Source organism: Xenopus tropicalis, chromosome 8, assembly GCF_000004195.4.
Source record: "Xenopus tropicalis strain Nigerian chromosome 8, UCB_Xtro_10.0, whole genome shotgun sequence".
Lineage (NCBI taxonomy): Eukaryota > Metazoa > Chordata > Amphibia > Anura > Pipidae > Xenopus > Xenopus tropicalis.
Genome location: NC_030684.2, coordinates 68880867 through 68947533, shown reverse-complemented (window position 1 = coordinate 68947533; position 66667 = coordinate 68880867). Strand labels below are relative to the sequence as shown.

Here is a 66667-nt window from a genome sequence, read left to right as displayed (position 1 = left end):
GAATGTGATTTTAGTTTCAGTATATCATTAAAACTCAAAGGAGATGGAACAGTAGGTGACCTAGGCACCGGTGGGATGGCACCACAATTTGCCGAAGTCGCCCGAAGTTTCCTCTCAAGGATGCCAGAGTTCCTAAACTTTGCACAGTCAGTGACTGGGTGACTACGCATTCAAGTTTTTAAAAAAAAACGCAAAGTGGGGGGGGCCAACAACAACCAATCAGATTTCACCTATTGATTTTTATTCGTTTGTTGCCAGGGTTCCCAAACTTTGCATAGTCAGTCACTGAGTGACTACGCATTTAAGGTTTTTTGTATTTTTTTAAGTGGGTGGGGCCACCAACAGCCAATCAGATTTTACCTATTGACTTTTAATGGGGAAATTCAGCCTGCTGCCATTCTCACAGTATTAACACCAGGGCCCCCAAACTTTTCACAGTTGGTCACTAGGGGACTGCAGTTTTAGTTTTGAAAAAGTGGGTGGAGCCACCAACAGCCAATCAGATTTCCCCTATTGAATTTTATTGGTTAGGTGTCAGGGTTCCCAAACTTTGCACAGCCGCCAAAAGCCAATCACATTTCTTTCATTGTTTTCAGTGGGGAAATTTTAACTGTTGCCATTCTCACATGTTTAATGTCAGGGTCCCCAAACTTTGCACAGTTTGTTATGGGGTGACTATGTTCCAAGTTTAGAAAAGTGAGTGGGGCCAACAACAGCCAATCAGATCTCACCTATAGATTTCATATGTTTAAATTTAAACTGCTGCCATCCTTTAAATATTAATACTAAGGTCCCCAAACTTTGCAGAGCTAGTCACCAGGTAACTGCGTTTCAGAGTTGGGAAAAGTGGGTGGAGCCACCAGCAGCCAATCAGATTTTAACTATTGGTTTTCAATGGGGAAATTTAACCTGCTGCCATTCTCACAGTATTAACACCAGAGCCACTAGGGGACTGCATTTTTAGGTTTTAAAAAGTGGGTGGAGGCACCAACAGCCAATCAGACTTTACCTATTGAATTTTTTTGGTTTAAATTTAAAATGCTGCCTTTCTCACACTTTTTATGTCAGGGTTCCCAAACTTTGCACAGTCAGTCACTGGCTGACTACATATTCAGGGTTAGAACAGGTGGGAGGAGCCACCAACAGCCAACCCATTTCCACCCATTAAATTTCATTGGTTTATATTTAACTGATGCCATTATTTAAGTATTAATTCCAGATACTTAAACTTTCCAGAGTTGTTAAACTTTCCAGAGTTACTCACTGGGTATTTGCCGTTCAAAGTTAGAAAAAAAGTGGGCGGAGACACCAATAGCCAATCACATTTCACCTATTGGGCCCGATTCACTAAAGTGCGATTTAACGTGCGCTATTTTTAGCGTGCGTTAAAATTTTTATCGCGTCTTAATTTTTGGCACGATTCACTATAAGCATACTCGCACTATTTTACGTGCGGTATTTCATGCGATAATTTTGTTGAGATAAATAGCATGCGCGGTATTTTCGCATGCACGCTATTTATTGCAAGCGGTAATTGTCGCGACATTACGCACGCGACAATCGGCAGCATAAAACTGGCGACATTTTGCCCTGGGAGAGCACAGAGTGCTAGAGAGGTGCTGTATAAATGTTTATTTGCCCAAAAAAACAATAAAAATCTAAGTAAGAAAAAAAAAGAAGTGCTAGAGATAATAAAATAGGGGGGGGGCATTTAAGAATATTTAGCCAAATACTTAGGGGTCTGTTTGCTAAAGTGGCTTAAATTAAGTGGGAGATTTTAGACACAGAATAAATGGCAAATATGTTATGGGCACTTTATTAAACGGGGACAAATATAATATTGCAATTATTCTGGCAACAAAACATTTGATTGGCAGTTATCACACTCGCCAGAAAATACACTACGTACTAATTAACGCAAGATGGGCTAAAGACAAAATTGTTGGCAGAATATTTGCAAAAATTTAACCCATATAGCATATTGATGCTGTTACTGATAAATGTAAGAGTGTAGGAGAAACTACATGAAAGTATAGAATACCATATCAAGGAAGGAAAAATAATTAGACATTACTCAGTTCAAAAGTAGAAAAGTATAAAATTTTACTATAAGAATTTTTTTAAAAATAGAATATAAAAAAAGGGGGAAAAAACTTAGGGCTTGCTGCCCTTGAGTTCTCGCATGTGCCTCTTTAGTTTGTCCAGCTCGGCCTTGATGTTGGCCAGGTCCTCCTGCACTGATGGTCCCTCGTGCGCAGGAGAACCTGGCGCCCAGCGCTTGGCCTGGGGGGAGTCCGGGGCCTTGGGGGAGAACTCAAGAACCTGGGGGGAAACTGGGGGAGGAATCAAGGGGGGGTGTCTGGGGCCTCGAGGGCATATTCAGCCTCGGGGGCCTCTCCAGCCTCTTGGACCGATGGTCCTGGGGCCGGTGGTCGGGCCTCGGGGGCCGCAGGTTGGGCCTCTGGGGCCGGTGGTCGGGCCTCGGGGGCCGCAGGTCGGGCCTCGGGGGCCGGTGGTCGGGCCTCGGGGGCCGCAGGTTGGGCCTCTGGGGCCGGTGGTCGGGCCTCGGGGGCCGCAGGTCGGGCCTCGGGGGCCAGTGGTCGGGCCTCGGGGGCCGCAGGTTGGGCCTCGGGGGCCGGTGGTCGGGCCTCGGGGGCTGCAGGTCGGACCTCGGGGGCCGGTGAGCCACAGGAGCCTGGAGGGCCTGGGGTTGGGCCTGGGGAGGAGGCGCCAGCTGAAGTTCTGTGAGATAGTATTGCAAGATGTTATTTTGTGTAATATATTATACATATATATATATACATTCATACACCATAATAAATAACGGGGCCCCTCACAACAACATTTTTTGGGCCCCCCTCCTCCCACGCCCCCAATGGCCCCTCCCCCTGTGAACCTCACATCAATACAAAGGACACACAGACATTGTTAGCCAGGGCCCCCTAAAACATTCGTGGCCCTTCCCCAAATGACTCACACTATGGGCCGCTCCCTGCTGCTTCCCCCCTGCTTTAAAATTATTTATGCATATGTATTTGAAAATAGATGTGTATATATACATATATATACAATACGAAGTGCTGGGAAGCTGCACACCATAAGGAATAATAACACCTGGGTGCCTGTGGCAAAACAAAATCTAGACAGGCATGGGGTGACGGCACACACAGGATTTTCACAAGGAGTCACAAAGATGGGAAATAATATTCAGAGGTTTATTGTGACCAACGTTTCAGTTCCTCACTGGCATTATGGTTGAGCGTGATGGACGTATGTCTTTTTTCAACCCAACTTACTATGTTACTATGTTACTTTCATCATCCCTGACATTTCTTACATTTGTACCTTTAGTTCAAATTACTTTCTAAATCTTTTACTGAACATATACTGTAAAAGCATAATAAAGTACAATAATTACCTTCCGCAATTTCAGCAACCAGATCTGAACTCCTACGCTTCAGGTCAGACCACAGACGCAGAGGTCCACATCAAGGGCAAACCCGGCGAACAAACCTTCTCTTAGCTCGACCAGGATTGCCCTCTTCCTCTCATGGACCCCTAAATCCCCCAGCGGCGGGTCGTCATATCCTGAGCGCAGGAGCATGCTGATAATATAGCGCCTCTCCCCTGGTAGCAGATAAGAAACCCCAGGCATGATCCTCTCTGTAGTGTGGCTGCAGACTCAATGACACAAAATGGCCCCAAGTCGCACATGTCACGAGATTACAAAATCACCACAAAATGTCCGCAAGTCCCGAGATTACAAAGTCGCGACAAAAAAAAATCGCCAAAATATACATAGTAGTGTATTTTGCGCGACAAAATATTCTCCACTACAGTACTGTATATTATCGCAACAGCATATTCACCGCTATAGTACTGTATATTATCGCGACAACATATTCACCGCTATAGTACTGTATAATATCGCGACTAAATATTTACCACTATTGTACTGTATATTTTGGCGACTAAATTTTTACCGCTATAGTACTGTATATTAGTAGCGGAATTCCATACATGCCAAGACTTTAGTGAAATTGAGTAAAAAGACACATACTTGAATAAATAACACTGTAAGTCCATATTTTATTGCCAAAAACTCATTTACTGTACTTTTCTATAATTTTTCGCCTGCCTGTAGTAGGTGTTAATTTTCGCATAGCTGAATGCGATATTTAGCGCGCCTAAGTGTTTGTGAATCATGTGATCGTATTCTTTTCAGCGCGGAAATTAACGCATGCGTTAAAACTAGCGCATGCGGTCTCGCAAAAAATAATGCATGCGATATGGCGACTTAACGCATGCGATATGGCGACTTAACGCATGCGATATGGCGACTTAACGCACGCGATAATACTATGGTGAATCGCGCGCTAATTATCGCGACTAATTTAACGCAAAAAAGCATGCAATAATTTTTATCGCACTTTAGTGAATCGGGCCCATTTACGCTCAATGGTCAAGTGTTAAATGCTGTCAGTCTCACAATTTTTATGCCTAAATTCCCAAACTTTGCACAGTTGGTCACTGGGGGACTGCAGTTTAAAAATAGGAAAAGTGGGTTGGGTCACTAACAGCCAATCAGATTCCATCCATTGAATTTTATTGGTTTAAATTTAGAATGCTGTCATTCTCACACTATTTATGCCAGGGTGCCCACTTTTTGTCACTGGGTGACTTTAACTCAAGGTTAGAAAAAGCGGGCACACCCACCAACCACCAATCACAATTTACCTATTGACTTTTATTGGTTTAAATTTAAACTGTTGCCGTTCTGCAACTATTAATCCTAGAGTCCCTTAACTTTGTAGAGTTAGTCACTGGGTAACTGCAGTTCCAGATTAGAAAAAGTTGGCAGAGCCACCAACAGCCAATCAGATGTATCTCGACCTTCAGTGGGGAAATTGAAATTGCTGCCATTCAGACACTATTAAAACCAGGGTCCCCAAACTTTGCACAGTGGTTGTTACTATATAACAGTGGTCCAAGATTAGAAACAGATCAGATTTCATTCAGTGACTTCATGTTTTTCAACCCAACATGAAGTTTGTTCTCAAACTTCCCTTTCTAGTTTCAATCTGTATCTCCTTTATTGTACAACTTGGATACTGCTCAATGCTACATACTATGGACAGAGAGCGCATGTCTTTCCTTTGTTCCAATCGATCTTCATTCCCCAGTGCCCCATATGGCTGATATGGTACATTGCAGATTAAATTTTCAATTCTGTCCCGAACCAACCAATATCAAATATCAGTGGGCCACCATACACATAGCAATTATCGTACAAAATTTAGTTTCATGCAATATTATTGATAGCTTTATGGACAACTTAATTGATCAGCTAAATCTTTATCCTGGGGACTTTTCTTAAGGCCACAGTATTGACAACATATATACTCCTGCATATAGCATATGTTATGACCTGTTCCTAATAAGGGAAACTTACAATCCAAAAGACTTTATTAAAGGACATGCAAAGCCTGCATTTGCCTACAATGTATATCAGTTGGGCATGTCTCCCCCACCCAAATGGCATCATTTGTACTGTATATATCCTGCACCATGCCAGCACCATCACATTTTCCTAATGCAAATAGCAGCTTTCACCCTGGGGCCATTTTTCCTTATTCAGCATACATTTCATCAAGAATACAGGCTCACACAGGCAGAACTGTCTGATAAAAGTTCTGCTTTGTTTGAGCTGAGCTCAGGAGAGGAGGTTAGGAGAAAAAAATGGAAGCAGACAGCTAGAGCTGAGTTTCTATGGGAACCAGCAATGCCATCTCTTTACTGGATGCTAGACTGGGGGGTGTGTTTGGTAATCTAATCTTAGAACAACTGAGCATGTCAGGCAAGCCAGAAGTCAAAGCAAATTCCTGAGGGGGGGCGAGTGGGTTACAGGAGGAGAAGGAAATCTAAGTGATTAAGGGGATGCTGCAGCCTTGCTATTAACCTCTGGACAACCAGTGTGGCAGGTATTGAAAGATTTCAAAGAGACTGTTCACTGATTAAATTTTTGTGTGTGGGTTTCACATGTTCTTTAATTTGAATTAATTATCTTAACATGGACTTATAAGAGAATATTAAACTGTTTACCTGGTCACCTGGGCAAGTTCCTACATTAGTGTAGGGAGTGCTTCTCCTTGGTATAAAGTTATTCCAACTGTTATTCCAATGGTATTTGTTATTCCAATGTTTCGGTCTTCCTTGAGACCTTTCTCAAGGTAACAACAGAGTGAAAACCTCCAAACCTTATACCCCTCCCCCAGAAAATGGTGCCAAAAAGTGTGTAATTAGTTGCTAAAAAACCATATGTAAGCAAGCAGTTTGCACATATATATATATATATACACACACACGCAGGGCCGGATTTCTAAACCGGCCGCCCCTAGGCCGCCCCTAGTCGCACGCCCCCCTCCCCCCGAGTGCGCATGCGCAACAGGAGGGTTCCGTGCGCATGCGCAATGTGCGAAGAGCGCGCGGGGTAGGGTTGCGCGCACGCATGCGCGGTCGGCCATAGTTGCATACTGAGCAGTGGGGAGAAGTCCCCATTGCTCCGTATGTGAACAAAAATTTTAAAAGATTTTAGTGCGGCAGGGCGGCATGCCGCCCCCAGGTTTCTGCCGCCCTAGGCCTGGGCCTTTGTGGCCTCTCCACAAATCCGGGCCTGCACACACGCACAGGTGCAGAGAGGAGCACAATCCTAAAAATGTAGTTAACTTGGTGCTGAGTACCACACTCGCTGGGACTTAATATACAGAAAAAAGTTTTATTAAATAAAATCCAATCGATATATTGCTGGCTAGAAGTTTATGTAAATGAAGAACAGAGTGCCGCACACACAGGGACTTTAAAAAAGAACAAAAAATCTTTATTAATCCAACGTTTCGAACAGTAAATATGTTCTTTAGGGACAAACCAGTCAACAAAAAGTCACGCAAGCGTACTTTTTAAGCTTCTTTTTAAAACTAAAGTTAAAGACTACCTTTTGGAGCACTCGCCCAGCACCTGATCTGGTAACTAGCACTTATATTGTAGTGTCACCCACTGTGACCTACAGCCCTTATATTTGCCTACTTGTGTCTGTAAGTTACCCTCCCATATAGATTGTAAGCTCTACGGGGCAGGGACCTCCATCCTCTTGTGTCTCTGACTCTTAACTTATTGTAACTGTATCTTGTATTTATTTGTGCTTATTGTAATACTTTGTATTTATCTATTTTAATACCCCTGTTTATATTAATGTATTCTCCTGTACAGCGCTGCATACATAAGTAGCGCTTTATAAATAAAGTTATACATACATACATATATATAAGCAGAAGAATAGGCACAGCACTCACAGTCCTGTGAGTGCTGAATATATATATTTATATATTTTATTTTTTTTGTGTGTGTTTGTTTTTTTAACAGTTATATGACGAAATATTAATATATGCTTCTATGATATAATCTACACAAAACATACAATAGATAACATAAAGAATACAAAGAATAGTTTTAATTGAAAGTGATTTTATTTGATAGCGTTTGCTCTTGTAAAAATGTATTTTTATAACACGCAGTTAAAATGTGTTAATGAAGCATATGCTGCACCATGTAGAGGAGCAAACCATATGCTGGGAGAAGTAGTGAGGCAACATCATGAGAGCCACAAAATGCAGACCTCTTTTAATCCACAGCATCTCAGATTCATTTTGTCTTCCGAACAGTCTATGAATCTAGCATTAAAATGACACCCACACTTCAGGCTTACGCCACTAGTGTCATTTTTCCACCCACACATGCTCAACTGGTTAATTTATGAGTAATACATATATGATACGCATTTATTACGTAGTGTACTTTGTTGTTTTAGCTGAGATGTCAGAACCCCAACTTTTGACTATGCCCCGGATTTCAGCATCACATGGATCGCTGATCCCTTAGCTGTGTGTGAGAACAAAGGAATGAAACCCCCAAAGCACAGCACAAATGAACTAAACAGTAAAATACACATGAAACGGAGTGCAGGCCCAGACTGGCAATCTATGGATTCTGGCAAATGCCAGAGGGGCTGCAGTAAGATGCCATAGACAGTCACTATTTAGTGAACTGGTTTGGGGGCTGTGTACTTGAAATGCCAGGACCTGTTTTAAGAATCCCAGTCCAGGCCTGATAGAGTGTTTCTTAAAATCATTATTACCTAAAAAAAAACCATGGGACAGGGTAATGTATAGAATAGTGGGGCAAAAATGAGCTGTTTATAAACCACTGTTGATAAAGCAATAGTTACCATATTAAAAACTAATTAGCCTACTCAGGATTCTTGCTTGACTTTGGTTAGCAGCACATCCTTATGTCACCCCTGACCTGGGATTCTCTGCCAAAAATACTAATAGGTACACTCATTTTCATAAGCTTTACATTTGCTTACAAAAAGACTTTGATGGGAGGGACAAAGCAATGGCAGATTTCAGGAGGAAAAAAAAGGACAATTTCTTGGTCATCAATTGACCAAGTAATTTATTTATTAAGTAACTTGGGCATTCTAGTTGCTCTAGTGGGGTCTGTAGATGGGTCAGCCTTGTCTTGCCCATTTCCCTGTCACAAGCCTTGCAGAGCAGCAAAAATTGTGTTTTGGGAATTAAGTTACTGGCTCAGAGGGGAAGGAGATTAACAGGGACTGGGCCAATGAGGAATGGGGGGGGGGCAGGGAGTCATAGTAACAAACAAGCTAATTTTAGAAAGGAAATAAAGGAATAACTTTAGACAAATTAGCAAAGGAAAAAAGATCAAGGACTAATAGTAGATTACAGAGTTAGCTACAGTATATAGTGCTAGCACCTAAAGTGCTTTTAGAATATTTGCATGCATGCAGGAGCATTTGATTTAGGGCATTTTTGTGGATCAAGTACAAGGTACAGTTTTATTTTACAGAGAAAAAGGAAATCATTTTTAAAAATTTGAATTATTTAATTAAAACAGACTCTATGGGAAATGACCTTCCTGTAATTTGGAGCTTTCTGGTTAATGGATCCCACAGCTCTATATACATTTGTTTAGTCCACATTACTTTCAGTAGTTGTTACTGGTGTTAAGAGGGTATGCACTAAGAATGGAAATTTCACCATCAGCATAAGAAGGATTTGTTTACTGTAGAAAAAGTCAGGCTAATTGAATTCTCTACCAGGATGGGTGTGATCAATTGGTGGAGCAATAAGACTACCATTTTGATTAAAAAAAAGAATTATTACCCCCTCTGGTACTGACCTCTGGTGTGGTATCTTTTGATCAGTTACCCAGATCCATTACCTGGCAGATGAGTATATGTGTATTGTTTCTGCAACATTTCAGGATATATCTTATTCAGCCTCAAAAGTTATACTATGTATGCCACTAGACATTGCATGGAGGGATGTAATGCCAAATAAATGAATAAATGAAATTGGTATGTATTTATAACTTTGTTTATAAAGTGCTACAAGGAGCAGCAGCACTGTACAATTGTGGAATGTACAAAAGTACACCCAGAAATTACAAATATTAAAATACATAAAATAAACAAATATACATACACAGAGATTAAGTGCCATGAGACACAGTAGGAAGGAGGTCCCTGCCCTGTAGAGCTTCCAATCTAAGTAGGCGGATAACATACAGGCACAAACTGGAGGGCAAGAGTGCACAAGGTTTTAGTGATGCAAAAGGTAGAAGCTGAGTCTTGAGAAAATTGAGAGAGTGTTCCTTACAGAGGAATTTAGGAATGGAATACCAGAGGTAAGAGCAGTGAAAGGTTAAAGACCAGAGATCGCAGTTGGTGTGGATGGTGTTAAAAGATGGTGGCTCTGAGAGGAGCAGAGAGAACAGCCAGAGGTAGGAGTAATCGGAGATTGCAGTAGTCTAAATGGGATAGGATATGGGGATGTAGTGTCTAGCTGTTGCTTGGGAAAGTAGGGGCGTATCTTGGCAATACTGCAGAAGAAAAAAAGCAGCAGGTTTTGGCAGTGGCATTTAAATGGTTAGAAAGTAGATTCTCAGTTAGCACAAAACTCTTTCTCAACGTAGAGGTGCACGCTCCGTAGTGGTCACAATCCACCCAACAAATTCAATTTAGTAATGGGCAGCATCTCATGTACAATTGAAAAGCCTTTATTAGTCTGTGGCTAAAATCAGACACAACAACATTTAAAGCCAATTCCTGGCTCTTTTTCAAGCTACCCCCAAGGCAGTGTGCTGAATGAACAAGGCAAATGGTCATTTCATCAGTAGTAATGGTTGGAGATCTGTTTTAGCTAGGTTAATTTAAGAAAATTTGTGATGAGTGAATCTGTCCCGTTCAAAAGATTCACGAAACGGCGAAAATTTTGCGTGAAAAAAAAATTGCCACTATTTTTTTGAGTAGCGATTATTCTTTTGATGCCTGCGACTATTCTTGTGACAATTTTGGACATGTGACTATTCTTTTGATGCCTGCAACTATTCTTGTGACTATTCTTGTGACAATTTTTGCCGCGCGACTATTCTTGCGTGAATTTTTGGACTCGTGACTATCCTTGCAACAATGTTGGACGTACGACTATTCTTTTGACGCCCGCGACTATTCTTGCAACAATTTTTGGACGCGCAGCAAATTTTTCCGCAGCAAATTTTTTCATCCATTCCGCAAAACAATCCGCCAATGACAAAACGCAGAAATTCGCTGCGAATCCATGCCTAGCAAAACATTTCGCCCATCACTAAAGATAACCCCTTTAAAACCAGATATAAAATATATAAAACTCATATGTTCCATAGCTCAGTAGCAATTCAGCACTGAAAGGTTCACAATATTCTCTCCCATATGCAATTATTGCCCAAGTGATATAATCAATAGCAAAGAATAAAGTTGTAGCTTTTCGACAGGTGACCAGTAATGCCAGTTAATGGCTGCCTTTTGCCTATGAGCTTATGCATTATCCTGTTTAGGTTTAAAATATGAAGTTAATATAGGGGAGATAACATAATATAATTTAATAATAAACCAAGATGGAGTTTTCCTCTTTAAACCATTACCATTTTTACAAATGGCACAATAGATTCCACCAGTCACTTATAATAATGCGCATAGAAATCAGCAATGCAAAGCATGTTCTGTTGGGCTTGCTTCTGTTCTTTGAATAAACCTGCGCACAATAACTTGACAGAATGTCAGGATAAATGCAGTGTAATAAGAGAGTGCATATGAACATTTTCCAGCAGTGCTCAAAAAGCAAAGAAACTAAGAAAATTACACATCTTCATTCCAAATGACAAGCTAAACAATGCTGCATTTGGAACCTGTGCATAATATTAGGCCTCATAATAAAAAAGGAAGCCATACAAAAAAACAAATGTCAGTTTGCACCCTTTAAAGTGCTTCTAAATGTATTTATATGATTTTGAAAATCTATAGCTATGTGCAGGCAAATATACAACCTGTTTGGTCAGCTTAGGTGTCATAATGGCAAGATGCCATAGCCAAACTAAACATGATTTGCTAATGAGTCTCTCTCACTCTCTAGTGAGGCAACCTGCTTTGCATGACCTGGCTTCATATCCCACATGGATTTAGGTTTAGCTGGATGCAGCCATGAACATTGCAGTATGATGGGAAAGATTGGCTTTTGACACTCTATCACCAATTAATATTAATATTGATAGGTGCTGTGACATGCTGTCTGCCTGTACATGTAATGTTTGGGGGAAATTAGCTATGATAGGCAGGTAAGCAGAGGATCAGGAGCATAGAGACAGGGACTCCACTTTTTCAGGCAAAACACCAGTTTATTTGGGGCAAACTCTTCCCAAGATAAACATCACAGAAAACAGTTCATCAAACTTATTCAAAAGTTGTTCTCTCTCTGGGACTCTCACCATCCACAGTAACCTTCACACTCTGGAACCTTTTCAAGGTTTCTCACCATCCCCAGTTTCACACCTCCACAGTGACTCTCACACTCAGCCCTGTTGACTCTCCCCTCCAGATATACCAGCTCACCAGCCTCTGGAACATTCTGGATTCTCCCTAAATCCTGATGCTCTGGCTCTCATACACTTGGTTATGGCTCACTCTGCTCCTTGCGGTGGCAGGCAGCACCCCAGCCCCTCTGGGAGTTCCTCACACAGGCAGGAAGCCCTCCTGCCCTGTTTCCTGCTCTAAGAGTGAACCCCACTTTATGAGTCAACCCTTCTCCGTGAGTCCCCCTTGCTATGTAATCCCACACCTCCTACCTGTTGCTTACCTGCAGTTTAATCAGGCAGCTACCTCCAGCTGGCCAACTGAAAATATTAAATGGAGTATGGAATGGAGCGCCTATCCTACTCACCCTCTATTTATTCCTTTAATATTTCTGACTTTTCCTAAGCCGCTAACAAGAAAACAGCACTACTTGCTGCAAAACTAGGCATTTTCCTTTGCATTAATTGTACACCAGCTTTTAACACTGGTGAACAATACACCAAACAGTAATCTTATTCATTGCATCTCTCACGATGCCAGACAATTTTTATAGTGGTATAAAGGAGAAGGAAAGCTAAATTCACTGGGGTTATGCCAAATTGTTAGGCACACCACAGTGATTCTAGTCACTTACCTCCTAGTCTCTTTTTCAGGCCTGGACTGGGATTCAAAATTTTAAGGACACAGAGGCCCAAACAGTCCCACCCCATCTGTGGCATCTTACAGCAGCCCCTCTAGCATTTGCCTCTAGCATTTGCCAGAATTCAAATATTGTCTGAGCTTGCTCTATTAAAAAAGCGCAGGCCAAGAATCTGCTGATCCACTATTCTCTGCTCCCTCCTGTGTCTGCACCAAGAGGCACTGCTTCATCTGGGTACAGGCAAACAAAGCAGATTGAGCAAGTGAAAATGCATGCTCATGAATTTCCACCAAAACCCACTCTTAGTCCCTCTGGCAGTAGCCAAACAGTCCTCTGGCCTGGTGCTTGCTTTGGGGAAGTAGAGAACTAGAATTACTGACTAGAACTTGTAAGAGGTTAAAATAACATAGAAGCAAAACAAATTCCTTCTCGTCTGAGCACCATCAATATAGGTATGATGTCTTGCTAAGCTGTCAGCAACAAAAAATGTAAAACATGTAAAACAAAAAACTGTAAAATTATGTAAAACTTCTTCTAGACTGCTATGTAGAGCTGAACACATTCTGTTCAATAGGGTGTTCATCAGCATTAGCCTATATAAAAGCATACACTGCAGAATCCAAATAGACTTTTTAATCAATTGCGACTTTATTTGCAGAAGAATACAGCTGTTATCCAAGAATACAAGTACCATATTACAGTAGGCCATTTTGTAAGAATATGTTCTCTTTCCATAAGGGAATTTGAGTTTATACAGTACACAACTTTAAAGATAGCAACAAATACAATCTTCTGTGAAAGTGGAGAATGTTCTATAGCCCTAATGTTTTTCTAATTAAAACAACAAAACAAAACAATGCAAAAAACATCACAATGTTTTTATATTGGTGCATTAATAATATCCACTGGATACCTTCCCTTTACTTCTATTCAAAATATTCTGTAAATATTGGTATATAGCTACAGATCCTGTCACAACCTATTCTTCATTCTAAAAAATTCACAACTTTTATATGAATTCTAGAACCTTCTGGGTTATGCCATTTTTATGTACCACTACTATATGTATGTATTTGCCTGGCTTCAAGTAAGCATGCTTTCACTCTGCTACATTCCATCCATGTGTTGGCTCACACAGTGTCTATGCAGTGATGATGACAGTTGGTATATGTCAATGTTTTTCTGATACTTAGTTATCTACTCTTGAACAGATGTCCTTGGGAGGATTTGGCAGAGAGACAATTTCTGCTGTGCAAAAACAAGCAAGCTCTGCTAAGGCAAGATGGGGAATCAAACATGTTTCCATAGCAGCAGGAATTGTAAATGTTCACTGCTTTAAAAATATTTTAAAAGTATGGAACACTGGCTATTGAAAATAATGGTCTGAATTCAGGAATTCCTTTTAGGTTTTTTATTTGAACCAACAAATGTATTTTTTTTAGTTGTAATATTGGTGTGTAGGCAGCCATGTCAGTGCATTGTGCCTGAGCCTGAACTTTCAAAAGGAGCCAGCGCTACACATTAGAACAGCTTTCAGATAGCCTATTGTTTCTCCTACTCCCATGTAACTGGAAGAGTCCCAAGCCAGACTTGGGATTTTTTACCGTTGAGTGCTATTTTGATATCTACCACATCTCAAGGAGCTGCTATCCTGCTACATTCCCATTGTTCTTTTGATCGGCTGCTGGGGGGAAAGGGAGGGGAAAGCACAGCAATAAAGTGTGACTGAAGTTTATCAGAGCACAGGTCACATGGCTGTGTTGCCCTGGGAAATAAGGAATATGGCTAGCCCCGTGTGAAATTTCAACATTAAATCTGCTTGCGCTTTTGAAAAACTGATTGTAGGATTCTGGTGGAGAAGCTCTATTAAATGAAGCACTTTTGAAAAAGCATATTTCAATGCAGGATTCTGCTGGAAAAGCTCTAAAAATGATGCATGTTTTCCCATGACAGTATTCCAATAGTCTCCAAAGTGCTGTGGATTTGCTTATGCTAAATATAAAGAGTAATAATTTAATAAGGCAATAGGCAATGGCAAGAATCTAACTTTAGATAGGATTTTATGGTTAGACAAGACCTAGTGCAGATGATTGAATTTACAGTTATATATTTTCTCTGACTTCACAGGGGGAGGGGAAACTTAGCCCCCTTACACTACACTAATAGTGACATAAAGGTCTTTTATGTCTTAGTAACATTTTGAAGTATTTCTATACTGTAAGTTTAATATGACCTTATGGGGAAAATTGGTTCTTTCCTTCTAGAGAGCTCTGTGAATATTCACAACCTTATCTCTGCTGATGTTTCCACTGTTAATTATTGTGGTGACTGCAGAAAAATTAAATGATATTCCATTTAGATCGTGGGTGTTATTAGAGTACACCCAGGGTCGGACTGGGCCGCCGGGAAAAATCCCGGTGGGCCCTGGCTCTAGTGGACCCCACTGGCCCAGACCCGACCCTTGCAGCGCTCCCCCTGCCCGACCACTCCTGCCCCGACGCGTTAAAGTTATGCGCTCGGGGAAGGACGTCGGGTGGGGGGCCCTGTGAGGGGGGTTAGGGGGGGCCCTCCGGGAGGGGGGGGAAGGCTATGGGCGCAGGCCTCGGTGGGCCCTCCACACCCCAGTCCGACCCTGAGTACACCTCAGGGGTCTTAGTATACACAGGCAGGAATAAAAAGAAGGCCTGAAAGCTTATTATTCATAATGAAAGAAATAACAAAAAAAAATCAACATTTTCATTGTGTGTTTAAATCCAAAAATGACAGAATTCTTCTTGCATCATACGTTATAGTTGCTTGATTTCGAGAGTCCAAATTAGGATCGTTTATGAATATTCCACCTACATAAAACAAACATCAGTTGTAATTACTGGGTATGTTTATTCTTTTTAAGGCTTATTAGATCTTATTAGATTTGCAAATTTGAATTTTAGCCATATTCTTTAATCAAACAGGTTGCAAATACTCAACAATGCCCAGCCTCCAAAGGGTATATAAAGCATATATCCCCTATTCACGGTTAAAATATCATTATTTTCCAAGTTCTGCATTAAGGCTTGTGCAGTAGCTTATATAATTCTTTTATTAAAGGACAAGGGAACTCAAAATGACTGAGAGGGCAATTTGTACCCTTTAGTGACTAAAATCTTTTGCTTTCTCCTACAGGACAGTTCTTCTTTAAAAAAAACACAGCCACAGTGTGAATATTTAACCCATGCCAACCCAACTTGAGACCAGCTCTCTGATCACATTTACCAAAACCATCCTACCCACCTCTGATGTCACCGGGAGTTGTTATACTGAGCACCTGGTGGCGCAGCACTTTTCTGCCATTACCCCAGGCCAGTGTGTTTTTTTGAATAACCAAACCAGGGTAAAAAGTAATTGCCTAAAAAATTGGCTCCCTCCAGTGTTTATGGGTTACCTTATCCTTTAATATAAGAGCTCCTTAAGGCCCAGTCACATGGTGGTTGCAATAGGAGCTTACTCTTGGTATTCAACCACTGAATCATTATCATATTTTTTAGGTAGTCATGCTATTTACAACTACTAATAATAGCAATCGGTTAAAAATGGCTGGCCTTAAAACCCTGTTGGATGAAACAGATAAAATCATATAATAAAATAAGCAGACCTATTTAACTACAGGTACTTCTGAAAGATATGTCTTTTAGAAATATAGTCAATTAAGTTGTTTAAGTGTTTCTAATGAAAAGGGTTGATCTGGTCAGGTTATATTAAATATGCCCAGCTTGTGCCCTGCAGCTCAACTATTTGTTTATCAGACATATATGTATATTTTATAGAAACCAAATTTAAAGTATGCCCATCCATTTACAACTTAACACATACAGTACAACAATGACATTCAGTAAGGATAATTAGAAATATATAGATGATATTTTGCACTGTGCTTAAATGCATTCTGCAAATGCCAAAGTATAAAATGTATATAACACAGTAGTAAGTACTTTACAGATTTGGGTGACAAATTAACTTAATTGCAACCTCATTTCCTAAGCTTAGACTAAACTCTTCCTGCTAGGTTACTTGGACAGCTCTGTATTCTGTTATAATGTCATTATTTTACAAGCAGAACTGCTTATTGAAGTAAAGTATCAACTGTAAGTATAATAAATGTATAGTGGAGGGGTGGTTCACCTTTACATTAACTTTTAGTGTGCTATAGAATGTCCTATTCCTAGCAACTTTCAATTGGTCTTCATTATTTATTGCTTATAGTTTTTAGATTATTTGCCTTCTACTTCTACATCTTTCCAGCTTTGTAATGGAGGTCACTGACCTGACCCCAACAGCCAAAACCTATTGCTTTTTGTGCTTACAATTTTATTATTATTGTTACTTTTTATTACTTATCTTTCTATTTAGTGTCTCTCCTATTCATATTCCAGTCTCTCATTAAAACCACTGTCTGGTTGCTAAGGGAAGTTATACCCTAGCAACCAGATAGCTTCTGAAATTCCAAACCAGAGTGCTGCTGACTGAAAACCTAAATAACAAAAAAAATGAAGACCAATTGCAAATTGTCTTAGAATATCACTGCCTGCATCTTACTACAAATTACTAAAGGATACTATTTTACTTTGCTTTTAGATCTGTGAAACAATTTTAATTTTATAACTGTATTGGGTAAACAAATGAAGGCTCATTTTGGTTTGGTTTTTACTTGTTATAAACCAACTAATAAATACATAACATTACTTGCCAAGGAAATAAACACTGGAGTTTGTGGCATAGCATGCAGTACAAACAGTCATTTGATCATTATTGTCTTGCAGTCCATTCTTGTTTTAATTTACGGATGCCCAGTTGTGGCTAACTGTTACTCCCTAAGCTTCCTGAAGCTGACAGTGTTCCATATCTCACACCAACTGAATCCAGCTGGGTGAAGTTCAGCTTACCATTTCGAAAACTGTTTCCATCTTTGAACCCTGAGAGGCTGGATGCATTAGATGTGGATGCAGTGGCAGTTGACAAGGTTGACTGGGATGAATCTGATTGTAACTTGCTTATTCGGCTATTTCTCTTTAACTCACCATTACTCAGCCTGCTCCAATCTAAATATTAATAAAAAATGTATTAAAGTGATGCTGAAATGAAAAAAACTACTTTTTAAAATATGAATCTACATAAAAAGTTCCCTATAGGTCATGTTGATCATTTTTCGCTGATAGGGCTGCTTTTGTAAGTTATTGTTACGTGAAGTTCCTAAACCTGACTGTTTTGCCAACCTGACTGTGCCTTCTCAGCCTGTCAGTTATAGCTTCTAATGCTAAATATGGCAGCCCCCTCATAGAGGAACATGGGGATCAGATAAGTAATGTAAACGCATTGGGGAAATACTTTTATGGCAAAACTATAAATAGCATGCAAAGACAATGTTATGAAAGATGTAAAAAAAGGTTTCATTTCTAGTGTCAGGATCTCTTTAAAGTGAAAAAAACAATTTTCCAAAATATGAATGTACATAAAGTTACTTATAGGTCATACTGATTGTTTTTCCTCATAGGGCTGCTTTTGTAATTAATTGTTACTTGAATTTCTTAAACCTGGTTTTGCCAACCTGACTGCCCCTTCTCAACCTGTCAGTTATAGCTTCTTATGCTAACGGTCTCCTCTTGCTGTGGTCGTCCCCACATACAGTAGAGGAACAATGGGGGGATTTGATAGATAGAATCAGGAAATTCTTTTATGGCAAAATTATAAAGTTTATGGGAATCCTTTTGGATTAAAAAATTGGATACTTTGGCACCAAGAGGTCTAAATGAATATTGTTCCTTCAATTGTTTCTTACCAACGAGGTAAAATGATATTATATGTCAGTAATGGTGTTTATTATGTGCATTGATAGTTTTCCCTTTAACCCTGAATCTCTGTATGGATCATGCAGGGTAGGGGTTAATGAGTAGGGTTGTGGCTATGCTGTGGGGGGAGGGGTTACTTTGGTATTGTATAAAGCTTCATTATGTGTTTGTTTTTTCATGGTTTAACATCCTAACGTCCTAGACCTGGACCGAAACGTTGATGTTTTTAATGCAACAATAAATGAATTATAAAGGATGAGGAGTGCGCATTGTCAATTGGAATGTATATATATATATATATATATATATATATATACAGCAACGAAGAGATCCGCACTCACAGGACTTATAGAATTAATATGGTGTTTATTGAGAAGACTAACGTTTCGGCTGTATCACAAGCCTTTTTCAAAGTGACTCACACAGCTAAACCAGTGTCTAATAAACATTCATATATATATATATATATATATATATATATAATATTAATTTCAAGTCTCAGTATCTCTCTAAACTAAGGATCAATACAAAAAAATCAGACTGGTAAGAAAGTATAAAATAGAAAATGGTTAAGTATAAAAAATGGGAAAGTATAAAATTGAAAATGGTTGTCATATAGAATGAACCGCAGAAGGCCTTTAAAAACTCAGTTTTACTGTCACTATGTAAACCAGATACAAATATGGTAGCCACCATAATGTGGTATAGAGGTATAAAGGCTAGCAGTGTCCAGATTGGCAAGGATGACATTCTCATTGGGCAACTCTGTTTTCCAAATTTTATTTTAAAAATCACCTGTGTTTTATGTACGACTTGGTGACACAAATGGATTAAGAACCCTGCCCATCAATGTTGCCATTAGGCAGAATATTGAATTGATTCCAGCTACTGGTGGATGGACAGACTCCTCATGGATCTTTGGTATTTGTGGAAAAGAGATTTGCAGATACTTGGCCATGTTCTGATCCATAGTGATATCAGTATATTCTCAATCAACAAACCAAGCTATTTTATGCTACATATCAACTATGAGATTTCTATCTAACCTACTGCATACTGAACAATTCTTCAGTAGTGACCTTACCTCCGCAAGGTTAAAGGTGGTGTACATAATTACTATGGATTCACCTTTTGTCTTCAGGCTTAATTGTAATTTACTTAATACTAATTAGCTTATGCAAAGCTTTCTTTTTGTTCCCTGGTGAGGTTGAAATCCCTTGGAAACAAAACTTCATACCGAAGAATAGATACATAGATGATAGAATAATTTAAGATTATTGAAAATAAAATCTTACCAGAAGTGTTGAGTCTCAACTTCCCACAGCATAAATGTGCTTGCCATTGTCTCCTTACATTTTCTTTCATTAGACAATGGAATAGAAAGATAAAAAAACCTAAAGGCATGAATGAAAAGAAACCGCTTGTTAATAAGCCTACATACTGAGTTATATAATTGTCATTTGCATACAGTCACCAATTACACCACATATACTGACAGAGAAGTGTTAGTTTTCCTAGAAGCCATTTTAAGCCTTAATGCTCTGTGCACTGAAGATCAAGCCATTAGTGTGTTATAAAGAATTAAAATACTGTCCTCTTGTAAAAAAAATGTGTTTTACTAAATGATAATATCTTAGCTGCCAGAGGCTGATTTTCCTTGTTAGTTATCTACAATTAAACCTAGGTTTTCTAAATAGCAGAGATTGACTTTTGACCAGCTCATTGCTCTTAGGGAGAGTTGCAAAACTGTATTCCTTGCTCTGTAGCAGCTGAGATATTATCACCATTATTCCCAGTCCATACTTGATCATCTGGACTGATCAGCACCTCACTAATTTGCTACTTTTCTAACTGCCCTTAGTTGAAGATTTTGCTAAGTTGCATGCAAATGACCCAGTCCCTAAATCTATATATGTTACATTGCACATGTCTACCTTATGGGGCTGATTTACTAAGACACGAATTCGAATCCGAATTGGAAAAATTCCGATTGGAAAACGAACATTTTGCGACTTTTTCGTATTTTTTGTGATTTTTTCGGCGTCTTTACGATTTGCGCGAAAAAACGCGAGTTTTTCGTAGCCATTACGACTTGCGCGAAAAAACGCGAGTTTTTCGTAGCCATTCAGAAAGTTGCGCAAAGTCGCAATTTTTTCGTAGCGTTAAAACTTGCGCAAAAAGTCGCGCCTTTTTTGTAGCGTTAAAACTTAAAAGGCGCGACGTTTCGCGCAAGTTTTAACTCTACGAAAAAATTGCGACTTTGCACAACTTTCGGAATGGCTACGAGAAACTCGCGTTTTTTCGCAAAAATCGTAGTGGTAACGAAAAAGTCGCGATAATTTCCGAAAAAATCGCAAAATACCGATCATTACGAAAAAACCGCAATCGGACGCATTCGGGCCGTTCGTGGGTTAGTAAATGTGCCCCTATGTGTCCATAAGCATTTTCCAAGTCAATGTTCCATTAAGTTAGTTAAGGTAAGACTGCAATAATGCTGATTGATTGCTTTGGGTTACTAGGCTTGTAATAGGCCAGTTTAAATTGCATATAACTATGGAGAACAACATGCAGGAAAATTTTGTCAAAGGTAATATCTAACCACTACAAATATTACATTTGAAATTGTACAAAGTTAGCTAGATGCCAATCAAACCTTGGCCAGAAGAATATTTGGCTAGTCTGCAACAGTTAAACATATAAAAAAATATATTTTACATGAATCCAGAGCTCAGTTCGTTCCTACATATTACCCTAAGAAAGACCCTAACTTACCTTGTAATGTGTTGAAAATTGAAAACAGGTACAAAAAGGCAATTCTTACAGGGCCCCAGGCAAAAAAAGCAAATCCCCAAGTCAAGCCGAGTAAAAAAGCAAGGCTTATTGTGCTTTTTAAGTCATGAACAAAAGCAGCCTTCCAGTCCTTCATCTTCTTTGATTTTAATGAGTTAATCTGAACAAGCACCACAATGAACATGGCTATATTGATTAGGAATATGAAGCAGAAGTAGGCAACAACAGTCACATAAAACACCACATCGTCCTGAATCCAGCAGCTAGAAAGACATAACATATTAGGTTAGCAAGGCTAGCAAGCCCCTATCTGATTTGTAATAGATTCAAATAAAGACATACTTATGGTTAGATACGTAGATAGAGAATGGCCACACAACCAACAATGGCATTGGATTTAGGCTTGAGGCTTCATATACAATGTGAAAAGCTGGGTGCAATGTGCAAAAAATGGGCACAATCCGCCATTTTTTGCACTTTACACCCTGCCTTCCATACTCGATAAATTGCTGCAGGTACCTGTGTTGCATTGTGAGAGCAGAGACAAGCTTGTTTTTTTTATAAAAAGCTTGCCAAGTAATAGATGGGATAAACCCAATGTGGGGGACTGGTAAAACCCAATTAACTTAAAGGTGTAAGTGCCAATTTTAGGCCTGATATTGGTCGGGGAGGCTCGCCGTTGGTGCCCATAAATGGGCAGATAAGCTCCGGAATTGGTCTAAAGGACCTAATTTTTTTGTAAAAAAAATGGCAAACTGAGCACTGGCAATCTGGCGACTTCTTTCTGTGTTCCATGCTAGAAACTAATGTTAATGTTGCATGTACTGATGTCATTCATTAAAGGTATTTGGGTCTTAACACACTCCTTGCACTTCCGTATAGTTAAGCTGGCCATACACGCACTGATAATATCGTACGAAACCTTGTTTCGTACGATATCCGGTGCGTGTATGGCAAGTCGGTGAGTCGACCAATATCGCAGGAAGCTGCTGATATCGGTCGACTCGCCGATCGGGCCAGTTAAAAGATTTTGATCGGGCGCCATAGAAGGCGCCTGACAAAAATCTGCCTTCAGCGCTGAATCGGCAGAAGGAGGTAGAAATCCTATTGTTTCTACCTCCATATCTGCCGTTTCAGCCCTGAACGGTTTGTGGCTGATTGTACGATCTTTCGTGCGAGCAATGGTCGCACAAAAGATCGCAAATCGCCTTGTGTGTGGCCACCTTTACACTAAGCACTATTGCGCTTGACCAGTTTTGGCAAATTGTGCGTAAATGTGTCTAATTAGTGATTAGTGTCAGGGTGCAGGGAGCGATGGCCAGTGACTGCAGTCTATTAGGGGCGAGAGAACACTTACAAAAGGGAAAAGTGACAACAACTACACTGTCTATGCAAAAGAATCAATTGTACCACTAACATTACATTTTCATCAACAAACCATATACTGTATAACTTTGCAAGAAACCTGTTAGAATCTCTTAAAGTACCTATAGCTGAAGCACATGCTGCTTATTACCACCTAGACTACTTGCATAAAGAAAATTTAAAGGGATAATATTTATATACTCTGTTCATGAAACAATATTTTTTGCCTAAAACCATTTGTACGTGATAATAGAAACTTCACAAATGTGAATATCTTACAATAAATCCTCATCGTGTTTCATGACAGCATACTGTTTATGTTTAGTTCCATTTCCATAGAAATCTCGCTTTATACTCAGTACAATGGCAACAACAATGGCAGGTACTCCTGGGAAAAATGAAAACATTTATATGTCACATGTATCTTACTGTATTGACATTACTTATGTACTAAAATAAACACTATACTTGACTCCAGCCTCAACATACTACAAGGATCAGAACCAAAACTGTAACCTCTGCTATTGTATTACTTTGTCCAACACTACCCTTGAATGTATATATTGCACCATAGGGCCCCAGTGCTTTTAGTGGTGCAAACAGGAGTTACTGTGCCAAGACTCAGCCTTGTGGGGGGCCTCTGCTTATGTGGCACAGAAAAATGAATGTCAAAAGTGCCCAAAAAAACTTTACTTTACTTTACTCATATAGAACTGCAACTATGAGATACAGTGTGTAGCAATGTAGGATGGTAGCAAAGGAAGGGTCTACAACTGTGAATTAGTATGTATAGTAAGGCAAGATGGACTCCATAACACTTTATAGCAGGGCTGTCTACACTGAATCCTTTACTGTATCCACCCTGCATCCTTTCCTCCATCTGTTGCTGAACAATAATTCCCAGCATCTAACATCTGAAGACTGTATGAGGATGCTGGTGCAGCTTTAGTTATAAATAATAAGGGCCTACATAAAATAGTTTGTCCTGAGCCCCTAGACCGCTAAGCACTATATCAGCACATGAAGGGGCCAAAATACCTACCCCATCCAACAAGGCAGAATTTTAGTATGTAGTTCCTAATATATAAATTAAACACTTTGACAAATGCAAAGTACATGTGGACAGCTTCTAGTCCCATCCATGTAAAAGATGCCAGCAAAAAGTAATGGAGCAAGGCAGCACAAGTGATGCACAGGCCATGATTCCGAAATGATGATAACCAGTTGTTGATCAGAAAGATCAGGTTCAGCATAAGAAGTGAAGCTGATAGATTCATTAAAATCTTTGATGGGTAATCTTTCCTAAGTGACCTGCAAATTAAGAATACATTGCATGAACACATGTAAAAAATGCAGTGAAGACTGTAACTGTTTTCCCTACATTTAAATACCATATTATTATGGGTCATTCACACAAGCCCTAAATGCAAGTGCTAGAGGGCTAACTCCTTTGTGTCTGGGGCATTGCAGTGCCCTGCACTTTCCACTGGATTAATAAGTGCAGTGCCGGAGAGCACCCCTTAGAAAAAGAGTGAACCCAGCTTATGTACAAGGCACATTTTCACTGATTAGTTCTGATGCATTGGGCTGCTTTACCAATACCAAAAAACAGCAGCCCTAAGTGCATGAATTCAAACACCAAGGTTGTGTTCTAGGGGCTACTTGGTTGGCTTCCAGACAGGCTGTGTAGTGCCTGTGAGGCAAAACTAAATACAGGCACAATATGTCCATGGACTAAGGAACCAGGCAAGTCATTTTCCAAAGCGAGAGTCAGAGAATTATAATGGGCCCATGGAAATGCTGTTTGTATGAATTGGTACAGTAGCCTTCTGCATTAAAACTTGCAAGTTACGGTAATAATCAGTGCTGCTTCTTGGCTAGAAGCCCTATGCCATCTTACTGCCCACATTCCTCTAGCACAGTCCTCCCTCTCCAAGGCATGCACACTGTATAGCCCCAGATTGGGAAGTCTACCTGTACATGTGCATCAATGCTTTGTGCTTTACTGAGGGTACACAGGGTTGATAGCTATAATAAGTGGAACAGCAGGAAAATGCCCTATATTTAGAAAAATAAACAGGCAGAAAATTTCCTCAAAATGTGTTTTTGGTTTGAAAATCTGTTTCCTGGCTTCCGGTAAATTGGCACATTACATACAAAATTCTTAGTCTTTCAGAGTTCTTCATTGTTCTGCTTCCCTCTATATGTCAGCTCTAATCACCCCATACACTCCCTCCCAGGTGATCAGTTCAGGACCATCTACTGACCATACAGTTCACCAAGACAGCTGACAGCGTGCATAAAACCTTTTTCATTGATTGCGCCATACCTTTTGGAACCCTCTACCATCTTGCATTAGGAAAGCTCCCATACTAGCACTTTTCTCTATGCATCTTAAAATCCACCTTCTAGATTCTAGATGAAGTACTTCACTAGCCTTCCTCTGCAGCAGCACAGCCTTATCCTATGCACTTATTCCCCACCCCCCTTTTTGTTTCTGTTTGTTTTTTGGATGTTTCCTTTTCCTAAGAGATTGTAAGCTCCTTGGGGCAGGGACCTCATCCAATCTCTTAGCTCTTAAGCATTAATTTATCTATTGTTACTATATAACTTAATATAACTATACCCCTGTTTGTGTTTACACCTTGTAAAGCATTGCATACAATGGTGGTACAATATAATTACATACATATATATATATACACACACACATTTACCACGTATTCAAATGTCTTACTTAAATGCCAAATATGTCACTAGCGATATGCCTAAGAAAAGCGAAGCAATTCCACATCCCACGTATGTCAACAGGCTCATTATGCGTTCATCCCAAGGGTTAATATCTTTTCTGGCAAGATCCTGGCAAATAAAAGTACATATTTTTCAGTCTATGTGCTGGAATCACTCTGTCTGCATTCTTCTTCTTTACCTTTCACATGCCTTCAAGGTATTGCTAAAAGAGGGTTTTAACGCTAATGGCACAGGAGGCATATTTTCTGCTACCCTAAACACTTTTTATGAACCATTTTTTGAGAAGAGAAGACTTTAAATAATCAGTTAATTTACTAGGCAAAAGCCAGGAGCTTTTAGCTCTGTTCCCGGAAAACCCTATCAAAAAGTGCATGGCATGCTTGTGTAATGTGTAATAAACCCAACACTTGAATAATTTGGCTTAATGTAAATTATTTTGTTTAGGTGAGTGGTGCACTCGCCCATTATCAATATATATAGGACATTAAGACATTCTGTGCATTAAGCTACCCGGAAATACCCTCCTTTTTAAACAAAACAGGAATTGTTTGTCCATATATTGCAATATATTCAAGCTGGCCAACTATGTCATCCCCAGTCTGGCCAGTCCTACACTCACTTTCATCTGATTCATTAAGAATTCTACAGCTTCATTATACATTTTACACAGGGACTGAGTTTTACCTGCAACTTACTTGCTTTCAAGGTTAAAACCCCCAAATAGTTGCCCTTTATTGGCCACCACTGGCAACAGTTAACTGTAGCTGGGAATGATGGGAGCTACAACATGGAGCTGGCCATTGCTCCTGTATAAACTATAGCAGAAAAGGGAACCAGGACCATGGAGAGTGGGCAGTATATACTCATTTTGTTCAGGGCTGAGGAAAGAAGATAGGATAGATTTTCTTTCAGCACCATGGACAGTGAAGACAGCAAAGAGGGCACTAATCTGTTCAAACCCACTTTAAACCTATGAATCAGGGGGTATCATGCATGCTGTGCACCCTTATTAACCACTTGGGGTGCCATTTACAGCTGCAGCTAATAGGTATTATATGCAGAATAAGCAGAAAATATAACATTAACAAAGAATGTGCATAATTAAAAATTATACTGTATTTCAGGATACAAATATACAATCATACATAGGGAATAATTTGGCTATTACTGGCAAAGATACATGGATGGCTCAGTGTTTAGCACTGCTGATTCGCAGTATAATAATGATCAACCAGTGATTGATGATCAATTTCTGAAAAGCATTTCAAAATATGCTTACAATTATTAGGATAATAACATAAGATAAATGGGCTATTTTACATTTATAATATATTTAGATGTTTTTAAAAATGTATATCCATTGTGATAATTTTAATCAGTTTTCAATGGGCAGAACTCATTGCATTGCATGCAAGCTCATATTTTAGCTGTTTGCCCCATAGCCAGATCAAACCATTTAACGTTTGCTTATCTCAGCAGTGACACAGTGGAAATGATACTTACCAGAAGAATTCCAAAGTGGGTAAGGTGTGTACAATAACAGGTTGTGTAGTTGATATTGGTGTATTTTGCTATACATCCTGATGAGTTCCATCCACCCATCCTGTCTGAAAAAGTAATTTCATACAATGTGCAGTAATATTCAAAAGGGATGTCCACCCAAATATTTTTTTGTTGCATAATGAATGAAAATGTAATTTCATTAATTTAATTTAATGTTCATTCATTCAGTTCAATACATGGCAGAATTTTTGCACAGGTGCAGTTACCCATGCCAACCAGTGAGATGTTTGCTTTTAAACAGGTGACCAGTAAATGCTACCTCCTGATTGGTTCCTATAGGTGACAAGAACTATGACATACTTTGCACCTTACATTACATAACCCCCATCATGTCTTGCACATTCTGATGAAGAAGCCAGAGAAAGAGAATAACAAAAAGCATGCAAGGCATTGATGGAATTGCAGTCTTGGCTGGGGTGTAATTACATTTACAAATATCTTAAAATACATTAAAAAAAAAAAGGCAAGTGGGTGCAAATCAGTGAGTAAATGTGATTATATTGGTTAATCTTATTATACATCCAAAAGGAACATTTTCCCTCAGTTCTACACTATACGAGGCAGGTCTGATAAGGATGGCCAAATGTACAGAACAATCAAAAACTGTGCTTACCATTTGCATTAAAGTCCCAAAATACACAATGCACCGAACTCAAACTCATGTCCTAAAAATATAAGAAACGTATATAGTGTATTACACACCTAAAATTGACATATTAATACTCTGCACTTGGTGCCCTGTTAAACACATTTATACCCTGTAACTGATGGCAAAAGTGTGGGCATTCTGTATCATATCCTTTCCACAGCCTGATTTCACTGTTCTGAAATCTGGAGAGATTCTAGAATTCTATTGGGATTCAGATCATTTGAAATATCAGGTACAAGCTGCTGTGATTGTATTTGATTTACTGTACATACAATCACTTTGCTATCAATGCAGCAAAGCAATTTGCATTTAATAGAATTGTGTCCAACCCTGCTGAGTTAGAGCTTCAAGGTACACACAGGTGGACCTTTATGACCATCTATGTTTGATGTGCATATTGACTCCATAATGAAGCACACCTCTATGGTGGAAAATGGACATGTGGAAGTTCAGTTACCATGGAAGATGTATGCACTGTGTTTTAAAGCTTAAAGAAACCAATTTCCTTTCCTAATCTCTAGCAACTGTAGCACAATGATAAAAACCAAATGATGTTCTTTAAATGATGTTATGCCACTGGGAGCAACATCCAAGGTATTGGTGAGCAACATGTTGCTCCCGAGCCACTGGTTGGGGACTACTGCTCTAGATATACTTTAAGCTCTTTTTCAATGAAGTTCCAGTCATTTCATGAATTCTCAGCACTAAGTAACAGTGCCAAATTGTATGTTATAAGCCCTTGTGTATAATTTTTAGTGTTCCTTGTTTCATGAAGTTGACATTAAACATTAGATTTACTTTATATATCATTTGGAGCCTAAAAAGTATAAATGAAAAATAAATAAATATATACTGAGTATTCCCAAATTCTCTGCTGATGCCTAGGCTTGCTAGATTATCATTTTCTTAGGATACTGATGCAAAGAGGAAATGAGAAAAGCTCACCTTATTTTCCTTAATATGCTTCAGAGTAAAAAGCACTGGCTCATTCAGTCCCTGGATCTTGGTGTTTTTAATACTGGCACTTACAACATAAGTGTTTAATACAGGACTGCTGACACTGCTGAAACTGTCGTCCTGCATACAAACAATAAGATCAACAATACTGTCCTTCCTTATCATAGACATTCCTTTTCTAAAGATCTGCATTTTTTTTGTCTGAAACCAGCTGTATAAGGGCTCTGGCACACGGGGAGACTAGTTGGCCACGGCAAATCTCCCTTGTCGCGGGCGACTAATCTCCCCGAAATGCCATCCAACCGACAAGAATGTAAATCTCCGGTAGGATGGCATACGCGGCACAGCAATTTCCCCGAAATCGCAGAAGTTTCCTCTCAAGGCAACTCATCCTGATTTACATTCTCGCCGGTGGGATGGCATTTTGGGAAGATTTGTCGCCCGTGACAAGGGAGATTTGTCACAGGCTGCTAGTCTCCCCGTGTGCCAGAGCCCTAATACAGCTGGGTCACCGCAAGAGCCCATGCCCCAGGTCTTCATGAAACTATAGTTAGTGGTGCCTGGTCAGAAAACAAACTATTCTGTGATGGGGTTTTGGTTGCGTAATAGAATTTTTTTGAAAGGATATAAAAACCTTAAAAATATAAGGAAAATTGCAGCGGGTTCTTTTCTAAGAATTTTTCAAATTTTCAGTTTGCATTAATTAATTTTCCTTTTCAAAACCATTATGCTGTTTCTAAACTGATTATTTAATGAATTATCTAAGCTTTTACTATTTAATGAATTTTGCAGCAACATAGCTGGTCAGTTTTTCTTTCTGCACGTTCAGAAAGAGATACATTCAGAAAGTAAACTGATAGCTGTTTTGTTGTTGCTTTGTTTAGGAAAGAGGCAGGTGGTGCTGTTGATACAAAATTAATTTAATTAGCAGTTAATAAACAGCTTAATAGCTTTGAAACAGAAAAACTATATATATATATGTACACACACATTTTGTTTTGTTATTTCAAATAATGTTCCTATGCTGGTTATTATCCGCTTGTAATTGGCTATATCCCTGTTACTATATTTCTTTTGCCCTGAATGGGTTGAACACTGTAGGGGTCATTTACATACAAGAACGCAGATTGCAAAGTGCAAAAAAAAGGCTGCAATCTTTTTTTAGACTTGAAATGCATACTGCATTCTATTCTTCAGGAATTACTGTGGGTCTCTGTACTCCTCCACTGCTGGGTATAGAGATCTGCTGCTTCTCCCACGAATACATGGCTCTCCTGCATGGCCTAATGCTGCTCTCTGCACTGAACGTCTGAGTTTTAATTCAGTTAGTGGTGCAGCAAGGGTTGGCACCTTTGGCAGGTTTAAACCAGACAAAGGGGGGTGCGTGATGTGCCATGCGTTGCTGACATCATCATGCAAACTGCCAATGTCATCATGCAACATCATCATGTGATGATGTTTCTTACTGCGTGGTGACGCTAGGGGCAGTGTTATTGCTTTTGTCGGATGCAGTTCGGAGGGTTTCGGCTGGTTTTTAGAATGCTAAAAACCAAACAGCAGGTTTTGAACCTAACAGCCCCGGGGATCAGTAAATGACACCATTTGCTTTATCTACAAGGCAGACAGATCCTTTTCGAAACATTAACCTCTTTCTTCATGGTGTTTCACCCTTTTGATAAATATGCCCCATGAAAAGAAATACTGATTTTGATGAGGTTGATATTAGGTTGTTGGTAGATCATAAAATGTTTGTTTTTCTGCTCTGCTGCTTAATAACGTCTCTTATATTAACTGCTAATCAGACCCAGGCACAGCTAGGAAGGAAACACTGAACCAGATAAGTAGTGGAAGTGTCTAAAATAAGCAGGTTATAAGCAGGGAGAACAGAAATAGCCAAAAGCAAATATGTACATTAAATAATTTTATAAAAAGTCATAATTGATGTTGTTTTTATCACTAGAGTTGTGACGCGACGTAAATGTTAAAACAAGTGCATACCTTAAAAAGTGATGTTTTACCAAAGAAGTTAAACTGTACTTTAGATGTTGCAACATTAACATGGTTTTTTATTTCCTGAGGCAAATATATGTAAGCCACAGCCTTGTCTGCTGGTACTTTCTGTAGGGTTATCTGCATGGAAAGTATCATACAGCATTACTATAACATTCACAGTAAGAGATTATTAACACATATCTAAACAAGCCCTCATGTCTATTGCTGGCTGCTTTTCTTGCTTGCATTTTGCCACAAGATTTGCTTTACTTTGCTATGCTCGAGTATGCTTCTGCTGATCCCTACCCTGACTTTAGTCTCTGTTTAGTCTCAGTTGACCTCTGAAAGCCCAGACCATACTATGTCTGAACACATACAGTATCTGGTTCCAAACCTTTCCGGTCCCTTACTGCATTGGGCAGTAGCAGTATGACTGACCACAGCAAAAAAGATGCCGCTTTAGGTGAAAGAACAGACAAAGACAAGCTGATTCCACAGGGATTTTGCAAGGCACCTTCATGAAACTGATCTCTGGCAAATTGGTCTAATAGAATGCTGTAATGAAATGGTGCATATCTTCTAAATATTCACAACTGGGGTGGCCACCCAGGTATGACTGGGTGTAACAGATTCTAAGCATGATTTTATATAGGGTGCTATATTTGTTAGCCAGTCTAAGGCAGAATATTATTGCTTGCCAATATGGCAGAAGTAAGTTCTCCTCCTGTTTTTTAATCAGCTGGCTTCTACTCCATTGCTTTATGAGTCAGAACTAGGGATGTAGCGAACCTCAAAAAAAAAGTTCGCGAACCTGTTTGCGAACTTCCGCCGAAAATTGCGAATATTCGCGAACTTTGCGAACCCCATAGACTTCAATGGGAAGGCGAACTTTAAAACCTAGAAAACCCATTTCTGCCCAGAAAAGTGATTTTAAAGTTGTTTAAAGGGTGCCACGACCTGGACAGTGGCATGCAGGAGGGGGATCAAGGGCAAAAACCTCTGAAAAATTGACACACGCCGTTTTTCGAAATGATCGGTAATTTTGCGACTTTTTCGTATTTTCCGGCGCTTTCGTAAAGTTATCGTAAGTTTTGCGACTTTTTCGGAGCTTTCGTACCGTTATCGTAAGTTTTGCGACTTTTTCGGATCTTTCGTAACGTTATCGTAAGTTTTGCGACTTTTTCGGAGCATTCGTACCGTTATCGTAAGTTTCGCGACTTTTTCGGAGCATTCGTACCGTTATCGTAAGTTTTGCGACTTTTTCGGAGCTTTCGTAACGTTATCGTAAGTTTTGCGACTTTTTCGGAGCATTCGTACCGTTATCGTAAGTTTTGCGACTTTTTCGGAGCTTTCGTAACGTTATTGTAAGTTTTGCGACTTTTTCGGAGCTTTCGTAACGTTATCGTAAGTTTTGCGACTTTTTCGGAGCATTCGTACCATTATCGTAAGTTTTGCGACTTTTTCGGAGCATTCGTACCGTTATCGTAAGTTTTGCGATTTTTTCGGTGCCGGCGAACCCAAATTGCGAACATCACGAAAAGTTCGCGAATTTGCGGACTTGCGAACACCCGACGTTCGCGCGAATTAGTTCGCCGGCGAACAGTTCGCTACATCTCTAGTCAGAACTAGAAGGGCAGATAATATAAACAGCCAGACAGATACTACTTTCAATAGCAGTTACATTTATGCATTACTTTAAAAACATGGCATTTTAAATTAATGTTCACTGGAAAGTTGCATAGAATAACATTTGCTTTCATTAAAGGGGAACAATCAGTTATCTAAATCTATATTAAGTTTATCTCCTGGAAACTTTCTAAACATAATCAATTACAAATTAGGAGCTATTCAGTAATAATTATTACCCTACATTAATTATATGTATTCCCTTCTCAGCAATCTGTCTCTCTACATGCAGGCGATGGAGTCAGAGACTGATTGATAGCTCTAATACATTATTGGCCTGTGCTCCATTTGCCTGGACAATGTATTAGAGATAACTGTAAAAATAAATGACTCCCACAGAAAGCTGCATGTAGAGAGACAGATGGCTGAGAGGGGGATACTAATGAGTTAGTTGATTATTTCACAAACAATAAAGCATTTTTAGTTGATTATGTTTAGAAAATGTCTTAATGGATTTTTGTTGGATATCCCCTTTAAGGCTAGTATGAGTCTTGTAATATAAGAGTATTGTAATTTTGATGTTTTGCCATTGAAATAACAAACCCTCAAAGCATTTTTAAATAGGCCAATGGTAACCAGCCTGGTTTACAACTGTAAGCCATGCAAACATTTCAGACATTTCTACATTATCCAATTCACTATATTAATACAGGTAAGGGATCCATTATCCAGAAACCTGATATCCAGAATGCTCCGAATTACAGAAAGCCTGTCTCCCATAGACTCCATTTTAATCAAATAATTCAGGTTTTTAAATTTGATTTCTTTTTTCTCTGTAATAATAAAACAGTACCTTGTATTTCATCCCAGCTAAGATATAATTAATCCTTATTGGAGGCAAAACAATTGGGTTTAATTAATGTGTTATTGATTTTTTTGTAGAGTTAAGGTATGAAGATCCAAATTACAGAAAGACCCCTTATCTGGAATACCCTTGGTCCCGAGCATTCTGGATAACGGGTCCTATACCTGTATAAGCATAATATTCACAAGGCATAAAGCAAAATCACTGCAGAGTCCTAGCCTATGACAATGTAAAGCACATGGTTGCACAATGGGAATATATATAAAAGAAAGCATCCATACCTCAGGATATTTTCCTTCCTCATATGTTTTAACTGTAAAATAGATTTCTTCAAAAGTGTGGAATTCAACATTTGACACAGAAAGAGCCATATTTTCTTCACTGACATTTGCAGCCATGCCAGAATAATCCATTTTGTATCCAATTTCCTCTGTGAGGTTTAAAATCCTTTTAGCGAGAGGGGAAAAAATATATAAATAGGGGAAACAGTAGCTTGGCCAAGCAAGTCCCGACTTACTTCTGGTTGGTAGAAAAACCCTTCTGAAGTGTTTGCCTCAGAGGTGGGGAAAATTGATTCTGACCAAAAGTACATTGGAACCAGTTAAAACCATCTTCAGTACCAGCAGTGGTACAATCATCCATTTCCCTTTCTAAAGTATATTCATTTAATACATTTCTAATTTATACACTTTTTATTATTCTTATTTTTATTACAACACTACAACATTAATGGTAATTACTGTTAATACACATTTGAGATTATGTGGTGCATCAGACATTAAATATATATACAGTATATATATATATATATATATATATATATATACACATATATACACATATATACATATATATGGCACATGTTTATTAAACTTACCTGTTGGTAAAAGGCCACAGTTCCTCTCCCTTTATTATGATGTTGTTAAGAATGCCTAAAATTGTCTGTGCCCTAGGCAGATCGACACCTCCCACGCCAACAATTTCAGTTATTTTGGTGAGAATGATTTCTGTCTCATCTTTTGTTAAAATGTCAAAGTCCTTGATTAGATTTAAAACGTGCTTGGCCAAAATGGGGGCATTTTCTAAAAGAAAAAGAAAAACGAATTTACCTGAAATAATTTCTCTTTAATTCTAATGATTTGTTAGGGTTTAGGGTTTTCTGCCTTTTTATTCATATCCACACAATATCTGCTTAGTTGTAATTGTCTGCCTTGCTCTATTCTTTGTAGAAAACAGGATGCCTATGGTGCATTTTTAATATAAGTTAATGGTTTTGTGCTAGGCTGTAGTAATTTTGGAGGTGTGTAGGGATTATTAAGACTGATATCCCATGGGGAGATTTAGTCGCCCCCAAATGGATCTCTGCTACAACAATATGAATCGGTGGTGGAAAGGCCTATGCATCACGAATTTGCGCGGTTTCCTCCTGCAGGTAACTTTGTGTGAATTCAGAAAACCAAATCGATGCGTAGGTCTTTCCACCACCGATTCGTATTGTTTCCAGTGGAAAGGCATTTCCGGAGAGATTGGTTGCCAGAGGTAGCAGAGATCTAGCACAGGCAACTAGATCTCTCTATGGGACTTCAGCCTAATACAGCCAGCAGACCCAGCGGTTGCTGTTAGGGTAATTATTGGGAGTCCTGACTGATAAATAGCTTTAATGTATGTGTAAAAAAGAGGTAATTTACCCAATAGTTAGGAAATAGATGGGTGTCTAAAACAACAGCTTTGGGGCTTATAAATGCAAATTACTCCACATATTACAAATATTTGCATGATGTAATATGTAATAAAAGTGCCGCAATTGTCATGTGGTACTGACAATATATAGACAAACATTCCCTGTTTTGTTTAAAGGGGAGGGCATTTCTTAGTCTTAATGCACAAAATGTCTTAATGTCCTATATATATTGATTATGGGCGAGTGCGAAGGCCCTCTTTTGTCTGTAAAAAAATGTTGTGGTCACAGCCTCATTCCACCTAATGATTTAAAATTTAATGGTGTGCTCAGCGTCCCCTTTTTTGATATAGTTTATACAGGAGCAGTGGTCAGTTCCATGTTGTAGCTCCCATCATTCCCAGCTACAGTCAGGTGTTCCCAGTGGAGCCAATAAAAAGGATTTTAAACTTGAGAGCCAGCAAATGGCAGGTAAAACTCAGTCCCTGTGTAAAATGTATAATGAAGCCAAATCATTCTTAATGAATCAGATGAAAGTGAGTGTCGGACATGCCAGACTGGGAATACATTTGTCATTGTTGGCAAGCTTAAAGGAGAAAGAAAGGTAAAAACTAAGTAAGCTTTATCAGAAAGGTCTATGTAAATACAGCCATAAGCACTCACAGAAACGCTGCACTGACTTCTCTGTCAAAAGAAACAGGATTTGTTGTCTCTTTGTTTTCCTGTGCCAGAGACACTCAGCTCTCTCCCCTCTCCTCCCTCAAGAATGCTGAGAACTCCCCCCCCCCATAGGAATGTGGATCTGAGCCAATCAGCAGGAAGCTTCCTCATACAGTCTTACAAACTGAGCATGTACACCGGTCTTGGTCTTGGAGCGAGGCATTATAGGAACTTTCTTTACAGAGCTCAGCATGTTTTTTTCCTATGAGGCTTCTGATCATCTGAACAGGAGAAATTGGGGGAGACTTAAGGGCACTATTAAGGGAACTGAAGGTATGCCTGCAGCTTGAGATTAACTCTTTATTAGCCTTTCCTTCTCCTTTAAATATAGGGACCAAAAATCCTTGTTTTGTTTAAAGGAGGGGACATTTTTAGTAGCTTAATGAACAGAAAGTCTTAATATATATTGATTATGGGTTAGTGCAGAGGATTTTGTGGTCACAGCCTCATTGCACCCCTGCGTAATGGTTTAAAGTGGTCAGCACAACTTTCCCCTTTGTTTCCATTGTCATGTGAAACTGTAAATGTAAAAGGAAGTCACTCACTCTTAATGTAGCCATGTAATCCAAAGGTGCTGCAGTGAGCAGAGTTCTGCCGTCAGATTGCAAATAAGGAATTCCATAGCTACAGCATTAAATATTGGTCACTGAGAAACTACAATGCAATGTAAGCTCCAGGAGTCCTAGTTAATCTTTTTATAAAAACCCACTTACTCTCAGATAGGAGGGGAGAGGGGGGGTTTCGCTAAGGTTATAGAGAAAGCAGTTCTGTATAGTTGCATCACTGCATATACCTTTGTTACACCATGGCCCAAATGGTTTACCTGAATCGTTCCCATAGGGCCAAATCAGTTTCTGACACCAGAAACACTAGCTCTACTTTAGAGTAATATATGATAGGGTTATGCTGCTGTGCCTATTAGCATTTGTGGCCTTAGTGTAGGAACTATATCTTTATATTAAAAACAAAAAATAGATGTACCCGCAATTTATCTATGCTAAATAATAACCAATATATTTAGCATATTAGTATATTTAGAAGTTTAATAAATGTTACCTAAGGTTACAACAACATTTTGAAGCTCTTTTATAGTGTCTGGAAAAGTCTGGACAGGCAAGCATCTTTCCAGATATGGACTTTCCCACTTGGGGCGTTCAGTAGTGATGTCAATATTGCTATAAAGATAAAGAAAAATTCATACTTGTTTTAGAACTTAAGCAAGTATTAAACACTTCATCTATATTGACTGTCAATAGGAAAAAGAGAAAAATTTTAAAAAATTAAACATCGGCTAGATTGGACAGATGTCTAACATAATGGCCAGAACTCTACTTCCTGCTTTCAGCTCTCTAACCTGCTAGTTAGTCAGTGACTTTAGGGGGGGCCACATGGGACACAGGTCAGATTCAAATGCAAACTAACTGAACAGTTATGTCCCTTTTGCCCCCCCACCTCAAGTCACTGATTGGTTACTGACTGCTAACAGCTTAGAGAGCTGTAAAGGAGGGAGTAGAGTTCTGGCCATTATGTTAGACATCTGCCCACTCCAGCCCTTATAGATTACATTTTTACCTAACTATCTTGAAAACATTTTTTATTTTGTGCACTCTGTATATATTTTACCCAGTTCCATTTTTACACTGAACTGTTCCTTTTAAGGGCAACAATGAGACCTCACTTGAGTTTGTGGTATTGTAAGCCTGAAACATAAACTCCGCTGGAGCAGAGATTACTGTATAATCTTCATAAAGCACTGAGGAATATATATATATATATATAATATATATTACATAGTAGTAATAAATGCAAATATGCATCAAGGGAATGTTATTTTATTAAGCTACACACTCTTTCTTTCCTAACTATTTAAGAGAAATAAATTAGCTAAAATCTAGTAATAAATAAGATATTTCCCATTTAAGTAAAGGCAAATAAGAATGACATTGTTACTTTTTCTAATATCATTCTTACATTTTACTTTTACATGTCTTTTGACCTATAATCTCTATGTATATATATTGGGTTAGCTTTGTAAGTTTTTGTCTTACCAATATCTGGTAGCAACTTCCTCAGGGTTTTTTTGGCATTGAACTGTTGCTGTTTCTGTTGGATCTTTTTCCATCCATGTATATGTTCCTTTCTCACTGGAATTAGTAATCTCTTGAGGACATTGTCCTAGAACTACAAAAGGTAGATCTGTAGTTCGTGCCATGATAGTCCCGCTTGATCAATGCAGGTACTCAAATAAAGTGCCATTTAAATCATATATCTGTCATATTTACATTCTATCATGTCTATCAAAGGAGCATGGTGTATAATACTGGGATTATAGAAGAAAACGATATGCCATTAACACTTTCTGTTAGGAAATAATTGGAAAATAAATAAGAATGTCCTGTATTTATAGGGCAAAGAGAAAAGCAAGAAAATAATTACCTAAATGTTGCACTCTCACAGATATTACAGAGAGATTCTTTTGCAACTGTGTATCGGTGTAATGAAAATTCTCAAAGAGATTTGTCAAGTTCTTGGTCAGAGTATCAGGGGTGTCAGATGAAGTTGCTTGTATGGCCAGTTTTGACTCAAATCTGCAACACAAGCATATTCTTATTACCAGGGTACAGGACATTCTCGTATCTTAAATAAACCATAATCAAATGGTCCAGTATTGCATCCATTCTAGTACTCACATGAAATCTGTGGTGTCTCTTATTACACTCCTCTGTCAAAATAAGCAATAAACAACAGTGTTAAAAATACTGTTTCATATGATAAATAATTTTCAGACATATTTATGGAAAAGTTAAACTGTATCACCCTTCAAGACTGAAGTTTTAGCCCTTTAAAAAAAGTAGTTGCCTTTCTTAAGAATTTGCAAAATGGAAATGTTTATTAGTAAATCAATAAAACATGGCAACTACCCAGTAACATTGCCTGCAACATCCTTAAAATGCCTCTTTACATATGTCTGCATCACATTCTAATAGCATGACAATGATGTGTGTATGGCAGCCTGACTGTGTACAATATATTTCAAGGGCCCCAAGTTCTTGCAGAGCAAGTTACAAAGTATAGACAGATTCCACCATGTTTTTCACACTAAGCACCCTACCCCCACAATGAAGCACAAACACCTTCAGTTCTCTCATTAACACTGCCTACATTCAGTAGTGTGGTACTCAGGAGGGGCAGACTGTGTGTAAGTGATTAGTATGAAATCTTAGGGGTCATTTACATTGCCCAATGCAGTGCACTGAACCTAACTTGCATGTCATTTGCACGCTGTCATCTGTGAATAGATTTAGCTGCCTAAAGACCCTGTACTAAAAGAAATAGGGAAACAATATAACACATATTTATCAGGAATGTTGAGAAATTTGAAGGAACTACATTAGTTACCTATTTGTTTTTTGCTTGTTTGTCTCTTTTCAAAGGACCTTTCCATGGTAATATACACAACAGGGTACTTACCGGTATTTCCCCTTTGTGAAGTTCACATTGCAGTGACTGATAGTTACCTTTCTTTTGGCACGTTGTTCTTTCTGAGGTTCATTACTGCAGCAAACTCTGTGGCAGAAGAAAGATTTGAGCCTGTCTTAAAAATGCCTTAAAACATGTTGCTTTATTAAAAAAAATAAATCTTAATTAAGTAGCACAGTGGTGCAATGGTTAGCTCTACTGCCTTGCAGTGCTGGGATCCCAGGTGTAGTTCCAGCTAGGGCACTATCTGCAAGCAGTTTTGATTTTCTCCTTGTGTCTGCGTGGGTTTCCTCCACATATTCCAGTTTCCTCCCATACTCCCAAAACATACTGGTAGGCAGTGGCAGGCCAAACCCTAAGCAACCCGGCTGGCCACCTCGCCCCTGTGTCCTCCACCCCCCACATGTGCATGAACGCAAGCAAAGAAGCGCGCGCATGCACAGTGACTACGTGTGTGGGGGTTGTCACTATGCATGCACACAAAGGACGGGGGGCGGTAAGGAGTGCTGACCAGGGGTTGGCACCCCCCCCAGCCTTGCACCCTAGGCAGGTGCCTCTTCTGCCTACCCCTAGTTCCAGCCCTGCTAGCAGGTTAATTACCTCCTAATACAATTGACTCTACTGTGTGTGAATGTGAATAAGGACCCTAGATTGTAAGCTGCACTGGGGAAAGAATGATGTTTAATCTCTGTAAAGCAGTGGAATATGTCAGAGCTATATATAGAATAATATATAGAATAATAATCTAAATCAGTGCAGTACAATACATTCCCTCTCTATTAAGAGAATGGGAATACTTTACCAACATAGATACTATTACCCAGAGAGCCCAGTTAACAATTAGAGTTAAGGTGGCCACACACGTGGCGATTTGGGATCTTTCGTGTGACCATCGGTCGCACTAAAGATCATTCAATCAGCCACTAAACGTTCAGGGCTGAAACGGCAGATAAGGAGGTAGAAACAATAGGATTTCTACCTCCTGCCGATTCAGCCCTGACAGCAGATTTTGCTCAAAATCTTTAAACCTGGCCGATCGGCTGGTCGACCGATATCAGCAGCCTATGTTTCGTACGATATTATCGGTGCGTGTATGGCCAGCTTAAGAAAAGCACACATGTGACTGGTTACTATAGGCAAATTTCCTAGTTAAACTTTCCTAGTATAGCAGCCCCAGTATATCTTTCAGTACAGTGGTTTGCAGTACACATTATTACACATTGCTGTGGCCTGTAGAAATGTACTTACTGTTCATTCACCATAATCTGAACTATTGCAAAGTCAGATCTCGCCAAAATATGATAAATCTGGGAGAAAATAGGAAAATGAATACTTTTTATTGATTAGTTATTAGTACAGGTATGTCCTCTCTCATGACTTCATTATAAGCAAATAATTCAAATTTTTAAAAATGATTTATTTTTTCTCTGTAATAATAAAACAAAATCTTTATCCCAAATAAGATATACTTAATCCTTATTGGTGGCAAAACAATCCTATTGGGTTTATTTTATGTTTAAATTATTTTTTAGTAGACTTAAGGTAAGATGATCCAAATTATGGAAATATCCCTTATCTGGAAAACTGCATGTCCCAAACATTCTGGATAATTGATCCCATAACTGTAACTTGTTATTATTTAGTAAGTCTTTAGTTGGAAAATGACCGCTTACCTAGAATATTTGGTATAAAAAATAACTCAATATTTCACCAGGTAAAGGTGTAATTATGTGAACTGCACAATGTGCAAACCCATATACGTTATTTACAACTGGGAAAGCAGTGTTCAAAGTGCAACTAACTTGGCACAATGCATAATTTTTTTGTCATTTTGTACCCTGCCTTCTTGCCTAAATAAGAGAGGCAGCAGGTCTCTGCCCCCATGAATACAATGCTGCCTCTGTGCCACAAGTTAAGAGATTCTGTCATGATTCTTATAGTGTACTTTTTATTACTAAATTACACCGGGTACATTGCAAATAATTCACTCTACCATTTAAAAGTTTATTTTTTGTTTGTTGTAATATTGTTGTGTAGCTAGCAATCTGAGGTCATGTGCCTAATCCTGAGCTTTCATAAAGGGTAAGCACTGCACAATGTAACTGCTTTCAGATAAACTATTGTTTCTCCTACTTACTGTAACTGGAGGATTCATGACTTTTGTAAACCGGACTTGGATTTTTACTATTTTACTATTGCTGTTATCATATCTACCACTAGGTGGGGCATAGGAGCATTTTAAGCAATGCAGGTGTCAGGGAGCTGCCACCGTGCACAATTCCATTAAGAAGCAGCAGTGGACACAGGAACAGGGCCCTGTATTTACCAACTTCCAAAGGAAAGGAGATAATAACAGCACTAGCCTGCAGTGGCTGATGCTGTGCTCTGCACCTGTACTGTGCCACTGTAGGAATGTGTGGGCAATTAGAAAGTATGTGTAGTTATATGTGTTGGTTCTGACAAATTTTTAAATTCTAAACTCTTACCAGGTTTTTTGTGAGTTCAAGTGCCAAGTCTTCATTTATACTGCCATCTGACACTGAGATATTCATTAGGACCAGATAGAAAGTGACTAGAAAACATTAGAAATAGACAAAATTGAAACAGTCTTTAAAGGTATTAAAGGAGACATATCATATAAAAAGTAAGAATGTACCAGTGAATTATACTCCTCTAAACATAGAAGGATTGTGCTTAAAAAAGTTGTGCTTCGGACTGATTTATTGAGAAATTCCACCAAAACCCACTAGTCCCGCCCATCTGTTCCACTTTCTGTTGGCTGAATTCTCCGGATGTGCAGGGGAGCCAGGGGCTCTCAGCACACCGCACTATAGGATAGGAACCAATCAGCAGCTAGGCTGACTTGATAGGGAACTGAAGCCTGTCTTTGCTTGTGTGCGTGCAAGGCTGTGATTGGCTCTCCCATTCCTACTGTGCTTCTGGCAGGGGCTGTTAGGACACGCCCACCCTTCATTTGAAACACTGACAGATACCTGAGAGGATCTATAGGGAGCTCATTTTTATAGACTGTATTCAATCTTAGCCCAAAGTGAAACCAGCACCATATATTATTCATAATTGCCTACAAAGTTAGGGGTTTTCTATTTATTTAATATGTCATCTTTAAAGAGCAGTAAGTGAAAATGTTCTCTACACATTCTTTTAATGAAAAATGTACAGTTACTATGAATTCACATGGTGCATAAGTTTTAATTACACCTACAGTACCATTACAGGAAGGGAGGGAGGTTATTTAGTAACACAATTCTTCCTTCTTCCCATCTGTTTAATGGAATTCTTACTTAATAGGCTTGAAAACACATAAACTACAGAGTTAGGGAAACAACATTATTTTACCTCATACTGAGATATAAAGGTGGGAGAATTCATCTCTATACCCACTCACAAGTAGATTCTAGTGCATGCATCTAGTGTAAAAAGATGTGGTGGTAAAATACAAATATAACAAAAAGTACCTTTTGGCAAATATTCCCCAGTAAGTGCCATAAATGTAAGGAATTGTCCCTTGTTTTGTCCTTTGTTTGATACCGTCACCTGGTATACTTTAGAGCAGGGGTGCCCAAAAGGTAGATTGCGGTCTGCCACTTTAAAGTTTCTGGTACACCTCGAGGTGGAATGCAGTGGGATGACATCCTGACACCTCTTTTTTCCACCCAGCATACTGGAGCTTTCGAGTGTGGCTGCTCAAGCCATCCATCTTTGTAGATTCATGCCAGTATAGAAGATTGTCCCTACCAGGCTGCTGTATATATTTATTCCCCCTTTATATGTTTCTGTGTGCAGACTACAAAGAGGACCATAAGGGAAGTAAAAACTACTACAATCCTTTCACATTAAACTTGAAGTTGGCACTTGAATAATGTTTTGTGGGCATTAAGTTGACAATGCATCTATATATTGCTGTGTATATTTGTTAAATATCGATTGATACGTTTTCTTGCTGATTGCCCAAATGATAGATGTTGCACTATTTTAACTGTGGTAGATCTCATGACGGAGGCCAGGTGGCAAGAGTAGATCACAGGGTGACAAAGTCTGGGCACCCCTGCTTTAGAGATATTGGCTTTCCCTGTATTAAAGCCTACCTATTCCAGTCTGTTTCACAATGCCAGTCTTCTTTCCTGCTAGTCACATTGCCTGTGGCAGACACTCCTGATCCTGGTATTGAACCTTAGTTGTCTGACCTGCCTGAACTTTGCCAGCTTTGAAGCTTTGCCTGGACTCTCACCTGATAAACTAGTGTCAGTACCAATTACCGGTGCCTAACTTCTGCCCTGCCTACCTTGTTTTGATCCTGTTATACTTCCACTGAGTGTTCATGTCTTCCAAACATCTGTCATGCCTGTTTCCCAGTTGGTTGCCTTTTTAATTCCTACTTCTAACACTTGACCAGTAGCCTCTGAGACTCTATTGTGGCCCCTTGGTGGTCATTTATAGTATTATTTGGCTACTGGCTGTGACAGTAAGCTGCTCAGCTGGTTAATCTGGATGGATATATCTACAAAGATCTTGTCACCAAAGCCTCTTGGGCTAAAAACCTGCTGATGATGAGGTTTTTCTGGGTAGCACCAGTTGCCTCTTGTGGATTTGCTGGGGTAGTATAAGTAATGTATTCTGTGTCTGTCTTGCCTATACTTCCAGTGGTTTGCACTGTGTTTGACTACCATTTCTGGTATCCAGTGTGTTGTAGAATTAAGGTATTATTTAATAAAAAATGCAAAGTTTTCTACAGATCTAGTCACCTATTGCAACCAATCAGCCAATTGCATTTACTGGTTCCCATGGGTTATTATACCTGGGCAACATTTATGCCTTTTATTCTATATAGAGGTAAGATATGGTTAAAGTTAAAGGCAAACCTGTGCAAACCATTTTTTGTTGATGTTCACTGGAAATATTGTATTAGATTTTTCTTCAAACTCCAGACCAGGGCTGCCATTAGATTTGCATACTTTTACTGGTGTCCCATTTAAGTATATCATTTGGGGCCCCCTGTGCTATACAATACAGTACTAAATATTTGTTTTCGGGGCCCCTGAATTGGCTGAGTGACACTGATGACTTTTATAAACCTGTCTCTTCTTGTGGTAGTCTATTTCAGCTATTGTCACTAGGATGAAACACCATGCTCATTTGTGTTTGCCTCTGCATCATACCCACTAATAAACTAACTCCTGGCAACATTTCTTTTCCTTCTTTTATCTGTAATTTCTCCAGTGTCAATATGTTGCCATCTTACACATGACACATTATTATGGGAAAAAATCAGACTTAAATACTGATTTTTTAATAGATTAATAAGTGGAAATTCCTCTTTCATCATAAAGATATGTTATTTATATAAAATGTAAGTGACTGCAATTCTGTAACAACTCATCACTAAAGAGCTACAACACTATCATATTTATAAAATAGCCACCATGAGCCCATTTATATTTAGTTTTGGAACTGGACTCTAGCTCATTGCTCACATAAAGACAAATACTGGCAGAAGTCAGTCATAAATAATAACACAAAAAATACATACATACATTCATTCATGATATACCTGTAGTTGGCATGGATCCAATGGATATGGTTGTTTTATCACTGGATTTAGTTGTAGTGAGTCTTGCAGGTGTTGTCAGAAGAGACTGTACATCTTGACTTGTAACAGTTGTTGTGGCAGGAGTACTTCTAAGTGTATTTGTAACGCTATTACTGCTTACTATGTTGGTAGCACTAGTACTGATTGGTGTACTGGTTGCACTGGTACTTATAGGCATACTGGTATCACTAGTAATGATGGACTTACTGGTAGTAATAATAACACTAGGGATATTAGTTGCACTGGTGGGCATATTGTTAGAACTAGTACTTACAGGTATATTTGCACTACTAGTTCTGGTGAGTGTACTAGTACTTAAAGTACTGTGGGAGGAACTGGCACTGCTACTAATAATGGATGTATAGCTAGTGCTGGTGGGCATATTGTTAGCACTAGTACTGTGAGGCATGTTTGTATTACCAATGCTGGTGGGTATACTGGTAGCAGAAGTACTGACAAAAGAACTGGCACCACTAGTAATAATGGATGTATAGCTAGTGCTGGTGGGAATATTGCTAGCACTAGTACTGTGAGGCAAGTTTGTATTACTAATGCTGGTAGGTATACTGGTAGTAGAAGTACTGACAGAAGAACTGGCACCACTAGTAATAATGGATGTATAGCTAGTGCTGGTGGGAATATTGCTAGCACTAGTACTGTGAGGCAAGTTTGTATTACTAATGCTGGTGGGTATACTGGTAGTAGAAGTACTGACAGAAGAACTGGCACCACTAGTAATAATGGATGTATAGCTAGTGCTGGTGGGAATATTGTTAGCACTAGTACTGTGAGGCAAGTTTGTATTACTAATGCTGGTGGGTATACTGGTAGTAGAAGAACTGGAACCACTAGTAATAATGGATGTATAGCTAGTGCTGGTGGGCATATTGTTAGCACTAGAACTGTGAGGCATGTTTGTACTACTAATGCTAGTGGGTATACTGGTAGTAGAAGTACTGACTAAAGAACTGGCACCACTAGTAATAATGGATGTAAAGCTAGTGCTGGTGGGCATATTGTTAGCACTAGTACTGTGAGGCATGTTTGTACTACTAATGCTGGTGGGTATACTGGTAGTAGAAGTACTGACAAAAGAACTAGTACCACTAGTAATAACTGATGTATAGCTACTGCTAGTTCTGCTGTGCATATTGTAAGCACTAGTACTGAGAGGCATATTGGGAGTGAAAGCAGTGGCAGGGAGACTGTCAGTGCTCTTGGGAATACTGGTAGTACTAGTGCTGACAGGCCGATCTGTAGTACTAGTGCTCTCACTATGGGGTGCTGTGTTAGAGTCACTCCTAGATGATGCTGCTGAAGTAGAAGTACTTGTTGTAATAGGTGCAGCCCCTTCTGTGCTTGCCTCAGGAATCCAAGTTGTTGTAATTTCCGATAGCTTGGTTGTAGTTAGAGATAAGGTTGTTGTTTGTGTATCTGAACATAAAAGTAACAAACAAGAGTCTGTTGAGGATAATACTCAAAAACTAGAATTATAGTTTAGAGTTTTGCTTTCATTTGTATCTTTATACTATCTGTATATTCCACAAATGTTCTACAATGGGAATATCCAGCCTGTGGCCTTTCCACTGTTGTTTAGTTATAGGAGCAGAATCTTCTTACAGAAAATATTTTAATATATGATACAATGTAACATAAACTAGGCAATTAAACCAGACATTTATTTAATGCCTGGAGAATGATCTATAATCTCTGAGGAATATATTGGCATTGTATATATTATTATGCCAAGATGTTTAGCTGTATTTGCTGAAACATAAGTGTTGGAGTAGCTTTCTTATTAGAAGCAGGATTAGTGCTATTTGTTATTACTGAATGGTTTGTTCCATATTTTCTGTGACACTTGAATAGTAAAATGTGGGAATGGCTTAATGGTTGCAACAGGTGATTTATTTGGCATTAATGTGGAAGGATGAATTGCAGATGAGGGTACAGAAGAAATGCCATTTGTCACCAGACATGCAGGCAATACATGTGGTTATAGTTCCACTTGTTGGGAATGTTCTGGAAGGAGATGTACTGTCTGGTTCTGGTTATCACTATGTTGTTAGCATTTAGGAAGTACATGTTGTAGTTACAGATAATAAAGTTATATCTGCAAACAAATATCAAAGCTGATACTATACAGTATATCATTGGATTATGACATTGATCTTTATAGTAATAAACTTTGTGCAGGTTTTTCGATTATCTTTATCAAACATTTTATTTGCCTGCAATTTATCCTCTCTTCCCTCACTGATTACAAGAATTGTGTTTAACTTAAAGGGACAGTATACACCTAAGAACTGCCTACCCCTAGTCCGCACTCCCTTGTTATTGCCCCTGCCACGCAAGCGCCATCCCTCCCGCTACAACAATGCACATGCACATTGCACTTTGCCTAGGGTGCCCATCTAGCTTAGCTCGCCCCTGATTTCTGTACAGGACCATTTTCTGAATGTTTGGCCTGCTGTTTGTATGGAGATAGCCTAATGCAAAATTACATGACCTTGTCTGATAAGAAAACAATTACCACTAAATATTTTAGTCACCTTCTTATTTCATATCACTGTTTATCCCTTTGTTTATTTGTTTCTTGAATGTCTCCTCCATTTTTCACAGACCTACTGCCCCCACGCCACCTATAATTGTACCTCTTTGCTTCTCCACAACATTAAATTTCTGTTCCACCTGATCCCATTTTTGACACATATGAGACAAAATCTCTGGTACTATGAACTGTTATTACCCCCACATTGTATCAGTAAATAACTCTCATACTTTGATTGTAAGCTCTGTAGGGTAGAACCCTCCTTCTGTTGTAACTTAACTGTTATGTAACTTATAAAATATATTATAAAGCTATTCTGTGATATATAGGTGTATAGACTGAATACTAGGTACCATAGTACCTTTCTCAAGCAAGCGTCTCTACATTTGAAAGCTTGCCATGAGTGTGCAGCAATCATATCCTATGCTAAGTATCAAAATGCAGGAGGCAGGAGCCAAGAAAATATCACAACTTGTTCTTTGATCCTGCTGAAATGTAAATTTAACTTTATTTGCCTAAAATATTAACGCATTGACTGAAATGTATCATGTTCTGCAAGAAGTTCTTAAATGGCAAACATTAAGAATTGCATCACATTAGAAGAGGTATGCATATATCATGTTTCATTAGTGTGTCATATAGTAACTTTAAAGCTTTGGCCACATCTGTGTGTTTTTACATTAAAATTATTTTTATCAAAATATATGAGCATGGGCATCTATGAACATTTTTACTATGTTTTTGTTTGGCAAAAAAGACAATGTGGCTTATTTATTAAATTTGCACTTTGTAGAATGCATTTGTACTTGTAGAATCTAAGTTTGTGGTTGTATTTATAGTTTATGTATGTGAGTGTATAGATTGGTAGGTGTGGGTTAAGTGTGCTGGGTTTACTTGGATGGGTTGAACTTGATGGACACTGGTCTTTTTTCAACCCTATGTAACTATGTAACTACTATATTTTTAATGTTTTTATAAACCATTTAGGGATGGGTTAGCCTACACAGATCATTAATATAAGTTAATATGGTCAAACTAAAAACTCATCAATAGACCATGGTAAAACCATGCCACCCAGTGGAAAAATAGCAATGGAAAACATTAAAGAACTTGGAACTTAAGACTCATTTATTAAGCCCAACAACAGTTTTAGTCAGGCAAGTGTTGCCACAGAGTAAATCCACACCATTCATGTAAGGTACAGGTATCTGACCCCTTATCCGGAAACCCATTATCCAGAAAACTCCGAATTACGGAAAGCCCGTCTCCCATAGACTCCATTTTAATAAAATAATTCAGAATTTTAAAACTGATTTCCTTTTTCTCTGTCATAATAAACCAGTACCTTGTAATTGATCCCAACTAAGATATAAATAATCCTTATTGGATGCAAAACACTCCTATTGGGGTTAATTAATGTTTTATTGATTTTTTAGCAGACTTAAAGTATGGAGATCCAAATTACAGAAAGACCCCTTATCCGGAATACCCTTGGTCCCGAGCATTCTGGATAACGGGTCCTATACCTGAACTTGCATCTAAAACTGCATTTTGCATTTGCTGGTGTCAGTATCAGTATCAGCACTTGCCAGAGAATATACAAGTCCAGATTAGCAAAGATGCTTGTTGCTGATGCTAAAATGATTACTATCAAGTCCTGCAGCACAGAGTCTGAATAAGTCACCAGTAATTAAGATGTAAATTAGCAACCCTAGGAAGAGTTCAAATAACAATCTGTATGGCTGTCTTGAAACAGTGCAGTGTATGGCATGCATCTTTAGATTTACATCACATTTATCAGATGGGTAGCATTAACAACAGCATTGATACTGATATGTTCCAATCAATGACAGAAATAGTGTCAATATCCTTTTCTCCTTTTCTGCTCCTCCAGATTATGTCAGTAGCTTATTGGCCTGTGTATGGGCCTTCCTGACTGATATTTGCAGGGCTATCCACAGCCATGCTGCCCTTATAGTGAAGAACTACCTCTGCTGCTAAAGGGATGACCTGTTGTTCTTTGATCTTTTCTAATGGAGAAAAGACCTCCGCAATCTGTCTTAAATGTGCTCTAATGTACTTGTAAAGAGTAATCATATTCCTAAATAGTAATCATACTTCTAGTAAGGAACACTTCTAGTAATTCTGGTAATTCCAATAATGTCTCCATGGATAGGCATTGAAATGGTTGGAGTTGCTCCCCATTAGTCTGAAGAGCAATCATATGGAATCAATGGGCAGTATACATGTAATATAACCTATGCTTATAATTAAAACAATAAATTTGATTTGTTTTGAAATTCAGTTCTGCCTATTGTTTTAAATAAAAAGGCAAAGAAAACAATCCAAACCTTGAAAGTCTAACCTCATAGATTAAATCTTCCTTCTTAAAGGACATGTAAACCCCACACACAAAAATGTAATCAGTGAACAGCATCTTTGAAATCTTTCAATACCTGCCACACTGGTTGTCCAGAGGTTAATAGTAAGGCTGCAACATCCCCTTAATCACTTAGATTTCCTTCTCCTCCTGTAACCCACTCGGCCCCCTCCCTCAGGAATTTGCTTTGGCTGTTGGCTTGTGGGCATGCTCAGTTGTTCTAAGCTCAGATTACTAAACACGCCCTCCAGTCTAGCAGCCAGTGAAAAGATGGCATTGCTGGTTCCCATAGAAACTCAACTCAGCTGTCTGCTTCAACTTTTTTCTCCTGAGCTCAGCTCAAACAGAGCAAAACTTTTATCAAAGACAGTTCTGCGTGTGTGAGCCTGTATTCTTGATGAAATGTATGCTGAATAGGGGTCTGTGTGTGTATGCTGTTTGCAGATTTAAATGTATCTGATTATGTATCAGAGGAAAAATGGCCACCAGGTGAAAGCTGCTATTTGCTTTAGGAAAATGTGATGGTGCTGGCAAGCGGAGGGGGTATATGCAGTACAAATGATGCCATTTGGGTGGGGGAGACGTGCCCAACTGATATACATTGTAGGCAAATGTAGGCTTTACATGTCCTTTAAGGACTGGAGCACAAAACTGGACTGGACTGGAGGCTGAATTATGTTCAGCACCCTTTTTTAAGCATGACTATACTTTATTTGCTTTATTAGCCACTGAGTGACACAACTTACTATCCACAAAAATCTACATCTTCACAATTAGGGATCCCACAAATCACTACCATTTAGTATATTATATTATTTCTTCCAAAGTGTGTAACCATGTACTTATCACTCTTCAAAATGGCAGAATCCTGCATCGAACGTATAGTTTTGCACAATTTATCATCATCAGCAAAAATAGCACAGTACTTACAATGCCCACCTCCAGGTCATTAATAAACAAGTTAAAAAGCAAAGGTCCAAAGACTGACCCCTGCGGTACTGTGCTGTATTCCCTCACTATGACTGAAAGTAGATACAAGCCAGAAAAGCAGAAAGAGTGACCAAATTGCAAGCACAGAAAGTAAATGTGTTTGTATTTATACTGTCAGAACATATTGATTTCTACTACATACCTAAAGTAGTCCGGCAAGGGGTTGTACTTGCGGTGGTTGTGCGTTCATTCCCTGAGTTTGCTAAAATAAGAAACAAAGACAAGGTAAACTAAACTTTCTTCCTTATAGACTCACATCCAGCATTCAATTTTAACAGCTAGTGTTGAATTGAATTTTTTTTTTTTTTTGCTCATGACAGTTATCCAAGTATCCCTATTGCATATGGAGTGGTCCATGCTATATATATATATCCTGCAAGTGCAGTTGCAGTCATACAACTTTAGGTGCAGTGTGGAAAAATGCGTCTTTAAGGGATAGTGTCATTTCTCAGGTCTTATTAGAATTGTATTTTTCATCAAAACATGTCCTTCAGACCATTCTTTCTTAATTTGACCTCTTTCTATATAAGGCTGATGCCACACGTGGCGTTTTTACGCTGCGTTTTTTCTCAGCCTAAAAACGCCGCACAAGCCACACATGGCGTTTTTCAGCCTAGTACTGGTGACGTAAGCAAATCCCGTTGCCATGGTGCTAATAGTGTGAAATAGCAAAAAACGCCGCGTATTTCCGCTAGGTCTGGCAGCTGCCTTTGCGTATCCATAGGAATAGCTTGCTTTGCAAGTACTGGCGTATTTCAGCCAACGCTTGAAAAATCCGTGCTTAGGCGTTTTCTAGCGTATTTCTGCTTTGTGTGGTTTGCTGCGCGTCTTTTCAAGCTATTTCTATGGATGATGATATCAGGCGTTTTTCAGCCGCCGAGAGAATTAGAAAATACGCAGCGTAAAAACGCCACGTGTGGCATCAGCCTAAATTGGACACAGGTGAGCATTTGGGAATCCAACATGCTCTTATGGTCCCTTGGGGCTTGTCAATCAGGGCTTACAAGGTGGAACCTAAAAGCTTGACTGACAAGAAGAATCTAGCAGCACTATTGTCAGCACATACAAGATGGCCAATCAGGGCCAGAGTTAACAGCTTGCTTATCACAGTTCTGCCACTTCCTTTCATGTTCAGGTATGTGACTATACAATAAGGATTCTCCACTGCACTATAAAACTGCTCTCCTACACTGCTCTGTGCTGCTTTTTTTTAGTGCTTTCAGCTTATTCCCCCTTACTTAAATATTTATGTATGGCCCTTTTCTCCCTACCTGTTTACATTCCCTGCACCCTGCACGAGCCTAACAATCTGTACTAGAACTGCATGATTAACCTTTTAAACCCCAGAGCTAGACTAGATCATTTGTGCACAAAAGGCTAGTAGGTCAGTAGGCATTCAATGGAAACACATACAGTAAATAAGAAAGTAAGGGGGAATGAGTTAAAAGCATCATTAAAAAAAAAGAGCAAAACAGAGCAGTGCAGGATAGGAGTTTTACAGAGGTGATTGAAAGTGTAAGTTAAAAGAAGCTGAAAGGAAAAATATCAGTAAGAATAAAACAGTAGTACTCGCCTAGAGGAAGTAGTATCCTTCTCCAAATGAAGAAGTGGAGTTTTTTTTTACAGCAGTAAATTTTACTAAACTGTTGGGTTTATGTTTTGTGATTAATAGTTATTATTACTATCAATCTAAATATCTAACCACAAAACCAAAGGTGTAATTTTCACTTTAAGCCTTTTCTTGCACTTCTGCATAGTTCAACTAGGTGCCACTGTTTCAGTCTCACCATCTCATGTGAACCATGCACAGTGCGCCTATTGATGCAGGGGAACCCTGGAGTTGCTACAGCTCTCCATAGTGATGGTAGCTCCAGGGTCTCCACAGTAGCCTGCACAAATGCCATTTTGGTAGTAGAAATGACGTTATCCAAGCACTGAAGACTTTTAGCACAATTTGTATCAAAGTGCATGCACAACTGTAGTATTTTAATGTATCTGCCACTATTGCTTCTCAAAGTTAGCAATGGCACTGGAATCATGGGGAAACACTTTATTGTGGGTAAAGTACATGGTGACTTGCACTTGAAATTGAATTGTACTGGAAACCCACTAAGAAATAAAAGCAGCAGTGACTGTGGGGCAGGAAGAAAACTAAATTTAGTAAGAAGTTATGGCAGTTTCTTAGTGTTTTACATACGTAACTGGAGTTGGGTATCAGCCAACTAAATAGAGCACACAGTGAGAGACCCTAGGGGGCACATTTACTAATCCACGAACGTCCGAAAAGCGTCCGAATGCGTTTTTTTCGTAATGATCGTTACTTTGTGACTTTTTCGCGAATTGTCGCGACTTTTTCGAGCTCTCAATACGAAAGTTGCGATAATTCGCGAAAGTCGTAATGGCTATGAAAAAGTCGCGACAATTCACGAAAGTTATAATGGCAATGAAAAAGTCGCGACAATTCTGCAAAGGCATAATGGCAATGAAAAAGTCGCGACAATTCTCCAAAGGCATAATGGCAATGAAAAAGTTGCGACAATTCATAAAATTTGTTATGGCTATGAAAAAGTCGCGACAATTCGTGCAAGTCGTACCGGTTATGAAAAAGTCGCGATAATTTACGGGAAAGTCGTAACGGCGACGAAAAAAATCGCAAAAAATACGAAAAAGTCGAAAAATGTTCGTTTTCCAATCCGAATTTTTCTCATTCGGATTCGGATTCGTGGATTAGTAAATCAGCCCCTAAGTGTGATGGGGTGTATAACAAGACAGTGCTGTGTAGGAACAGATATAAAAAAGTTTGGTGTTTGGGCAGAAATATTAGTGCGATCACCACCTGCACTGGTTATCACATAATAAAGGCCCACCTGCACTGCATCCCTAAACCCCCAGTACTGTTCAAAGTATTTCTCTCACCAATGACACACCACATCCAATCTGCTCTTTATCGAGCAGTAGCAGGACTTGAAAGTGTCAACTGTTATTTTTTGCTCCTGTTACGCACCTCTTCCACCATGTGAAGGACTCAGCAGGTGCCAACAGAACTAGCCGCTATATGCTGCTGCCTGCGGTATGCTCGCTGTGACAGCTGTGCACAATTCTAATTCATTTTGTGTTCAGAGGCACTAGTGCTGCATTAGCTCATAAGAAGCATATGAAAAAGAGGAATGTCTCCTGCATACTAAATTGTATAATTGTTCTTTAGCTTTATTCTTACAAAATCCAAATCACATATGATCACTTTTTACCAGACTTGTGTATTTATGATATATTTCACATAATGGATAGCACTATATAAAGACAAAGAATAAGGCAGAGGTAAGTTAAGAAACAATATCACTGGGTTCAAACTTTCAGCCCAAGCAAACTAAATATTAAAATGAAGAAATCCATAAGTATAGCCAGAAAGGGGAAATTATAAACAGAAAGCTAAAGGCATAATGCATGCCAAAGTTGGTAGCAGTAGCCATTTTCTTGTAGGTACAAATGAGCAGCATTCTGATGCTTCAGTGCATCTTGCACTACTGTGCTGATTGGCACAGTGCTATAGGCACAGCATGTTGCCTTATATAACTGGCCTGTACTATATTCTCTCAGGTAGTAAAATCCGTAACCAGAAAAATAGACCACTTACCACATCGCAGTGTATCATTCTTAATGGGGGAGGTGTCTGAAAAGGTCCAAAACTTATGGGTCCAACTAACTACATTTCCTTCAGTGCAGGTACCCATGATATCAGTGGAGAGTATAGATTTCCACATCTGAAAGTTGTACAGGCTTCCCATAAGAATAAAATTATCTGCAGATTCCACATTTCCCCCATGGATTAAATGGTTAATACCTAACACCAGTGTTCCATTGGGCTTCACTTTTCGAGCACTTGGAAGTTTTTTGTTAAATATGCACTTTCCGTTCACAAAGACCTCCAGCTGCTTTGTGATACTGTCCCAAGTTGAGCATACAATGTGCCAATCTGGTAAGCGCAATTGAAAGTCAATGTCATACCTATTTTCCAAATGAAATAGCACAAGCTTGTTATAAGAACCACCAAATCCAAGCTCAGGGCAATTTTCATCATCTTCATTTGCAACTACATATGTAAATGCTGTCCAAGTGCTGGTATTAACTGCACGTGATAAGTCCAAGCACCATGTGTAGCTTTCTAATGCGGGGATAATTGTGTTGGTCATTTGTACAAAGGAACCCAATTTGGTAATCTCCGCCTTGCATTGTGTGAGTTCTTTGCAGTCTGAATCTGCAGAAAGAAGAAATTTTGAGTAAATTTTAATGAAAGAGAAAGACATAACTAGAATAAAAACCATTGTTATTGGTATCTGTTTTCTCAATCAACAGACATTTCTGTAAAAGTTGTGGACACAACTGTTCCTGTTGTACAATTTTTTTTCTTTGTGTATTTCCTTCATCTAGGATTAATATTGGACCACACTATCTTACATTGTTTGCCTACCTTTTGCTGTTGACAGTCACAAATCCATTGGATTTACTATTGACTGTATTTGACGGATACCCTGAGACATTTACACAAAGCCGCAATTAGAAAGCTATTGTTTCTAGCACTTCTAGTATTCTACTGTTTCTCAGAGAGAGAACCACACCTAACATACACCTTACACCAAGGTACTGATGAAGAGAGAGTTACTTTAACTTAACTTTTAGTATAATGTGGTTAGTGATATTCTAAGACAATTAGCAGCTGGTCTTCATTTTTAATTTTTTGTGGCTTTTGAATTATTTAGCTTTTTGTTTAGGAACTCTCCAATTTGGAATTTCAGCAGCTATCTGGTTGCAAGGGTCAAATTTACCCCAGCAACCAGGAAGCAGGTTGAATAAGAGACTGGAATATAAACACCAGGGGCCTAAATACTGTAGAAAGATAGGTAATAAACAGTAGCAAAATGATGTATGAAAATGAAATTATATTTTGGCTGTTGCGGCCAAGGACTCCATTTGAGAGCTGGAAAGAGACAGAAGGGAAAGGCAAATAAATCACAAATTAGAAAAAAAAAGGTGCTAAGAATAGTCCCTTCTGTAACATACTAAAGGTGAACCAGCTCTTTATAGGGGTCATAATTATAAATAAATAAATATAGCATCTTACAAATTTGCAAAGGCAAATTTGTAACTTTCAGTATAAATTTATTAAAATGTTCAAACACACAATATGACAGAATTCAGCTCTCCTCTAGCCAAGTCAGATGAGTACAAGTATTAGCAAAGCACGGACAGCTACTACTTTAATCAGAATTACATTGCCAGATATCTTTATATTGATTGTAAATTTTGAATAAATGAATTGAACATTTGCTTAGAACTATATTTTCTTTCATTAGGTAACATTTTGGAGAGCATGTATATCCTTTCTAAAGAAATAAAAATCAACTGAACAAATAGGGAACCCATACAATGACTGACATAAACAAACCCCAAAAACTGAATAATGAGCCCATGATTCCTGAATTAAAAGACTAATCTAAGGATCTGTTGTTTACTTTCATGACTTAATATACGGAAGGTTATAAAGTCTCTCAACTAAGCTGAGCTTTAGCAAGGTATAATGGTACAGTAGGGGCCGATTCACTAGGTAGTTAACACTTAACGCATAGTTTTATGCGTTAAAAATTGTTCGTTAATTAAGTACCTATTTATCAAAGTAATTTCACATGCGCAAAAATCTCAATTATCGCAAAGCGTTATTTCCATCGCATTGCAGTAATTATCTAATACATATTTTAAGCGTTAAAAGCATAAAATGTGGCGATAAGTAATGTGAAACTTAACGCCTCCCAGGCTTAGGCGTTACTAAACAAAATTGCAACTGGTGATTGTCTGTGGTGACAAGATGGAGTTTGCAGTCGGATTTTTTCTTGAGTCTGAAGAAGAGAATCAAGTACTGTAGGTGTTGGCCCTAGAGTGATCCTCCAATTTTCAGGGAAATGGTAATTTTCAGAATGGTAGTTTTTTAGAAAGTAATGGTTACGTGCGTAATAGTGTGCACTAATATCGCATGCTACGAAATAACGCATAAATATATTGCATGGTTTAAAATATTGCTTAAAAATATATCATCTCAACATAAATAACGACAATAAAATCGCTTCTTAATTCAGAAAAGTGTCTTTTTTGTGAATCGATCGTTAATTCTCCAAATATAAGTGATAATATTTTTAACGCATTCTAAAAATAGTTTTTTCTGCCTTTAGTGAATCGGCCCCACAATATATTAAGTCATGGTATAATAAGAGTTGTGATTGGGACAGAGCTATCATTGTTTGTTCCAAATTTAGTAAAGACAAAGTAGTATATATGGGAGATGGACTTGTTAATTAAAAGAAGAATAAGATGTAACCCCACCAGGTCAAAGCAAATTATGATACTATATATTAGCAGAGCAAATTACTACAAAGATATTTTAGATGGAGAATGCATTGTGATTTATTCCTCATTAACATGTCATGCCATAAATTATTAATATGGAAATCTATCCAAATAGAAATAATAATGAAAAGAGATTTATTACTGACTAGACATATAGTATGAGATATATTTAAAAGGGATAGCTTAGGAAAGTGTGTAGCAACTAAATGTTGGTGTAATGATTATATGAGTTTATGAGAAGTCTAAATTCACTATATATTATTTTTTATTGGCATAGGTTTTCATGCATAGACAGGCTTATTTATGCCCCTGTTTCTGTATTTAACAAATGTCTGAGACCAGCCATTATTGCTCAGGTGCTTTTGCATCATCCAAAGATTCTCACGAAACAGTGACTTTGTGTAGCAAATGTTCATAGAAATAAGGAAAATGTTTCTGTGATTTACAAATTAAACCAAATCTACTTCAGACATGGAAGTACAACTGTTTTACAACTGTTTTTCACTTATTCACTGCAAAACATTTTTGGTTTCTTAAATACATAACTGGTCAGCATAATGCCCTTTTAAGTGATACTTCAGCAGGTTGCAGTTTGAAAGGTGATATAAGCCAATGAAAGCCACCATGATATTTGAATGATATGTTAAGACATTCTGCTTATGGGAGCAATATGCCGGTGGACATGAAAGAAATCCCCAAACCAACCTATATTCATAGTACAAAAGTATCTGTCAGGATCAGTAGGTCACTATACACACACCACAAATCATACAGAATGAGTCAGTGCATATATAACTAGCTTTATGGAGACTATAATAAATGTTCCCTCTCATCCTTTATATTGTTATAGGCCAATAAAAACTAACTTCTAAGTAGTTGTTGCATAAGGGCAAGATTTTGCAATGGTGTACGCCAGGGATCCCCAACCTTTCTTACTCATGAGCCACAGTCAAATGTAAAAAGACTTGGGGAGCAACACAAGCACCTTAAAAGTTCATGGAGGTGCCAAATAAGGGCTGTGATTGGCTATTAGGGGCCTCTATGCACCCTATCAGCTTACAGGGGGCTTTATTTGGTAGGAAATACTGTTTTTATTCAAGCAAAACTTCCCACCAAGTCAAGGAATTCAAAAATTACTCCTTGGTTTGGGGGCACTGAGAGCAACATCCAAGGGGTTGGGGAGCAACATGTTGCTCACGAGCCACTGGTTGGGGATCACTGGTGTACGCTATGGCCTAGCCACATGAGCTGTTTAAGCATATTGCATGGACCACTCACTATCGTAAAAACAAACCATGTATATAGATATATATTTTATATATATATATATATATATATATATATATATGACACTAACCATTATCACAGTGTATTCAGATGATAAATCATTAAGGATGATAAATTTCAAAAGAAGATTATTTTATAAACCTTTACTATGGTTTGGCTGGCTCTGATAAAGCACGAGATGCGTGTATCTGTATAATATTATATAACAATCCACATCATTCTGTCAACACTACTGTCTGTGTTGTCAGTCTGTGAGTGATTTACAGTTCAATATCATGTTTTGTAGCCTCACACGCCTCCTTTGCTCTTTAATGTTATGATGAACATGACACATTGTACATTGTAACGTGTGGAATATTTAGATTGTATTAGGATTTTGGACAAAGCTTAATTAGGAAATATACAGTATTTAAAGAGCAGACTTATCTAATGCTTTTTTTTAAACAGACAGTAAAGCTGTATAGAGTCCCTGGCATTTAGCCATTGGTAATGCTTTTGCTGTAAATTCTAAGTAGGATGTTGGCAACTTTAGTATTTATGATGCTCATTGGACTTTTAGCTTGTTAGTAAGCAGTACCTTCCTGTTCTTGGCACAGAAGCCACCGTGGGCATTTATAAAAACAATATAAATTCATGTGACTGAATCCCAGAGCATTATTGGATTTCTGAAACTATTTCCCAGTGTGCTATTACCTCATTACCACAAGAAGCTTATCTTAACACATATTAAATTTATACATAAGAGGATTAACAACGCTTGTTTAATAGGCTGCCAGGCTAACAGCTAATGAGTTTTTTATCAATTGCAATGCTCCTCATTGAAGCAGTAATCTTTATAACATACCCAATGCCATCCTAGCATTAAAGCAGTCAAGCTAGTGGTTTAGCAAATCCAAAACACAGAGACAACAGAGCACTCCATAACCAGAAGCAAGTAAATATATTTAATTTTGTCATGGGATTTCAGGAATTAAATGCAGTGCTTTTTTGTAGTCTATGAAGTTATATCGAAAAACTAAACTTCTGTCATTTTTTAATTATTCAAATAGGCTAAAATGACACTTGCACACAACAGAACATAGTTCTACAAAGAACATCATTCACGTCAGTCCCTGCCCCAGTGGAGATTAAGGGGCTGATTTACTAAGACACGATTTCGAATCCGAATTGGAAAAATTCCGATTGGAAACAAACATTTTGCGACTTTTTCGTATTTTTTGCGATTTTTTCGGCGTCTTTACGATTTTTGCGTAAAAACGCGAGTTTTTCGGCGTCTTTACGATTTTTGCGTAAAAACGCGAGTTTTTCGTAGCCATTACGAAAGTTGCGCAAAGTCGCGATTTTTTCGTAGCGTTAACACTTGCGCGCAAAGTTGCGCCTTTTTCATAGCGTTAAAACTTAAAAGGCGCAACGTTTCGCGCAAGTTTTAACGCTACGAAAAAATCGCGACTTTGCGCAACTTTCGTAATGGCTACAAAAAACTCGCGTTTTTACGCAAAAATCGTAAAGACGCCGAAAAAATCGCAGTTGATGCTGGAGTTTCCCCCATAGAAGTGGGGGGTATTTTATTGCCTGTGTGATAGATACATCACTCAATGACACCACATGCGCGAAATCACGCCGCCGCGTCTGCCATCCCACTGGCGACTTACATGTTCGCCGGTGGGATGGCAGGGGTAGGCAACTCGGGGAGATTAGTTGCCCGCGAACAGGGAGTTTTGCCGCGGGCGACTAATCTCCCCGTGTGCCAGAGCCCTAAGAGACAGTTATCAGTAAATGATCAGCATTGTCTATTTCTGTATGCCTGACAAGTAGCTGCTACTAGTAGCTCTGTGTGTCTTCACCCTATGGGCAAGTGGCACACGGGGAGATTAATCGCCTCAAGACAAATCTTCGTAACTGCGGGCGATTAATCTCCACGCAATGCTATCCCACTGGCAAGAATGTAAATTGGGTTGGCCGGTGGGATGGCATACACGTCGCTTCGTTTTCCCGAAGTTGCCCGAAGTTTCCCGTGTGCCACTGCCCTTAGAGTGAAACTTCTGAATGATTGCTATGGGTTATTAGACCTGAGCAAATTTGCACCTTTTATTACATTAAGTTGTTTGTGTGTTTTTATATAAATATTAACTGTGACAAAAAAAGCATATATGAGAAATATTTACTTTTCCTAGTAGAACATAGGTTACAAATTACAGGAACCTCAGAGAGGTGACAGACACACCTACATGCAACAACTCTTTTTTGCAGACTTGTCACCACTCCATGCCCTTGGTCCAGAATACTTTGCATTCAAAAATATTAAGACCTGTGACAAATGGACAGGGGAGGTTTGTCTGCCAAAAACTGCTGTACATTTTTAGACTAGATGACACCCCATTATCCTGAATGATCGGAGCTGTAGGAACTGTGGAGCAGTTAGTCACCCGCAACAGCAGAGATTTATCGTGGCCAACTAACATGCTCCATGGCACATCAGACTTAAGATGTAGATCACTGAGGTGAGAACAATGGAATACAAAAGCACTACTCATACCTTTAATGTTTTGACCTTAAACATAAATATTTAGAGTTCCAAAAAAGTCCAATCTGCCCTATAAATGTAATTTTTCTATCAATTTATTATATTTCCATTTCTAAATGATAATTTTCATGTGTAAATTTATGTGACAGATATTTCTTTTTCATTAAAAATAAAAACAGGTAAAAGGTTTAACAGATATTCTTGACCAAAGAGCTGAAACATCTACATTTGTTTTCCATATACTGAATGTTAGCTAATCAGCTAACTCCAATGAACATTGATATTACCTCTCAGGGCTTGAGTTCGGGAGAAATGTTGCCAGAAAGCACAAGTTTGCCTGGCAAACTCGCATTCTTTTTCTTGCATTTTTCTTCGCCTCCTAAAATATGGAAAGCTGCTTTTTGTTTTCTTTTTCTTTTTAAACATAATTGTCAGGAAAAAAACTGCACACAAATGAAAATAGTAATCAATGTCAGAAAACACAAGCGTGTTCAAGTTGTTTTTTGACATCATAGGGCATCAAGTACAGTAAACATCAGGGCTAGAACTAGGGGTAGGTAAAATTTGTGAATCTTTAAAAAGATTTGCGAAACTGCGAAAAAGTCATGCATCCAAAAAAATTGTTGCGCGCAGGAATTTTTTTTTGACATACAGCAATTTTTATGATCGTAACAATTCGCCACGAATCCATGCCTGCCAAAAAAATTTGCTCATAACTAGTCCTCAGCGAGTGGGGGGGCTTGGCCCAGCACTAGATAGCGTAGTGCAATTAAAAGCACAATTGTTTTGTGTTTTTTTTCCCACAATGCAGCATTATTTTCCCTAGAATTCTGACAATGTTCTTGATGCAGTAGTGCTGTGCCTACCTCAGTTGTGTCATTCTACAAAATTACTGCAATGGTGCACACATTTTTCACAAATTGGGCAATTGTGCAGAAGTCCACCTGACATCCTTTCCAGTGTTTGAGTTTCCATTTGAGTGATGTCTGCCCACGATCCTTTAGCCACAAGAGTCAGGGTTGGACTGGGGGGTGAAGGGCCCACTGGGGACCCTTGCCGCCTTCACACACACCCCCCCTCCTGCAAGGGCCCCCAACACCTGTCCGACCCCTCCCCCGAGTGCACCTGAATTAAACTTACCTGAAGTGCGTCAGGGGAGGGGGACCACCGGATCACTGGAGCGCCCTGCGGGGATCGCGCCTGGGCCACCAGGGCCCACCGGGTTTTTCCCTGGTGCCCCAACGCTGACAAGGGTGCTGCGCCTATTGAAGCAGGGCACAAAGGGAACCCTGGGGTTGCCACTTGGTCAGGAGGTGGCGGTAGCGCCAGGGTTTCCCTGCATCAATAGGTGCAGCAGTTTCAGTTTGATTCAGAACAAAAGGCAGGAATGACTGAGCAGCACAGAGTGCAACTATACTGAGGTGCAAGGAGCATATTTTGATGCAAGTGCCTTTAATGAAAGTGGTTTTACACACAACTGGAGGGAAACTGAAGGGACTGCAACTGTACGTGCAGACATATATGAGTCCTCAGATCTCCTGAACCTGAACCCAGACATTGAGTGGCAGTAAATAAGCCTCCAAGAGTTTACAATCTAATTCTGTTGCCCTTAGTGAATTAAACAAGATATATACATCAATCTCAGAGCTGTGTAGTTGTAATATTAATCAAGGCATCCTGAATATTACAGTAAAAATAAATTAAAAATATGTGTAGATGCAGTTTAATTTAAATTAAAATTGGAGGTATCTCTTCTTGCATGTATTGTTTTCCTTTACTGCCAGTTTGATATGATTATGTCAACATATTTAACTTTGAAATACAACATTTATGAGAACATATAAGCCTTGTAATAACCCCAGAACTGCCACATAGATGGCTGTAATACAGAATTATGCTTCACCACCAGCAACGCCATGTGTTTGAAAACAATTTTAATAACCTATGATTTTATTACTAAACTTAAAGTGTAACTTTACGTCACTGACCATATTGTACTAATTATAAATGAAAAGGTAAAAAGTTATAGTCATTGGAAAAAATAACTTCTTACCTGATAAAGCGTACAGCTCACGAGTTATAAGTAGAATGATGAAAACTTTTACAGGATATCGCCACGGAATGAGCTTCCACATTTTAATGACTTTTTCTTCTGAAATAGAAACATTCTGCTCAGGTTTATTGCATTTCATACTTCATTCAGCCTGTTGGTGCACTATCTTGTTTAACCTCCCTATCAATGCAGGATATTGAAAGAAAGAGGAGGCATGCAATGTACAATACAAACAGAGCAAACACTTAAATCCACCAAAGAAGCGTACTGATTTAAGGTTTATTCAATAGCCCCAACTGTATTCAAAGATCTTACATTCAGATATTATTGTTTTATTACAACTAAAATGTGTACCTGAGGGCTACCATAATGTCCACTGACTGCTTTATATCACCACCTGGTGGTCCACAAATAAGTTATTCACATAAACAGCGATCTGTACAGCATAGCTGATATGTGTACACACTAGTGCACTGAACAAGGTACTATGATATGCTGTACTACAAATCCAATTTCCCATACTACTCTTACACTATTAACTCAGATAACACTTACAGACTTTAGCAGACATATCCAACAGGCAATTTCCATATGTGTTTTTTGAGAAACAAATTAAAGTTACAAGATCCTTTAGTAAATATCATGACTTCTATTAGAATCCAACCAGCCTTGTCTTTCCCCAAAGCTATAGATCAGAGAAGGTTCTATCTGTCCCTGTCATTCTTTCCTGATATACAGCTTACTGTACGTCATCTTATGTCCACAATAGGTAAATGATGTGAGAACAAGTGCAACGCTCTTTTCTGTATGTCAACCATGTTCAGATTAGCTGATGGCTTTTTTCCTTTCCAGTATTTACAAATAGCAGATGTGCCATTGTGTATTCTCTGAGGAGATAAAACTTTTGTCTTGACATATGGTATTTGCTGATTAAATCATAATTTCTTCCTATGCCTTTTCCATGCACATCTTATAAATATAAATTAAAAAATCATAATGATGGCTATTTAATAGGCTCATTCCAGATATGAATAAAAAGTGATATTGGTCCCAAAACAAATCTAGTTGATGCTGGAGTTTCCCCCATAGAAGTGGGCGGTATCTTATTGCCTGTGTGATAGATACATCACTCAATGACACCACATGCGGCATTTCATAACTGCAGTGAACACATTATGCAATAGTTGTATAGGTAGCTACCAATCTCAAAGAGTTTATGGAGAGCTGGCGATTGGACAAAGAGGTTACCCTTGTGTAGTTTCTGAGAGCGTTTTTAAAATAAAAGACACCTGATTGCATACTAATTCACAATGGACAATTCAAAAGGACTAAGATAAACTAAAAACCCTAGGGGAATAGAGGAAACCCTATTCATGAAGTAAGAAACACTTATCCAGAATATAGACTGTAGTTCCAACTGAATGGTTACACACTCACAATCAGTCACCAACTGGTTGTCCAGTCTAGCCTGAAATAGATCAGGATTAGGAAAGCATTTTATAAATATCTTATTATGATTATGAGCTCCACTAGGACCAATAATATTGATGACCAGCATGTGTAAAGCTTTGTGGAACATGTAGGTGCTGCTGTATATAAATAATGGGTAGTAATGATACTAGGAACATTCTCCTTCATGTCTAATAGCTGTAAATGAGCATCATACCAGATATATACATATCATATCATCAAATCTTCAATTAAAAAATATTTATGCATATACATTATAATCTTCATATACTGTAAAAAGAAGGGGAAGAAAGCTATAAACTAAAAGGCTACAGGGAAAAAAACATTCAGGTGCCTTAAAATGTGGATGTATTTATTTTAGGTGCAATTTGCATTTTACAGCATGAATTCTTGTTATTTTTCTCATTCATATTCTCTTATGAACCTGTGTCCATTATGAGATGTAAGTCTGCCTACATATATATATATACATAGATAAACTGCAGGGTATAAGTGATCTATTTAGGCTGTACTATCAATCTGTACTGTACATCTAGAAGCTTGCAATTCTATAGAAAGTGGAGGGATTCCAGACAGTACATATTTGATTTACATATTATCCTTTATACATATTGCACATCAGATTGTTTATCATTTGCATCATGCTCTGCTCTAGTGGAGCTTACAATCTAAGGTTACTATCACATTTACACATTCTATGATCAGTTTTATCAGGAGTCATTTAACCTTACTGTAGGTAACATGAAAAGAATAATTTTCTTTTAACATTAACCATACCCCTAAACTTCTGTTGTTACACAGTGGTGCTACATATCACATGAAACAAATACTAATAAAACAACATAAGCATGCCTGACAGAAATAAACTATTTTGGGTTTTTTCATTTTATGAATGCAGCCATGTTCTGTTTTATAGCCCCTTCTGTAGCCATCCACACTGTGAAGGGTGGAAGAACTTTGGGCAAGGGAACACTTGTTGCCTTACAATACCTATATATAGTATGTCAGAAATCGGAAGCATATACACCATGGTCCTAAGGACTTAGTTTTAAACAGAATATATAGCAATTAACAAATTAAACATGATGTATATACTTACATTTTTCTTCACGGTATAAAGCCATGCTGACACGCTAGTGCCAAGCCCCAGCATAAAAAAGACTCCTGTGTATTGTATGTGTTTCCCAAGCCAGCTCTATTAGAATGCAGGAACTCGAATCAAATGACCTATGGTCTCTGCCACTCAAATCTGAGAAGTGCAGATTTATTGACTTTGCGTAACTAACTGTGCCATAAATTACGAGGCATGCTCAGTTCTGTGTTACATAAAATAAGTTGGAAAGAACATACCAGACAAGCAGCCTGAGAGGGACACCTTATATCAATACAGATGTCCTATGGGAATCAGAGCTGAAACAAAAGCAATGAAAAAATACTGTATATCATAGGATTACTGAGATGATTTTTCAAAAGAAATAAACTAGGCTACAGCAAAGCCCTGAAACTTTCCTTTTATTTCAGAACCATTTCAGTTAAAGGAACAGTAACACCAAAAAATGAAAGTGTATAAAAATAATTGATATATAATGTACTGTTGCCCTGCACTGGTAAAAGTTGTGTGTTTGCTTCAGAAAGACTACTGTAGTTAATAGAAATAGCGGTTGTGTAGCCATGGGGACAGCCATTTAAATTGAAAAAAGGAGAAAAGGCACAGGTTACATAAGAAGATAAGAGATAACTGTGTAGAATACAATGGGAATCTATGCTACTTATCTGTTATCTGCTTAGTAACCTGTGCCTTTTCTCCTTTTTTCAATTTAAATGGCTGCCCCCATGGCTACACAGCAGGGTATTTATATAAACTGTAGTAGTGTTTAAGAAGCAAACACACAACTTTCACCAGTGCAGGACAATAGTACATAATATATTAATTATTTTTATACACTTTCATTTTTTGGTGTTACTGTTCCTTTAAGAATTCTACTTAACTCCACTTTCAAGGAAACATTACATTTTATGTATTCTAAATAAGTTTACCTACCTTATCTCTCCCAGAGTGTTTCTTAATTCTTTCATAGGCATGTATCTTGCCTATGTATTTTCATTCACTCACTGACTCCTTCACTGCTCACCCAAACTACTCCCTGGCTGCTGCTGAGATTCAAAGAATTCTTCACCCCACATTTAGACACAAGATATGTCATTAATATTTAAACACAATGTTAACTTCATTTTACTTGAATTTGCCATGTTTTACCCCAGCTTCTGTTTTCTTTCCCTAAAATTCTAATTTAATATTTAGTTCTTAGCAGTATGCTCAGTTGTCATCTATCAAAGTGTCACTCATGTCACTATTATGTATCGCTGACACAGTAAAAAATGGTTGTGGACTGCTATATCATAAGACCTGTGGACAGTTTGGCAAAGCACATAAGGGGATAAATGGCCAAAAAGCACAACGCAGAAACATAATGCCACTGTATGGCACTAGCAGACTTAACTAATGTACAAGTACATTAGAGGGGATTATAGGCAGTTGGGG

The 66667-nt window shown here is 38.6% G+C and overlaps 1 protein-coding gene across 1 annotated transcript; it reads right to left on the bottom strand.

The window, feature by feature from the left end:
- Positions 1 to 15147: 15147 nt before the first annotated feature.
- On the bottom strand, positions 15148 to 65370 carry adgrg4 (adhesion G protein-coupled receptor G4). The gene is made up of 25 exons (XM_031892098.1): positions 65225 to 65370; positions 62656 to 62754; positions 54030 to 54650; positions 50538 to 50597; positions 44436 to 45908; positions 41353 to 41438; positions 40115 to 40173; positions 38905 to 38953; positions 38077 to 38108; positions 37823 to 37974; positions 37435 to 37567; positions 36443 to 36561; positions 33866 to 34070; positions 33270 to 33435; positions 30504 to 30635; positions 28494 to 28625; positions 27513 to 27564; positions 26840 to 26943; positions 25323 to 25444; positions 23628 to 23896; positions 22865 to 22973; positions 21203 to 21483; positions 19726 to 19824; positions 17528 to 17683; positions 15148 to 15445 (listed from the first exon to the last, which is right to left on the bottom strand). Exons 2-25 carry the CDS (start codon positions 62735 to 62737, stop codon positions 15342 to 15344), a joined length of 4797 nt encoding a protein of 1598 aa, XP_031747958.1. The 5' UTR covers positions 62738 to 62754; positions 65225 to 65370; the 3' UTR covers positions 15148 to 15341.
- Positions 65371 to 66667: the final 1297 nt, after the last annotated feature.

Coding starts and splice junctions, on each gene's coding strand:
- adgrg4 (XM_031892098.1), bottom strand. CDS start 62,737: ATGTGGAAGCTCATTCCGTGGCGATATCCTGTAAAAGTTTTCATCATT. Junction 37,975..38,076: donor AGAGACACCACAGATTTCAT/GTGAGTACTAGA, acceptor CTTGTGTTGCAG/ATTTGAGTCAAAACTGGCCA. Junction 36,562..37,434: donor GAAGTTGCTACCAGATATTG/GTAAGACAAAAA, acceptor TTATCTTTATAG/CAATATTGACATCACTACTG.